Source organism: Lytechinus variegatus, chromosome 6 (assembly GCF_018143015.1).
Source record: "Lytechinus variegatus isolate NC3 chromosome 6, Lvar_3.0, whole genome shotgun sequence".
Taxonomy (NCBI): Eukaryota; Metazoa; Echinodermata; class Echinoidea; order Temnopleuroida; family Toxopneustidae; genus Lytechinus; species Lytechinus variegatus.
Window position 1 is genome coordinate 31,552,941 of NC_054745.1, and position 67,089 is coordinate 31,620,029.

Here is a 67,089-nt window from a genome sequence, read left to right on the forward strand (position 1 = left end):
TTTCAATGTATGGAACTTTCAAGAGCTAAAGTGGATAGTAGTATTTAAGACAATTTGAGACTGTTTTAAAACTTGAATGTGGGAAAATTCTATGTATACAGAAAATCAAATTTTATTTTCTGAAAAAAAAAATTATTTAATATGCTTGTCAGTGATCTACCTGTTAGCTCTCCTTCTATAGCAAAGCACCATATGATAATATCTTAATGATTCAGTTTTATTGCACATGTGGGTTTTCACAATAGGCAATTGCAGCACTTTACATCAGCATGATTTGTCCTATCTAAAATGAAAAAAGAAGCTTTTTCAGATGAGTTAATGAAATTTCGTCATAAGATAACTTGAATGCTCACCCTGGTCAACGGTTATAAAATGCCACTATATAACTCAAGGTATATGAAACAGGAATATGAGTGCCATCACTTGTGCTCTTGAATCTGATCATGGATGTTCTTAATATTGGCACACTGAACCTAGAAGTTCCATTGAAATGCAAAAGAATATCATACTTTCGGATCACTTTAATTAATTGCTATTGAATTTTTGTTTAAAGTTGGGATTTTTCCTCTTAGTTCCTATGTGGACCTTGAGTCATTCCTGGGAGCAAGAGAGAGGCAATAATATCTTATACTTTAGTTTGTTTTAGTATTGTAATCTTGATACTATAAACATTTAATTCTAGGGCGTGGAGTAATTGCCGTGGAGGACATCAAACCTGGACAGTTTTTGGCTCAATATGGTGGTGAGCAGGCGCGCCGGAACACTTTCAGTTTTGGGGGGGCAAAATCCCGAAGGGGGCACAATATTTTTGACAGCGTGAGATACCGAAGCGATCGAGCGGGAGAGGGCGTTGGACCCCCCCCCCCCCACGGTAAGGACTTTGTGTAAAAATGGAGTTTAAAAGTTACGTTTCTAAGAGAATTCAAAAATAAATTTCTTGAAAATTAAACATAGAATTCACTACGAAAGACTATACTCAGTGTTTATGAGAACCTATGAAATCTACGCGCAAAACGATCGCTTAATTCGGAATGTGGTTTTCGTGTCTGATCAATTAAATTACGTAATACGCTTATATTGACTCAAAATACCAGAAATTACATTTTTCATGCAATATCCTTTCAGAAATATTTATTTATGTACATTAACACATACGGACGACGCGAGAGAGCACAATTATCATAAGTTTCAAGGAGTGTATTAAGCAGAAGAAGCGTAACAACAGAAACAAAACACATTCTAATGAATGTCTTTTTAAATTCAAAATGTCATACTGTTCTGACGTGGCAGACGACGATAAGCGCTTAAATCCCCATTCTATTTCAAAAATTTCTGACCTCACCATTGGAGAGAGTCCCTGATTATCCATGCATAGGCAAAACGTTTCATATTTTGTAACTGGAGGAAAAAGAAATATGACCTGCTTAATTATTGTCTAACAATTTAAAACTTTTCTGAAAATTTAAAACATTACTCGATTTATGTGTTTCCTTTGGCATGTTTTGTATGGCTGGGAAGCACTTTTGGATGACCCCTTCAAAATCTTCTTTTTTCTTTACATATTTTCTGGGGAAAATGTGACCATAACTAGGAAATGATGAATATCGAATTCCAGGAAATATTCATTTGTAAATAATCATGAACTAACAAACTACGGCAGTTCATAATGTACATTATGTAACATTATTTAGAAGAAAACAATTACATTCCAACAGCGGATGTGGTTGACGGTACACCATATGGAGTTTTCGAGAAAAAAAAGTGGATAGAGGAAGAAGTGAAATTGATAGGAGGAAGTAGACAGTTGATAGTCGAGTAATTTTTTGTTCAAACGAGCGTAGTCCTGATAAAGACAGTAAACAGAAAAGGTTGAAGAAGAGGCTTGATTAGTTGATAGATGGGTACTCCTGCTCTGCACTCCATTCGCCGACTCAAGCTAGCATCTTCTCATTTATCCAATAAGCAACTACTCAATCCTCTATAAGTCTTTAAACTTTTCGGTTTTACAGCTATTTTCAGATTCCATATGTTGCTCGAGTAACTAGCGTTCACGCGCCTTGGTGATATCGGGTCCGGGGAACGTTTCATGAAAGGACTTGTAGGACGTTTTATCCGACAAGTCCTGTTTTATCCGACAGTTACTATGGTAACAATGCTTCTCAACCAATCAGAATACAGGAAAGTTGTCAGATCTTACAACTTGTCGGACGAAAATATTGATGAAACACCACCCCGTTCTGAGCGTTTCTGGGCGACCGCGCGTTTGTTAGCCGACACAGCCAGCATGCAAATTTTTTAGTCTGAAATGTATTCATTAATAGGCCCCCATTCCACAGAAAGGAGACAATTGAAAGACCACTGAAAGACTTAAAATTGGTGAGGTCTTACAGCGGTTTTCAAGATCAATGAAATTTGTCATCTCTGTGGAATGGCTCAGAAAGACCCCTCAAAGAACTCTGAAAGACTGATGGATATTTCTTGTCGTACTGGTCTTAGACTAGTCCTCTCGAGATCTTTCAATGGTCTTTCAGAGATCTCTTATGCAATAAGTGATCTTTCAGAATTCTTTCCATGGACTTTGCCTGGTCTTTCAATGATCTTTCAATAATCTCTCATGAGTCTATGATCTCCGCAAAATCTTGAGAGACTGCCGAAAGATCAATGAAAGACTATGAAGACCTTTGAAAGTTCATCGAAAGACCGCTGAAAGACTGCTGAAAGACCACTGAAAGACAATTTTCCTGTAAGACCGTTGTAAGACTGTTTTGAACCGTTTCAAAAAGTTTTGGAGCCCATGAAGACCACGAAGACCACTGAAAGATTGGTAAGGACTCGTGTAAGACCTCAAAGACCATTGTAGGTTCATTGAGAGACCTCTGAAAGATCAACCAAAATTCATGGTCTTTCAAAGGTCTTCCAGCGGGCTTGTTCTCTGTGGAAAGGGGGTTAAAAGTTAAACGTTATCACACTGTAATAAGATAGAAAAGGGGCTTATCAAAGGTATGTTTCACAGAGGGACATGTTCGTCAAAAGACGCAAGGCTTAAGATGTGTAATTGCCCCGTCAGGGGCGAAATTTTTTCATTTTTGACAAAAGAAATGACAATTCTTAGGCAGAAAAGTGCCTTCATCGTTTACCTTTGTCCTTAAAAAATATAATTTTTCTACTTTTAGGGGGCACATTGGGGGGGCAAAATCTCGTTTTGCCCCCCCAAAATTTTCTTTGGGGGGCAAGTGCCCCCCCTGCCCTCCCGCTTCCGGCGCCTTGGTGGTGAGTTTCTTACAGGAGACGAGGGAAGGAAAAGAGAGGACTCGGAGGAGTGTGAGGACAGTGTCTTCCAATTTTTTTTCGCATGGGGAGGAAAAAAAATTTGGTAAGTACATACAGATAGTTTTCAGGAGATGAGGGAAGGAATAGAGGGTGGTTCATATCACATTTGCTTCTATAAACCGGGTCTTAATCATGTTCCACCTGCCGGGATTAAAAAATAATAATAATAAATGTAAAATAAAACCTGATGTATGGTAGAGCATGTTACCTTTAAATGTCCTTTTAATTTGTCCACGTAACATCTAAATTGATATAATAGTTTCATTGATTCATAGGCTGTGATATTTTATAAGAACAATTATTTTAGTAGAATGAGTCACTGTGAATGATTATAACTTTATTTGTGAGTCTTACTCATTGAAGTACCTTTACCCTTCCCTTTTCACCAGAATTTAAATTTAATGAAAGTTCTTAAAGCCATAGTATTCCAAGTACCCCAAAATAGCTCCATGCCTTCATCTCAGTCCTGAACTTCCAATATTTTTCCAGTAAGCGCTACGTGGCCACCTGGATTCCTGAAGCGATCTCTGAATACAGCATTCTTATCTTGTAGTCTTAGAATAAATACCTTTTTGAGTGACTGCACATTATTCAGCATTCCTTACAACATGCTAACTATAAAATTATTTCAAGACAGCAAAGTAATAATTTTTCCCTCTCAAGTCTCATTAATTTTTTTTTCAATTCTGAAACCAATTATAATGTATATGCTGATCTTTCAAAATTAACTCTTGTGTACTTATCCATATTTGGGTCTTTAGTATGGAATACTATTCATTGAAAGTAAAATAATATGAATAATTTTTATATGATAAATCTTTGAATATTTAGATCCTGCGAAAATACTTAAATTCCAAGAAGACCTGATTGTATTATTTATAAGTTCATTTTGTCTTATATTGATGATTCAGTATTGATGCTACTGAAGAGCCCACCAGTGGGCCCAAACTCTGCCGACTGGTGAATCATGGTGAGAAATGTGAGAGAAATAGTAGAATGAAGGTGATTACTGTGGATAATAAGCCTCTTCTCTGTTTGTTTAGCACGAGGTGAGTGACTTCAATTCATATTTCATGTTGATTTTGGTTGTTAAAGAGTGTGGTGATTAGATTTAGGCGACAAATTACAGTTAAAACGAATGAATCATAGATACGTTCAATTTTGATTTTTTTTAATGTATGGTGATTAGATTTAGGTGATAAATTACAGTTAAAACGAATGTATTATATATGTGTTCAATTTTGATTTTTTTTTTAAATATATTTTTGCACATTACAATATTTTGTACAATCTGATCATGTAGATGAAGAAGGGAAGAGTCTATGTATGCACTGTAGCACTGGTAAATTTGAATTTGGCCATACATGTGTTTTGAACTTGCCACCAAAAAGAGAAAATTTGTTACAATTTTCCAAATTTTGTCCTGTCCTATAATTTCAAAGAGGAAATTCATGAGGAACTTAAATATTGTGAGAAACTGAAGGTCAGATAAAAGATTTGAGAGGTACAGAAGATCAAAATCAAGTATTTGAAGTCTTCATAAGCCAAATATTTTCACTCATAATATTTTACCATCTCACCTTTATTTCTTCAATCATTCTTTAAGCCCTTGGAATGTTTCTTTTCAGAAATTGTATACTTTTGTAGGGATAGAAATAATATTTTTGTATTCTGGGCAATTTTATGTACACAATGTCATTTTTTTAAAAGTTCCCTAGGTAAAACAGTATTCAAATAAAGGCAATATCCTATTTAAAAAATACTTAGTAAATAAATGAACAAAAGTTATGGCCTCTTAAATTCTGACAGATACCAAATTTTTAGATTTAAGTGGTGTAATGCAGTACCAATATGGCAAGTTCAAAACACATGTACATTTGAAAAATTATCTCAGTTAACCCTTTAGCCCTAAACCAGGCTCGGCTCTGTAGCCAAAGGAAGGGGTGGGTTGATTCAACCCCACTAAGATCTTTACCGAAAATTTGCACATACTTTACATGTGGCATAATCTACCTAACTGTAAAAAGAAAAAAAAAATAATAATTAAAGGAAAATGAAACCATTGGAACAAGAGAGCTTGTGTGAAAACAGAAAAATCAACAAAAGTTTGAGAAAAATCAGACAAATAATGAGAAAGTTGTGAGCATTTGAATATTGCGATCACTAATGCTATGGAGATAGCAAATTGGCAATGTGACAAAGATGTGTGATGTCACTTGTGAACAACTCTCCCCATTACTTTAGTATATATTTCACTTGAATCGCTTCTTTTATCACATCTATCCATAGATCATGTGTTCTTTCTACATGAGGGCATGTAATACATATTTTTTAAGAATACATCATAGATAGAGAGTTTGTATCATCATAAGAAAAGGCAAAAAGAGACATTTTGAGGGTATTTCATAGTCCACCAAAGGAAAAGTTGTTCATCAGTGACATCACACATCCTTGTCGCATTGCCAATGGGAGGATCTCCACAGCATTAGTGATTGCAATATTCAAATGCTCATAACTTGCTCATTATTTGTCAGATTTCTCTCAAACTTTCTTTTTTCTTATTCTTTGATTTTTCTGTTTCTACACAAGCCTATTTGTTCCAAAGGTTTAATTCCCCTTTAAACTTTTTTGTGTATTTTATATTTATGCTAATTTAAGTATAAAGTTATATTTTTGGTTATTATTCAGAGAATGAATCTTTTAGAATCCTAATTTTTCATGTGAAAACATTTTGTAGCATTTAAAAACAATGTACTTGAAAAAGGGAAATCTCCTATAAAACTTAATTTCTTATGTACAGGTATTTTATTTTTATTTTTTAAAAGAAATATCCATTTCTTTGTTTTGGTCAGTTTTTTATTGTTTAAGTATTTATAAGAGTGTATTACTTTTCATATGATTTAAACATTTTAAATTTGTATCAAAACAGACCTATTACAGTGGGAACTGAAGTGCTATATGATTATGGATTGAAAACGGATGAAATGCCTTGGAAGAGGGTATGTGTTTTCAAATAAATCTTAAAAAGATATTTGCATGTGTACATACATTCACTTTTAAATGGTTAAGGCTTGTGTATACTTAAAATGAGTTCCAGTGACTTCACTATTTACCAGAAGCTGACTGTTCATTCAGCTTATGTAATAAACTTTTCATACACTTTGGGGCTATACTGTCAGGAAGCCACCATCAATATATCAAATTAAACTGTATCAGGTAATTAGGCTTTTTTCTTCTCTTACAGCCTAGGGATACTGTTAGAGAAACATGCAGCTCCAGTGAAAAGGAAGAGGTACCCCATGTGACTACAGTCCCGGTAGCAATCAGTATTCATTCATTCCTTCGTAATGGGTAAAATTGCAAGAAGTTGGAAAATCTGTGATGGTTGTACAAATTGTGACTTCGTCAGGGTGCCACATGTAGTTAACCATTTCATCATGCGAGGACTAATGGGCTATAAAGTACCATGAAAACTGTGCAAGCAAAGTAACACAGGTACTACCAATAGAAAACTGTCCACAAGAGTAACACAGATACTACAAATCAAAACTGTCCCACAAAAGTAACACAGATACATGTACTACAAATCAAAACTGTCCCACAAAAGTAACGCAGATACTACAAATCAAAACTGTCCCACAAAAGTAACACAGGCACTTCAAATCAAAACTGTCCCACAAAAGTAACACAGGTTCTACAAATCAAAACTGTCCCACAAGAGTAACATATTACAAATGAAAACTGTCCCACAAATGTAACACATGTACTACAAATCAAAACTGTCCCACAAGAGTAACAAAGATACTACAAATCAAAACTGTCCCACAAGAGTAACACAAGTACTACAAACCAAAACTGTGCCGCAAGAGAAACAAAGATAAATGACTATTTATTTGGCAGGGTTCTGTTTAGAACACTTTTAATATGAGTGGGCTATACATGGGTCAAAAATACTTTTTTTTGTAATTTCAATATGGGAACAGTTTTTTTTTATTCCTTGTAATCTATCTCAACATGAAATGACAATATTTTTTGTCTTGGGTCCGAGAAAAAGTGTGCTGGGCCAAAATCCAAAATGGCCGCCAAACCACCCAAAACCACAGTTTTGGCCACAACTTCTTTATTTGGTGGTCTTTTTCTTTGGTTTTGGTGTCTAATCATATGCATTTGGGGGCAGGCAATTTGTTTTTCCTATAATTAGTACTTTAAGCCATTATTTGTAGAGAGAGTTAAAAGGTAATTATACCCAAATTTTTCAATTTTTATAGCCTTTTTTCAGCCAAAAAGTAGATTTTATCGTCCTGGGGTTCTTGATTATCAGATGGTACGAGGTCAACAATAGCAAGCAGCTTCATAGAGCTATATCGCTTTTATTCCTCTATGGGTTTTACGGATATTTGTGAAATATATTTTAAAAATATAAAAAAATGTTAATTATCCATAGGGGCAATACAGTATACTGATACAATGTACTGTACATACTGCACTGCATAAATGCATTGGCCACCATGACAAGGCATGTATAAACTATAGTGTTATACATGTAGAAATGAGCTCTTAGGTTTAGAATTAGATGCCTCAGAAATTGAAGATATGTTTTGTCTCAGAAACTGAGGACATGTTTTGTCAAATATGCTAATTCAGAGGGGAAGGACAAAAGGTAATTAATCCCACATCATGGCATTTACACTGTAGATTTTCTGGGTCCCGTTGCATAAAAATTTACCATTATGTTAACTTAATGGTAACTTACATGGAATCATTGGTTCTGATTGTCTGTTGATCAACGTTACCATGATTACATAGTTACCTGACCCCATAAACTTAGGCCAGTTAGACACCACAACCAGGTAAAAAAAGCCTCCAAATGAAGAAGATTGGTAGATATGTGATAGATATGTGATGTACGTATATACATGTGATATTTTAGGTGCAATTTATGTTGCTGGTTTCATCATGTACATCAGCTGGCAAGCAATCAAATTCACAATTCACAATCTAGTTTTAAACCTTAAGACTTGATTCTATGACACTATAGTTTATATACAGTCCTTGTCATATGTCATGGTGGCCAATGCATGGAAATATGCAGTGCATTATGTACAGTAACAGTACATTGTATACTGTATTGCCCCTATGGATAATTAACATTTTTTTTATTTAATAAGATATATTTCACAAATATCCGTAAAACCCATAGTAGAGGAATAAAGTAATATAGCTCTATGAAGCTGCTTGCTATTGTTGACCTCGTACCATCTAATATCCATGAACTCCAGGACGATAAAACTTACATTTGGCTGAAAAAAGGCTATAAAAATTGAAAAATTTAGGTATTATTACCTTTTAACTCTACAAATAATGGTTTAAAGTGCTAATTATAGGCAAAACAAATTGCCTGCCCCCTAAAACATATGAATAGACACCAAAACCAGAGAAACAGACCACCAAATAAAGAAGTTGTGGCCAAAACTGTTATTTTGGGGGGTTTGGGCGGCCATTTTGGATTTTGGCCCAGCACACTTTTTTCTCGGACCCGAGACAAAAAATATTGTCATTTCATGTTGAGATAAGGTAAAAGGAACACAAAAAAACTGTTCCCACAGTAAAACCAAAAATCACCCATTTATAGCCCACTCCTACTAGGAGTGGGCTATACATGGGTCAAAAATACTTTTTTTGTAATTTCAATATGGGAACAGTTTTTTTTTATTCCTTGTAATGTATCTCAACATGAAATGACATTATTTTTTGTCTTGGGTCCGAGAAAAAAGTGTGCCGGGCCAAAATCCAAAATGGCCGCCAAAACCACCCAAAATCACAGTTTTGGCCACAACTTCTTTATTTGGTGGTCTTTTTCTCTGGTTTTGGTGTCTTTTCATATATATTTGGGGGCAGGCAATATGTTTTTCCCATAATTTGTACTTTTAAACCATTATTTGTAGAGTTTAAAGGTAATTATACTTAAATTTTTCAATTTTTATAGCCTTTTTTCAGCCAAAAAGTAGATTTTATCGTCCTGGGGTTCTTGGATATTAGATGGTACGAGGTCAACAATAGCAAGCAGCTTCATAGAGCTATATTGCTTTTATTCCTGTACTGTGGGTTTTACGGATATTTGTTAAATATATCTTAAATAACGAAAAATGTTAATTATCCATAGGGGCTATACAGTATACATGCACAATGTACTGTACATACTGCACTGCATAAATGCATTGGCCATCATGACAAGGCATGTATAAACTAGTGTTATACATGTAGAAATGAGCTCCTAGGTTAAGAATTAGATGCCTCAGAAATTGAAGATATGTTTTGTCTCAGAAACTGAGGACATTTTTGTCAAATATGCTAATTCCGGGGGTGGAGAAAGGTAACTAACCCCACATCATGGCATTTACACTGTAGATATTCTGGGCCCCATTGCATAAAAATTTACCATTATGTTAACTTAATGGTAACTTACATGACAGTATCCTTGGTTCTGATTGGCTGTTGATCAACATTACCATGATTATATAGTTACCTGACCCCATAAACATAGGTCAGTTAGACACCACAACCAGGTAAAAAAAGCCTCCAAATGAAGAAGATATGGCTACATGTAGATATGTGATGTACGTATATGATATGTGATATTTTATGTGCAATTTACGTTGTTGGTTTCATCATGTATCAGCTGACAAGCAATTAATCTCACAATTTACAATCTAATTTTAAACCTTAGGAGCTTATTTCTATGACACTATAGTTTATATACAGTCCTTGTCATATGTCATGCTGGTCAATGCATGGAAATATGCAGTGTAGTATGTACAGTAACAGTACATTCTATACTGTATTGCCCCTATCGATAATTAACATTTTTTTATTTAATAAGATATACACGTATTTCACAAATATCCGTAAAACCCATACTAGAGGAATAAAAGCAATATAGGTCTATGAAGCTGCTTGCTATTGTTGACCTCGTACCATCTAATATCAAAGAACTCGAGGATGATAAAACCTACATTTGACTGAAAAAAGGCTATAAAAATTGGAAAATTTAGATATAATTACCTTTTAACTCTACAGATAATGGTTTAAAAGTGCTAATTATAGGAAAAACAAATTGCCTGCCCCCTAAAACATATGAATAGACACCAAAACCAGAGAAAAAGACCACCAAATAAAGAAGTTGTGGCCAAAACTGTGATTTTGGGGGGTTTTGGCGGCCATTTTGGATTTTGGCCCGGCACACTTTTTTCTCGGACCCGAGACAAAAAATATTGTCATTTCATGTTGAGATAAGGTAAAAGGAACACAAAAAAACTGTTCCCACAGTAAAACCAAAAATCACCCATTTATAGCCCACTCCTATTTGAAATGTCATAACTTTCTTATTTTACATCCAATTTTGATGAAATTTTCAGTGTTATGCTTGTTAAATTTTTCTCTTTTTATTCAAATCAAGTTTTTGTTGGGGTGGACTTGTCCTTTAAGTAATCTGTCCATTGTACAAATGAAAAGGACATTTATTATTTGGTTTATAGGACACCTAAAAATAGATTCTTTTTGATATGAAATTTGTGCATTTTGATGCAAGGTATACTCATGCAGTGCAAGCTCAGTTTGTCGATTATCGCGTACATAAAAAAATATGCGCTGCAAACACGAGTGCCGCCTGCATTCTGGGTGCGCGCATGCAATAGACAGAATCGTATGGATCTAAAATTGCAAGGTTGATGACGTCATTGGAAAATGGGCTGAATGATCGATATCGACCAACCCCTCAAATGACAAGAATCCATCTAGGTGTCACATAAATTACAATAATTTGGGGAAATCATTAATTTTTAGAACAATCACATTCACATAATGGCGTACAGAATTTAAATAGATAATTCTTGGCATCTGGGGCTTTAAAGGTCAAGTCCACCTCAGAAAAATGTTGATTTGAATCAATAGAGAAAAATCAGACAAGCACAATGCTGAAAATTTCATCAAAATCGGATGTAAAATAAGAAAGTTATGACATTTCAAACTTTCGCTTATTTTCAACAAAATAGTTATATGAACGAGCCAGTTACATCCAAATGAGAGAGTCGATGATGTCACTCACTCACTATTTCTTTAGTTTTTTATTGTTTGAATTATACAAAATTTCAATTTTTAAGAATTTGACGATTAGGACCTCCTTACCTAAAGCACAAAATGTTAAAATAATGGAATTCCATGTGTTCAGGGAGGAATGAAACGTCATTTCATATGACAATGACGAGAAAATAAAAATATTTCATATTATAAAATACAAAAGAAATAGTGAGTGATGTCATCAACTCTCTCATTTGGATGTAACTGGCTCGTTCATATTAACTATTTTATTGAAAATAAGCGAAAATTTAAAATTCCATAACTTTCTTATTTTACATCCGATTTTGATGAAATTTTCAGTGTTATGCTTGTTAAATTTTTCTCTTTTTATTCAAATCAAGTTTTTGTTGGGGTGGACTTGTCCTTTAAGTAATCTGTCCATTGTACGAATGAAAAGGACATTTATTATTTGGTTTATAGGACACCTAAAAATAGATTCTTTTTCATATGAAATTTGTGCATTTTGATGCAAGGTATACTCATGCAATGCAAGCTCAGTTTGTCGATTATCGCGTACATAAAAAATATGCGCTGCAAACACGAGTGCCGCCTGCATTCTGGGTGCACGCATGCAATAGACATAATTGTATGGATCTAAAATTGCACGGTTGATGACGTCATTGTAAAATGGGCTGAATGATCGATATCCACCAACCCCTCAAATGACAAGAATCCATCTAGGTGTCACATAAATAACAATAATTTGGGGAAATCATTAATTTTTAGAACAATCACATTTACATAATGGCGTACAGAATTTGAATAGATAATTCTTGGCATCTGGGGCTTTAAAGGTCAAGTCCACCTCAGAAAAATGTTGATTTGAATCAATAGAGAAAAATCAGACAAACTTTCGCTTATTTTCAACAAAATAGTTATATGAACGAGCCAGTTACATCCAAATGAGAGAGTCGATGATGTCACTCACTATTTCTTTAGTTTTTTATTGTTTGAATTATACAAAATTTCAATTTTTAAGAATTTGACGATTAGGACCTCCTTGCCTGAAGCACAAAATGTTAAAACAATGGAATTCCATGTGTTCAGGGAGGAATGAAACGTCATTTCACATGACAATGACGAGAAAATAAAAATATTTCATATTTCATATTATAAAATACAAAAGAAATAGTGAGTGATGTCATCAACTCTCTCATTTGGATGTAACTGGCTCGTTCATATAACTATTTTGTTGAAAATAAGCGAAACTTTAAAATTCCATAACTTTCTTATTTTACATCCGATTTTGATGAAATTTTCAGTGTTATGCTTGTTGAATTTTTCTCTTTTTATTCAAATCAAGTTTTTGTTGGGGTGGACTTGTCCTTTAAGAATTGCATACATGTAACTACTTTCCAAGGTATCTGGTTCAGAACTCGTCTAAAAGATCATCAACATTATCTGTCTCTCTCTGGCTCTTCTCTCGTGATGGAGTTTTCCTGAGAGAGGGCGCCCTTGACGTTGAAGGTGTCCTGAAAAGAAAGTTGAACAAGAATCTCAGGTTAAGGCTAAGATTCTGAATTTAAGTAAAATCAGCTCACTTCAATTTAAACACATTTAGTTCGATTTCATTTCAATTTATTTTTTAAACATTTCTTTTTATAGTGTAAATGAAGAAAATATCAGACCAACACAATTACAGTAAATCATAAGTTTACAATCCCATGTCATCCTAATTTTTTCATGATAAAAATGTGGCTAAAAATAATTTGATTTCTTGTTCAGACCTCCCTACCTTAAAGATTTTGCTATCAAGCACTAAATATCAATGACCAATCAAGATCCTTGTTGCATGCTCAATTTGTTACAAACGAAGAGAAGGAACCAATCAGAGTGGCTTTTTCATATTTGCCATACACCACAGAAGATTCAAGAGAGATATACCGAAGGTCCCTTTTGCTTCTTTTAACCCTAAATAGACTGGGCTATTTCGATGCCTAAGAAGACTGGGGGGCTGATTCAGCCCCCCTTATGATCTTGATCGCGACAACATTTGGCATGCACGTTACCCATGGCATAATCTACAAAGCTACACAATCAAATTCTGTGAAAAATATCATTGCTAATTAATTATGCTAATTTATGCATAAAATCAAAATTTTGCTTTAATTAACTAAATAATGCCCCTAACATGCTAATTTTTGGTACACAAACACTTTATATGAATCTGATCAAATGTATTTTTTAAAAATTCAAGATCACATTTATTTCTTATGTATTTTATTGTTTTGTAAAATTTCTTACGTATTTCTTAGTTTTTCGACTTTCTGTTTTTTTATTGTTTTTCCGATGGAAATTGTCAGGGACTTTATTTGGACCATGAATAAGATGGAATTAATTGATCTAAATCAGTAAAAGGAAAAATAATGATACATTTATGAATTTTGGCTAAAAACTCTATTTGCATTGGATTTGTACACAAATTCACATTTTTGTGCAATTTCGGGTCTGCATGCACTTACAAAATGTTGCGTAATTTCGGAACTGCGTACCCGGGAACTGCAAATTTGGTCTCAAGTCATTGAGCGACACGGTAAAAAAAATCGCGCAGTGGAATTATCCCAAAAAATTACGAGGGGGCTTGAATCAGCCCCCCCCCCCATCTTTTTAGGGTTATTTTTACAGTGCTTTATAGAATCATATACTGTTCTTTAATTCGTGATAAAGGACCAAACTTGTGGAATAATTCACCTGGTATTTCAAAATTGTCTGTTAAATTCTCATCATTGAAACAAAACCAACTATCTACAATAAGGTTAAGATATAATTCCAACTGCCTATCTAAGGGGGGGGGGGTGATAATACGTTCGTGTCTTTTATTTTTTTGGCCACTATTCTATTTTTAGTAAATTAAGAGGCTTTTATAGGAGGAAATTATAATTTGTTTAACAAATTTTCGGTATTACTCCTATTTGTTTAAGATCAGTGTGCTCGATCTGTAATGAAAATCATAAGATCAGTATGCTCGATCTGTATGAAAATCATAAATCATAAGTCAGAAAAAATTGGAACCAGTGGGATTTCTATTCTATTCTATTTTTGTTTTTAATCGTACCATAATGTAGTAATCAAGGCTTTGACAGGTAAATGGCCTTTCTGACTTCCTACATCCACTACATTCTATTTCCATTTCTTTTATATTTCTTCCATTTTTTATCGCTTATACTGTGATTTAAATTATTTTACTCCTTTGTTGTTGTATCATATTATACTTGTATATGTGTTAACCCTAAATCTCTCCGGGTATTTTGATTCTTGTCATTACCAGGGGAGGGGGCATTATGGCCCCCCTTAAGATCTTAGCCGCGGATTGCGCGATCACAACAAAAATTTGCATGATGGTAGAGAATGACGTACTCTACGCAGTTGCATTGATTAATTTCACTGAATTCATATATTTTTATTTTATATGGATTAATTATGCTAATTCATTCATGAAATCATACTTTTTGCTCTGATTCACTAAATAAAGCTCCTAGAATGCTATTTTTGGGTGAAAATATTCTTTACAGCATTCCTAACAATTGTGAATGAAAGAATTCTGGTACCAAAAACCGATTTCTATTGTATTTTATTGTTTCTTTAATTTCTTATGTATTATCTTTGTTTTTTTCCCCTTTTTTTTGTTTTTTATTGTTTTATCGATGAAAATCGTTCCATACTTAATTCTGATCATAAACAAGGCAAAATTGATTAAGTTTAATCAGTAAAAGTAGAAATAATAGAAGAAAGAATGTCTTACCCTCCTGAAGGCACTCTTGGAATGGAAGTTTTCTGGCTACTAGCAGTCTTCCTCGATGTGGGCTCCCGTTTTCTTCTCCTGCAAGATAATTTGAAGAATTAAGTTTTGAAGTACGAGCTTTATAAGTATATGCCATCAGTTTATTTTTTAAGGATATGTTTTTGATAGGCTCTTCTGACAAAAAATGTGTGATAACATCACTCTTTATCATTCATACTTGTATGGGTCTCTTACCTCCTTTCTCCATTGGTTTTTTGTTGTTGTATGAGTAACTATTAATTCCTTTTGATTGTACTGCAATACATGTTCATTTATATTCCTTCAATGATGTTTGTTAAATGTTCAATATTTTGAAAGTCACCCTGTGGAAGTATCTACAGTGTGAAAATATCTTCACACTGTTATATTTGACCATTTCAACAGTGTGCATAATATTCTCACATAGTATGTGAACACACTGTGGAGGTATTTACAGTGTGAAAATATCTTCAAACTTTTGAATTTGAGCATTTCAACAGTGTGAATAATATTTGTACACAATCAATTATGTGAACGCACTGTGAACAGTCATACTGTGGAGGTGTCCACAGTATGAAAATATCTTCACATTGTTATATTTGACCATTTTAACAGTGTGCATAATATTCTCACATAGTATGTGAACACACTGTGAACAGTCACCCTGTGGAGGTGTCCACAGTGTGAAAATATTTTCACACTGTTATTTTTTAGCATTTCAACCGTGTCAATAGTATTTGTACACAGTCAAATATGTGAACAAACTGTGAATAGTCATACTGTGGAAGTGTCCACAGTATGAAAATATCTTCACACTGTTATTTTTTAGCATTTCAACCGTGTCAATAGTATTTGTACACAGTCAAATATGTGAACAAACTGTGAATAGTCATACTGTGGAGGTGACTACAGTGTGAAAATATCTTCACACTGTTGAATTTGAGCATTTCAACAGTGTGAATAACATTTGTATAGTCACATATGAGCGAACTGTGAATAGTCATACTGTGGAGGTGTCCACAGTATGAAAATATCTTCACACTGTTAATTTGACCATTTCAACAGTGTGCATACTATTCACACATAGTATGTGAACACACTGTGAACGGTCACCCTGTGGAGGTATCTACAGTGTGAAAACATTTTCACACTGTTGAATTTGAACATTTCAACAGTGTGCATAATATTTGTACACAGTCACATATATGAGCGAACTGTGAATAGTCATACTGTGGAGGTGTCTACAGTGTGAAAACATCTTCACACTGTTGAATTTGAGCATTTCAACAGTGTGCATAATATTCTCACATACATGTAGTCTGTGAACACACTGAACAGTCACCTTGTGGAGGTGTCCACAGTGTGAAAATATCTTCACTGTTGAATTTGAGCATTTCAACAGTGTGCATAATATTTCACACAGTCCATATTTGAACATACTGTGATCAAAGTGTGTGACACTGTTCTTTCCAGCAGCCCCCCCTCCCCCATTGTCTAATTAAAATAAAGACAATTCACCTTGTTGTGGTAGCTTCTTCCGGTTGCTCATCATCAAACATACTCGAATCGTCCCTTTGTTTGGTTTTGCTTTGCGTCAGAGCTGCCGTCCTCTTCTTCCTCTTACGAAATGATTCCTCTCTCTAAAACAGCAACACAAAAAATTTCATATTTTATTGTTCGAAATTAAAATCTGAAATATGAATACTCTGAAAATCCATTAAGCCCAATTGATTGCGGGTCAGGCTGCCACTGAGCCACCCCTGATTGACGTTGCTCTGTCCCTTGAATCGATGAACGCCAAACAGGGTAGCAGCAACTCCCATTCCAATTGAGCCAAACAGCACTACCAGTTTGAATTTATCAAAGGGTCTTATTTTATTACACATTTTTTTTTTTTTTTTTTTTTTTGGGGGGGGGGAATTATTACTATTAAAAAAGCCCAACACCTCCTCCCCTCCCTCCTTATGATTTCCTGAGTAGTGAAAAAAAGAGGGGGGGGGGGGTGGGCGGTGGTGGGAGAAAATTAAAGAAAAAAGAGAAGAGGGGAAAGTGCCTAAAATGAGAGATAGTGACCCTGTAACTCTATGGAGGTCCATCAGTGTCATAATTTTTTTCTACAGGAATTTGCAAAATGTCCTTTGTAAACAAAGGAGAACACATTAAATTGTCAAGAAATCGATTGATTTATGGATATACATTTATATCTCAAATTTATTTTGAACAAACATCCATTTTACATGTTGACGTTGCTGGCCGTCCATAGTTGCGATTGACCAGATCAATCGTAACTCTTTGTAAGATGGGCCCCTGGTATCCATTTAACATGCACCTGGGTGGAGAGTGTCAAAGTGTGGATTGGTGCTACCCTTGCATGCCTTTAGAAATAAGAAAAATCCTTTATTTCTTTTTTTTCAATTCAATTTCAGTTTCACTTTATTTGCTCATAAAAATCCATACAAAAACACTACATATACAAAGTATCATATTAAAAAAATACAACAACAACAACAAACAGAGACTGAAGTAAACTTTGGATGGAATATGAGAGGAACAGCAAGAAAGGAACAAGCGTTGTGATTAGCTGACCCTATAACATAATAATTATACAAAGACTGTGCCTATAATGCCTGCATGAAATTTATTCAAACTAACTTTATAACAATTCAAAATAAATTGCCTTGATTTTGACTTAAAAACATTTAACAAAACTGATTGCTTGATATCTACAGAAATTCCAGAGTTGTGGACCTTGAAATAAAATTGAGTTTCCAGAGATGCCAAGTTCAAAGACTAGCTATGCGTGAGATTTTCTGTGAATCTGAGTGAGATCACAGTCATTGTGTACAATGTATATGGGGATAGGCTGTGATAGTTGCGTGAGACAGAGATTTGAGAGGATGAACACGAGTCCAAAATGCTTGAGTCTCATGCATAATGCGTCAGACTTGGTAGCTCTGAGTTTCTGAAACAGGTAAATATATATTTACCTGTCTTTCTTCATCAGTATCATCATCCTCCATATCCATAGCTTCATCCCCTTCTTCCTTCAATCCTTCCTTCCTCTCTTCATCTCGGGGGTTTGATCCCTCATCACCGTTATCAATCTGAACACTCTCAACTATGGATTGAAATAATAATGACAGATATATATACATTTGTTTATCTATTTATTTATTCCTTTACTTATTCATTCATTCACTTATTCAATTATCTATGTATTATTTATCCATTTTGTTATTTATGTCTATTTGTGTACTTTTTTTCACTTATTGCTTTATTCATTTATTTACTTAAAGGACAAGTCCACCCCAACAAAAACTTGATTTGAAAAAAAAGAGAAAAATTCAGCAAGCATAACAATGAAAATTTCAGCAAAATCAGATGTACAATAAGAAATTTATGGCATTTTAAAGTTTTGCTTATTTTCAACAAAATAGTTATATGAACGAGCCAGTTACATCCAAATGAGAGAGTTGATGACATCACTCACTCACTATTTCTTTTGTATTTTATTATATGAAAAATGAAATATTTTTATTTTCTCATCATTGTCATGTGAAATGAAGTTTCATTCCTCCCTGAACACGTGGAATTCCATTATTTTTAACATTTTGTGCTTCAGGCAAGGAGGCTCTAATCGTCAAATTCGTAAAAATATGAAAAATTGTATAATTCAAACAATAAAAAACAAAAGAAATAGTGAGTGACATCATCATCTCTCTCATTTAGATTTAACTGGCTCGTTCATATAACTATTTTATTGAAAATAAGCGAAACTTTGAAATGTCATAACTTTTTATTTTACATCAGATTTCAATGAAATTTTCAGCATTGTGCTTGTCTGATTTTTCTCTATTGATTCAAATCAACATTTTTCTGAGGTGGACTTGACCTTTAATTACCGGTATTCATTTATTTTTCCCTCTATCTATCTATATATCTATCTGTCTATCTATCTATCTGTCTATCTATTTATATACCTATCCATCTTTCTGTTCATGCACTTAATATTCATTGATGTATCTATTTATTTATTTACTAATTTTTATTCATTCATTTCTTTATTCATGTATTTATTCATTTATTAATTTGTGCATGTTCACAATATCACAAAATGTAGACAATACAAGAGATTAGGCAAAAAATATGTGAAAGTTCATAACATTTTGTTTATTTTGCATAATTCATATGCTTCATCTGTTTTACTCATTGATTCTCTGACTTTGGTACATATTCTTTTTTTGTTCTGTGATTCTTGTAATTGATGTTAATGTTGTATTGAACACATTGAAAAAACACCTTTGTTTTATATATATAAAAAAGGAAAAACTTACCAGAGGGTCTATCCTTTAGCTCCCGTATCTTGGCTTTCTTTTCATTCAAAATGACAGCAAACTGACGATGAAGAAAAGGATGGAAGTAAAAGTTAGTAGGCCTATTGCTCATTGGAAAATTACCAATGATGGAATCGCATGGGATTCTAATCATTTTTCAACAGGCAACATAGTTTGACTCAAAATATTCCAGAGAAAGGCACATGTCTGAGCTGCCAAACTAAGTTGTGACAAATTCCTATTCATTTTTTTCATTCTATCCCTTTTAAAGCCTAAAATCCCAGTTTTCTTTAAAATTTTGAAAACACACCATGCTCATCATTCATAGAAGTCTCACAGATCTTATTTCCAGGGGAAAAATTCTATCAGTGTCACTTTCCCCTTAAAAATCCTACTTACATGTATTAACAACTGTAACATGTACATGCATATACGCTTTTATTCCTAGGTTTGTCTATTCCGATTTTTTTTTTTTTACTCCAAAATATGTGAAATAAATATAAGCATCAAAGCGCATCAAAAATATGATCTAACCAATCACATTTTGGGGGTTTCACCCCCTGAAACTAAGAGTTTTTTTTGAAAAGGGGGTCCTAATTACCTTTCCATAAAGGTCACTTTCAATCTGTTCCTTCTGTACTACACATTTGTCAAGTCTCTGTAAGTTAAGAAAATATAAATAATTAATATCATTCTTAATCACAAATGATTCCTAGTATACTGACATGATAAAGGTTTTGGATGTACTATGTCTCTGAAGGTTTATCAGGGGTGCGAGACTTCTATTTTTTCTCTCTTTTAAAAAAAATTGAGGATATCTTCAGCTTTTCGTTCAACTTGTACAAACAGCAGACTGTAACCTTTTTAATTTCGGTTTTTTTTTCCATTAGAAGTCACCCCAACCCATGTTCATTCATTTTGTCATCTTCTCATTATCACACATGCACTATCAAATGTGGATGTGCCCGGATATTAGGCCTACCGGATATTATTATATTCCAAAGACTGAATTTACCCAAATTCTCTTAAAGTTGTAGATGAATCAAGCAATGAAAATATATCAGACAATGTGAAACTTTAGCAGTCCTGCCAACCTCTGAGAATGAAAAACTGTATTCTGTGATAAAAAAAACCTGTATCTCGTAATAAAATGCCTGGCGCACTAGCTCATCGCGGCGCTCAACCTAAAATGCGCACTGCTCTTCCAGATGAAAAAAAATGATTGAAAAAAAGTAACCTGAAATAACATTGATCTAATAACCATATTGGTGTAAGTTTTATGAAATAGAGACAGAAAGATGATTTTTCTCAATAAATTACGATTTTGTAAAAAAAAAACGTATAAAAAATAACGTACTGCTGTATTTTGGTTGCAAAAACGTACTTAATACCAACCAAAATACAGCAGTACGATATTTTTTATATGTTTTTTTTTATAGTTAAACAACCCGCATCTCTCTTATGATATTCTTTCTTCTCTCTTCCTTTTCTTCCTCTTTCCTTCTTTTTTTCACTTCTTGAATAATAAGGTGGTGGCCCCCCCCCCCCCACCCCTCTAACCTGAGCAAACAACTTCAGGGGTCCATACCACAAAGTCTAGCGATTAATCGTATGCATGATTTTCATGATCAACTGTACATTGTCAATGCAAACAATCGTTAAAAGAAACATGTTCTGCGATCATTGGTAAGCTTTGTGTTACGGGCCCTTGCGTCCTGTAAAACAAAGCTTAGCACAGGGGCCCGTAACACAAAGCTTATCAATGAATAGCAAATATGAAAGAACACTTCCGATTGGTTACTGCTCAGTATTTTAAACCAAATGCGTGTGTAACATTGACATTGATTGGTCAGTCCATCTAGCAATGGATCGCTTATCTTTGCGTCGAGGAGCCCAGATTGAAAATTCAAACAGATAGGCATTTTCAATGCACGAATCTGACAAATTGAAATAAATCAAAATCAGTAGAATCAAACCTTTTTTTTACAAGTACACATTTATTTCCGATGCTGAATAACATATGTCAAGGTTAGTTATCCTCTTATGACATTCCTTTGCATTGTTTATTCCTGCATTTTATTTTCTTAAAAAATAGATACATTAGAATACTAGTATTGAAAGAGGTGCGCTACAGAGTCGCTTTTATTATTTTTTTTTCAAATCTTCGCTCATTTATTTCAATAAATTTCTGTGAAAAGACGCAGGGTCTTATGATTCATAATGTAACTACATGTATGTAATGCTACATAACATGTACATGCATATTGCATAGGTAAACATATTAAAATCAAGAAAGTATTTTAGATGTGTAATTAACAGCTTAGAGGTGAGATTACTCCTACTTCAACCAGATATGAGTTCCCAATAGATCTCACATCAGAAATGTCATCTGTGCAATAAAATCTTAAGAAATATGTTCATAAAGAGTTCATTTTCCACATTTTTTAATAAAAGACAACAATGACATCACATTTTATAAGGAAATCAAAAAAACATCTCAATACAAAGCAGAGTAAAAAAATATTAATATACAAATACTTTGACCCGAAAAGAACCTCATAAATTATTATAAAAGATAATACAAAAATATATAATATGAAATACATATGTACATGTAGAATGTGGGTGGGAACAATAATGGAATTCAAATAAATATCATAAATGCACATATTCTAGCTTTCATTTGATTTTTTTCAAACAATGCAGATGAAAACACTCAATCACATTCTATTTTCTAAAACATTAGTATTCCCATTCCTTCTATATACTGTATGGGTACATGTACAGTATACTTTTTCATTTAACCCTAAAATGGCCGGGGGGGGTCGACTAAATCCCTCAACATTTTCTGCGATCATTCCGCTTTATTTAGTGAATTAGAGCAAAAAGTATGATATGAAATAAAATCTCATTTTGGAAAATTTTACCATACAGCCTTGTAGCGTGCAAATTTTTGCGGTGCTCGCGCGATCAGCGGCCGAGATCTTAGGAGGGGGGGTTGAATAACCCCCCCCCCCCGGCCACAGAACAGCCAACAAAGCCCGGCCTAGTTTTTCGGCTTAAATAGAAGTGGTGAATTTCTGTCTAAAAATGAGACCCTTCCAAGTTTACACCCCTAACCCTAGTGGTCACAAACTCTTCAATTATATATACATGTAATAAGCTTGTATTACTTGTTTATTAGTAAAATGTATTACCTGACAACATATCGTTGCATGCACCACGAACCGTCCTCTCTGCGCATTTCGATGCGAAAGTTACTTTGGCAGAAAATGCATTTAAAGAAAAGTCTTTTTTAAACCAGCAATAAGTGCATCTACAAGGAGAGAAAAATATTTACCAGTGTCTTCGTTAAAAAGTTCAGGTTCCAAAGTTTCATTCCGTATCTTTATATTTTCTTGAAGTTAATTACTCACGCCACAGTGGGCAACGTAACAGAGAGGACGGTTCGTGGTGCGTGCGACGATATGCATGTAAAGAAAATGTCTGTATCAAATGCATCTTAATGTTATCATACAGTGTATAGAGCACCAAAGTGATGACGTCAACAAACTTTTTTTTTGCATTTCAGTTTTTTTTATACCATAATTTGGTAGAGCATGATGAAAAATCCCCACTTTCAAAATTGGGTGGGAATCTATCCACAGAGGCCTCAGATATGACCTCGTGAATACAAGCATTTCGGACTCTTGTTCATCCCCTCAAATCTCTGTCTCACGCAACTATCAGTCACAGCCTATTCCTGTATACATTGTACACAATGTCGGTGATCTCACTTGGATTCAGAGTAAATCTCATGCACAACTGGTCTTTGAACTTGGCATCTCTGTGAATACATACATGTAGCCCCATTGTAGTCAATGAGTGGTTCTTAACATTAAGAACCATGCCAATAATACATGGGCTTCAATGAGGGTAATTATGTATTCGTGAGGTCATATCTTGGGGCGCCATGGACCGATTCCCACCAGATTTGGGTTGTGGGGGTTTTTCATCATGCTCTACCAAAATATGGTCTCAAAAACGCTCACAAGCAAAAAAGGAAAACTGATGACGTCACACTTTCAGTACTCTACAAGATGCCGGGGGGGGGGGGGGGGGGGGCTGTGTAACTACATGAATGCATTAAAAGTTCAGTCTCTATTTGTTGTTTATATTACACTGACTTACCACATACATATAAATGTACATGTATAATCATGCAAGTGAAAGTTGTTTTATTCTAACAATTCTATGGCTTGTTTCACTGTTCAGCTTTCTGCATGTGGTGACATTGAATTAAACCCTGGCCCGACATCGTCACAAGTTCATCGATATACATTTTCTCAACTTTATAAAATAAAACGAGCCAACCCCCAGACTAAATTATCAAACGAAACTTGGGGTATCCTGAAAAAACTTGGTATTATTTCACATCGACTAAGCCATCGTGGAAAACGAGGCGGAACAAAGGAAACAACACATAATACCAGTCATTATCAGTAGGAGAAACAGTAAACAAATACCAACCAAAGTATCAAAAAGGGATGTTTCGAGATCTCGATATGTTGTGAACCCCCATCTTCACTGTTCCAATCATCATCAGTACCTTCCTTGTATATGCTGAACGCAAGGTCTTTGAAAAATAAGTTTGACGAATTCACCTTTCTTGTTAAAAGTTATGACGTCGATATTGTCTGTGTGAATGAGACCTGGTTTCACGACAATGTTCCAGTGACAGCGGTCAGCATCCCCAACTACAACATATTCTACAAAAACCGAGATTCTCAACAGGATGCAGGAGTTGCTATATATGTGAAATCTTCTTTGAACCCTACTCAAGCCTACGTAGACGTTCCAGAAGATTGTTTGGACCAACAATATCCGACCAACAAGATTACCTCGGAATGTATCTTCAGTATCTGTGGCATCAATATACTCACCACCAACCAGTACTGATGTGGAAAGCCTTATCAGCTATCTCACAAAGACTGTTGACGATATTCTTCTGAGGCACCCTTTGGCAGGTATCATTTTCTCTGGTGATTTTAATCGAGCTGATGTGTCTCGGCTTTTAATTGGACACAACCTGACTCAGGTAGTAAATCGTCCAACGCGAGATATTTACATTATAGACTTGATTATTACAAACATGAAGAGTTTGTATACTTCCATACAAATTGTTGCCCCCATTGGAATGAGCGACCACATGGAGTCATGTGGAAGCCAAAACAGCGATCATGCGAAAGAAATGAAGTTAGACAGAAAACGGTTCGACCAATGCGTCAATCAGATGTGCGTGAATTTGGTAGTTGGATCACACACCACGACTGGACGAATGTTTATCAAGAAACAGATGTTGAACACAAATGTGAGGTGTTCTACAATGAGTCAAATGAGGCCATCAACTCCAGCATCGTGGTATAAATATATCAAACTGATGATCTCAAATAGACAACAAGATACGTCTTGGTTGGGTGTTCAAACCCCGGCCGCATCAGACCAAAAGATTGGAGTTGCTGCTTCCCGGTTTGCCAACGATTAAAGTAATAGAGCCTTGTTGATCTGGCGCTGCACAGTGGCTGCCGGCCCCACGATCAATTGGGCAAAGCAAATGTTTGGAGTACTTCATTCCATTTCTATTCTGAACGATAGATTATGAAGTTTCATCACATGACGAAAAAATTCCATTTGAGATCACTATACCCCGATTTCCCTTCTCATCAATTCTCTTCTCCAAGTACGACAAACCCTAACATGCCCCAAGCAAGCTAGTTAAGTATCAAAACACCTGTTTCTTGACGTCGGTCCAAAGATAACACAAGAGCCCGGCATATACAGTCACAGTAGGGGGCCACACACGATGGGATGCATGCGCAGCGATGAGCTCGGTTTCTGCAAAACATGCCGTCATTTTTATTCGCTTACTTTCCTTATTTCGAGGTCGATTTTCTTCGTTCGAAATTGAAAATGGACTAACATTGGATTACTGAATACAATATGCCTTTGAAAACGTGATTAAATATCGAATACAATAATTTCATTCCGAAGGTCCTACTACAGGCAGAGAAGTCTTACGTAATAGCACAGCTGTTGTTTATCTTTTGGTCCTTTGCTCAACGCTCATATAATGGCCTGTGGAGGTGAAATTGAGACAGCAGGGATTACCCCTGGATTACCTGGCCAAGCGCGGGTGATAAGGGCTTGGAAATGATATTTGGGAGATCCAAACGAAAAATGGGGTATAACACCGCAGTTTGCAATCTGAACTGCAGTCTTTATCCAAACGGGGGTTTCACGTAATGATATATGGCAAAGTCATTCTTTTATGCAGCAGAGCCCCAAAAGGTAAATTCACAGGTGCCAGTGTGCTCATAACTGTAATCTTACTCTATCTTTTCCCTGAGTCAGTAAACAAACAAGTGGAATGCCTCTGGCCGTCTCACCTGCATCACGCGGTTCAATATAGCAGCAGTGCTGACTTTGAATACTACTCTAACTCGCACAAGATGTTCAGTGATACATGGTTACTCTTATGTCCACTTTTTATGAACTAGACCAATAAACTTACAGAGATATGATGGTTATTCAACAAAAAACCCCAACATGGCCAAAGTTCATTGACCTTACATGACCTTTGACCTTGATCATGTGACCTGAAACTCGAACAGGATGTTCAGTGATACTTGATTACTCTTATGTACAAGTTTCATGAATCAGATCCATAAACTTTCAAAGTTGATGGTAATTCAACAGATACACCCAATTCGGCCAAAGTTCATTGACCTTTGACCTTGGTCATGTGACCTGAAACGCGCACAGGATGTTCAGTGATACTTGATTACTCTAATGTCCAAGTTTAATGAACTAGACCAATCAACTTTCAAAGTTATGATGGTAATTCAACAGATACCCCCGATTCGCCCAAAGTTCATTGACCCTAAATGACCTTTGACCTTAATCATGAGACCTGAAACTTGCAAAAAATTTTCAGTGATGCTTGATTACTATTATGTCCAAGTTTCATGAATCAGATCCATAAACTTTCAAAGTTATGATGGGAATTCAACAGAAATCCCCAATTCGGCCAAAGTTCATTGACCCTAAATGACCTTTGACCTTGGTCATGTGACGTGAAACTCATGCAGGATGTTCAGTGATACTTGATTAACCTTATGTCCAAGTTTCATGAACTAGGTCCATATATTTTCTAAGTTATGACGTCATTTCAAAAACTTAACCTCAGGTTAAGATTTGATGTTGACGCCGCCGCCGCCGCCGTCGGAAAAGCGGCGCCTATAGTCTCACTTTGCTTCGCAGGTGAGACAAAAACCTAGGAAATCGAAATTCTTTATTATTGGAAAGAATAAAATGAGAGGAGCAGTTTATAACAGTTTTCATCAAAATAGGTTAAAAAATAAGAGAGTTATGGAAGTTTGAATAGTCTGCTGTACTTATAATAGGGATCCTCAAATTGGCAAAAATGCTCGAAAATTGCAGTTTGTACACAATCCTCAATAATTTTTAGTTCGTAGATCAATTTTTCACGTTTTCCCATTTATCTATACTTATGATCTTCTGATTATCTCCTACAGGCCTTGCCATATATGGGATATGAATTACACTTCCCCGTGACACACGTTGCGCCAAGGAGGGAGCAAGACAATGAGGAAAATATAACAATTGGTGTATAAAGCAAATGGAGAGTTGTCCACAAAACAGTCATTTTGAGGGATGTTTGCCAATTTGAGGATTTCCCCATAGAAATAACAAGACATTTCATTTCAAAATCATATACATGTAACTCTTGTATGACTGATTTGATGAAACTTGTAGTAAGGTGCTCCTCTCATATTACTGTTTCCAATAAGATCGATTCTCACAATGGCTTTTGGTTTTCTTTAAGTGCACACCCTCAACAATGTCCTTCTAGCCACATGGCTCCAGGCCGAAACACTGGCCTTTATAGTATCTACAGCTTCACTGCGCGGTCGGCTTTCTTCGGCCTCTCTGGTTCGAAGGGTTAAGTACCGCCATCATCAACGTCTGATTTTGGTTGACTTGTTGCTGCATGATCTGTTGCTGCTGGAGCAGCTGCTGCTGCATCAGTTGCTGCTGCTCTTGATACTGCTGTTGTTGCATCTGAAACTGTTGCTGCAACCGTTGCTGCTGCTTCTGAAACTGCTGCTGCTGGTGCATCTGCTGTTCCTGCAGGATCTCGAACCTCCGGTCCTTCCTACGTTCTTCCTGTCTCCTGGTTATTTCTTCTTCCCTTTGCCAGTTTTCTTCTTTCCTCCATGGTTTCTTTTTTAACCTCTTTGGCATGACGTTGTACTTTCCACGTTTGTTGGTCGTCCTTTGCGTCGATGTCGTGCTTACTTCCGTCGCTTCATCATGGGTTCTGCTAAGGAAAATAATTTTTTTTTCTTTGAGTTCATATAAATGTAGATAAAAATTAAAAAAAATATTGGATTGGTATAGCACATGTATCCACCTTGCTAGGTGCTCAAGGCACCCTTATATAACCCCGGTTAAGCTAGTCTACCGATTCTGGTGTGCACAGCTTTTTGAGGAATTACTTCCTGCCGGTACCCATTTACCTCACCTGGGTTGAGTGCAGCACAATGTGAGAAAATGTCTTGCTGAAGGAAAACACGCCATGGTAATGTCAATAAAAAAAAAAGTAAATACATTGAAAAGACAAAGGATGTGTTAATTCAGTATAGGCAACACATGTACATAAGAATGACAGATGACTTTACCATCAATTTGTATAAATTCCAGAAATGGTATAATGGTGCAATCCTGTTTCTATAGATCTGCTTCAAGCGATAATCACGAAAACTTGGTAGATCTATATTCTCTATATCGCAGATAAATGCTATCTGAATTTAATCTATACAGTAATTACCTGTCTCCGTCCCCACCAGTAGCTTCTCAAACAAACAAATTTATCCCCAAAACTTTTGCAACTGCCCTCTTGTGAAGAATAGAACCCATACAAAAATCTATTTTCCTTCCCCCCCCCATAATTTTTTGTAATAAATGTAACCATATAACACCAAAAGATTGTGCCACAGCGTTTCATGACTCTTTTGTTCTTTGATGTGCAAATTTACAATGCCTAAGTACGCGGTTCCTGAGTATGATTTTACATTAATTAGCACAATTAGTTGATCAAAAATAAATGGTAATGATATTGGTACAAGACTGCTGAAAGACCATCAAAAGACTGTTTTCCTATAAGACCGCTGAAAGACTGTTTTCAAGAGTTTCAAAAAGTTTTTGAGATCACAGAGACCACGAGGACCACTGAAAAATCCATCAGGAATCAGAGATCTTTGAAAGTTCATTAAAAAACCAATGAAAGATCAAGCAAATTTCATGATCTTACAGCAGTCTTTTTATAGAGGTCTTGCTTTCTGTGGAATGGAGGGGGGTGTTTCAAGTATTTCTCATGTTTCTCATGAAATAATTGTCTACTGCAACTACTTTCTTTTCCCTTTATGGTTACATGTAAATTTCTTCATAAACAATAATCCCTACCTCCTTTCATCGTGTGGGTTGCTGGACACCATCTCCCACAACTCTGAAGTATCCATCGTCTGAGCCGGCACCTGCTCCTCCTCCATGTCCTTCGATAGACGCTCTCTTTCCTCTTCTAGTTGGATGAACGTCTCCACGCTCTGACGGATCGTCCGCTCCTCCTCCGTCTCCTCCACCTCAATCCAACCCTCCATCTTCTCCTTCATAGATTTTTCCCTCTGTCTCTCCATCATCCATTTGGTCCTGTCTCTGACGGCCCTCTTGTCCACCTTGTGACCTCTGATCCGCATGGCTCTCGCGACTTCCTCCCAGGCGTTGCCGCGATCCTTCGTTTTAGCCCTGTGCTGGAAGGGCTGGGTCAGGACGACCTCCCGGACGAGGTGCAAGTCGGCTTCAGTTTTCCACGCCATACTAGAAGGTTAGCAAAAAATAAGAAATAAAAAAAATGATGCATGAACTTGTCAATGAATTTCAGAACCAAAAATACATCAATAAATGCATGGCTTTCGCAATTCCCTCCCAGGCGTTGCCACATTCCTCCGTTTTAGCCCTATGCTGGAAGGGCTGGTTTAGGGCGACCTCCCGGACGAGATGAAAGGCTGCTTCTTCAATTTTCCACGCCATACTAGAGGGTGAGCAAAAAATAAGAAATAAAGCAAATTATGCATGTACTTGTTAATGAATTTCAGAACCAAAAATACATCAATAAATGCATGGCTTTCGCGATTTCCTCCCAGGCGTTGACGCATTCCTTTCATTTGAGCCCTATACTGGGAGGGGCTGGGTCAAGACGATCTCGCGGACGAGATAAAGGTCTGATTCAATTTTCCATGCCATACTAAAGGGTGAGCAAAAATGTTCCATGTTCTTGTTAACCCTAAATAGGGAGGGGGGGGCGCTGATTCAGCCGCCCCCCTTAAGATCTCGGCTGTCGATCACTCAATTGCGACGAAAATTGGCATGCACATTATCTACAAAACTATAATATCAAATTCTGTGAAAAATCTCATTGCTTATTAATCATGCTAATTTATGCGCAAAATCATAAGTTTGCTCTATTTAATAAAACAATGCTCCTAAAATGCTAATTTTTGTTCCACATACTCTAGGTATGCATCTGATCCAAATTATTTTTAAAAGAATTTCAACATCACATTTATTTTCTTATGTATTCTAATGTTTTTTTAATTTCTTATGTATTTCTCTGTTTTCGACTTTTTGTTTTTTATTGTTTTTTCAATAGAAATTGTCGAGGACTTTATTTTGACCCCAAAAAATTAATTGATTTCAAGCAGTAAAAGGAAAAATAGTGATGCACTTATGAACTTTGGCTAAAATCACTATTTGCATTGGATTTGTACACAAATTCACGTTTTTTAAGTAATTTTGGGTCTGCATACGAAATATTGCATAATTTCGAAACCGCTTACCCGGAGTCACAATTTTGGTCTCAAAAGTTGCGCGAGACTTAAAAGTAAAAAGTCAGCGAGCGACGCGGTCAAAAAATTTCAAGCGGCGGATTTATCACAAAAAATGTTGAGGGGGGGGGCTGAATCAGCCCCCTCCCCCAGTCTTTTCAGGGTTAAAGAATGGAAAATGCAACAAGGAATGCATGGTTTTCAAGAACCATTGTTCTAGCCCTAATACTGGTTGGGCCTTGACAAGACAGCCCCTATGACAAAATCGAACGTCTGTTTTCATGTTCCACATCATACTGTAGGTCATACTACATCATGACGAAAATCTTGTGTTTAAGAGCAGTATACCCCAAGTTTCCCTTATCATCAAATCTCTTCTCAAAACCCTATTGCCCTCAAGCATGAAATTTAAGTATAGAAACACCTGTTTCTTGACCTCGGTCCGAAGATAATACACCCCAGCATCAACGGTCACAGCAGGCCTGGGGGCCACACACGATGGATTGCAATGTATGTTCTGGTGATTGCATGGAGTTCCATGTATACACGCGTTGATAGAAACTTTTTTCTTCCTTTCTTTCTTTCTTTCTTTCTTTTTCTTTCTTTCTTTCTCTCTCTCTTCCTTCCTTCCTTCCTTTCTTTCGTTAAGACTGTATCGTTGCGCGAGTGAATGGCATGCATCCCATATTTTCTTGCTGTACGGACAGAAACTAGATGGGATGCATCGCGGTCCTTGCATGCTAAGCATACCGTAATTTTTATTCCGCATACTTTCCTTATTTCGAGGTCGATTTTCTTTGTTCGAAATTGAAAATGGACTAGTATTGGATGTCTGAATGTAATATGCCTTTGAAAACGTGATTAATATCGAATACAATAATTTCATTCCGAAGATCCTTCTACAGGCAGACAAGTCTTACATAATAGCACAGCTGTTGTTTATCATTTCGTCCTTGGCTCAACGCTCGTTTAGCTGGCCCGTGGTGGTGAAATCGAGACAAGGGGATTACCTGGCCAAGATGGGTTTATCGGGGTTGGAAATGAGATAAATATGCAAACGCAAAATGGGGTATGCGACCGCAGTTTGCAGTCCGAAGTGAGGTCGAGAATCAAACGGGAAATTTTCGTAATGTCTGGCGTTCACGCAATTTCTTTTTTCAGGCATATACTGGTAGGGCTTGGATAGGACGACCTCACGGATGGGATCTAATCTCAAGAGTAATTTGGGGGTGGCAGGTCACTTAACCCTAAAAAGACTGGAGGGGGGGGGGCTGATTCAGCCCCCCCCTCGACATTTTTCACGAGAAGTCCGCCGCGCGAAATTTTTTGACCGCGTCACTCACTGACTTTTTACTTTCAAGTCTCACGCAACTTTTGAGACAAAAATTGTGACCCCGGGTACGCGGTTCCAAAATTACGCAACATTTCGTAACATTTCAGACCCAAAATTACTCAAAAACGTGAATTTGTGTACAAATCCAATGCAAATAGTGTTCTTAGCCAAAATTCATATATGTATCATTATTTCTCCTTTTACTGCTTAAAATCAATTAATTTTATCTTGTTTATGGTCAAAATAAAGTCCCCGACAATTTCCATCGAAAAAACAATAAAAAACAAAAAGTCAATAAACAAAGAAATACATAAGAAATTTAGAAAACAATGGAATACATAAGAAAATGAATGTGATTTTGATTTTTATTTTAAATCAATTTCAGGGGCATTATTTTAATAATTAGATCAAAATTATGATTTTACGCATAAATTAGCATAATTAATGAGACATGAGATTTTTTGCAGTATTTGATGTTATAGTTTTGTAGATAATGCCAATGTGCCAATTTTCGTAGCGATCACGCTATCGACGGCCGAGATCATAAGGGGGGGGGGGCTGAATCAGCCCCCCCCCCCCAGTCTTCTTAGGTGTCGAAATAGCCCAGTCTATTTAGGGTTAAAGGACTTTTTGACGAAAAGAAATTTTATCATAGATACAGTGCTGTGAACTATTAAGTTATTGAGCTCTTTACACCAATGCATATAAATGATGCATGCAAATGAGTTCATTATGCGATCTATCCTCATGCAAGTTGAGGATCTGTTCAATCCCATGCACGAATCCGTTAGGCCGATTGCAATGGGCTGAGCACAGCCTCAAAGTGAGTGGATAGGTAGCATAATGGATGAATGAAGACATGCATCATTTGGTTCATACAAGGACCCTTCTAGATTGTGTTATTTGACAATATAGAAAAAGAAAAATAAAAGCAGATGGAATTAAAATATATTCTGCCTTTGTCCAACAATTCAAATTCTCTAAAAACATACATGTAATTATTTTCCCCGTGTATGAAAGCAGTTAATTTTTTTCGTTCTTCTGCGACGAGCTTTGATTCATGAATCTGAGTGCACAGACAGCCTGGTTGATGCGTCACTTTGATGAGCGCAAACACACACATACAAAATGTACATACAGTGTACACACAAAGGCTAAGTGGTACACACTGACGAAAAGAGATCAACCATGCAATGGAAAAATAAAAAATGCAAGGTCGCCATGCAATGGAAAATATAATTTGCATGCAGCACAAAATGGATCAACTTATGAATGGCTTTCAACCAATCAAAGTGCAAGAATCTAGTTTGTATGAGTTGTATAAATCCCAATGGTCCACCTACCGATTAGAATGCCTTTGAATTAGTTTCTTAGGAGCTGTACTTGGGCTGGGAGCTGTGCTTAGGCGTGGAGCTGTTCTTAGGCCTGGAACTGAACTTGGGCCTGGAACTGTGCTAGGGCCTGGAAATGAGCTTAGGTCTGGAACTGTGCTTAGCACTGGAACTGTACTTGGGCCTGGAACTGTGCTTTGGCCTGGAACTGCACTTAGGCCTGGAGCTGTACTTAGATTTCGAACTATGGTTAGCCCTGGAACTGTGCTTGGGCCTGGAACTGTACGTGGGCCTGGAACTGTACGTGGGCCTTGTACTGTGCTCAGGTCTGGCATTGTGCTAAGGACAGGAACTGAGGTTAGGACTGGAACTGGACTTGGGCTTGGACTTGGAGCTGGCTCTGGCTTTATTTCTAGAGGCTGCATATGAAAAAGTGAAATTAATCATGAAGTTTTTGACGCAAAATAGCATATATAATACGGTTGAACCAACTCTACTAGATTGTATAGGATAACATGTGACAAGGGAATTATAACAAGTGACAAGGGAATTATGGGATCCAGGACAGAGGGGAATTAAGGGGATGGAAATGGCAAGGCAAAGGGGGAAGGGCAAAGGGAGGAGGGGAAAAGGGGAATGAGAAAGGGTAACGTAGAAGAGGCAATTGGGACCTCAGTGGAATTGGGAAGGAGTAGAGGAAGAAGAAAGGGGCAAGCAAAGGGGGGATGAAAGGGGAAATAGTATTAGGGAATGGGAAAGGAAACAAAGAAAGTAAAATGTGAAATAGAGAAGGGAAAGAAGGGGAAGATGGGGAAGATTAAAGGAAGAAACGCTAAGGGAAACTTCAGGTTAAATGGAGAAGAGTAGACTTAAAGGGGCAATGGAGATTGGGAAGTGGGAAATGCAAACAAAAAAGGGGGAAATAGGAAATTTAGAAGGTAAAGAGAAAGAGGAGTGGAAAGGAAAAACAGAAGGGGCAGTAGGGAGGGAGAAATGGGAAGGGGGGATGGGAAGGGAAAAGGATTAGGAGAAGGGGCAGCCCAGGGGAATGGAAAAGTAGCAAGGAGGAGAATGTGAAAAGGGGAGGGGGGAATAATGAGGGATATTAAAGAGGGGAAGGGGTGAAGAGAATGGAGGGGAATGAAGAAAGGAACAGGTGAAAGGAGCTGTAGGAGCAATAAGGAAGGGGGAAGGGCAAATATATAGAATAAAGTGGAAAGAGGCAGGAGAAAGGGGGTAGGAGGAAGGGGGAGGGAGAAAGGGTTAGGGGGATTCAGGAAGGGGGAGAAAAGAGGGATGGGAAACGGAGAACAGGCGGAAAACGAGGGAAGGAGAGTAAGTGTAGGGATTCGTGCTTGATTGCAATGCATTATGGGATGAAAATCTAGTTCAAGAAGAGTGGCACAATCAAAGCAAGAACAGTCCCATTGAAAATGGTCTTATTTTGCTGAATATTACTCTCATATAATGGCCATAAAAATACAGATATTCAGTAGGCCTATACAATAAATTCGAAAAGAAAATGGGCAGATGCAAGACCTACAAGGTGGTCTAAGTACTTGTCTAATTACCCTCTTGTCTTATAATTGATCCTTTGGTCCAATTACCATTAAAGATAATTATACCAGTTGTTTTAACAATCTCATATTAAGTTTGAACAGGATCCGATAAAATGACCACCCAAGTGTTTGTATATGTATAAATACAAAATATGTGCCAAATTGATCTGGAAACAAATGTGTAATTGCTGAGAAATGAGAAAAAATAAGCAGACTTCCATCAAATGTAGGGTATTTTTCCAAGCAATATTAATACACTGTCCCACATATGCCTTTTTGTGTTAGTTATCATTAGAATAATCGGTTTTCAGCTAAGATTGTTATGATTTTACAAAGATAAGTTGATTTCAATGTACCTGATCTAGGTCTATGATAATTTGGTAGTAAAACCTGGATTAAAATGCTTTCTCATGAAATAATTGTTTGCTGCAATTACTTTCTTTTAAAGTCCACATATCATGCTCAATTGGTGTAAATGTCGCATAAATTCCCCCTGGTTGGCTAAAAAGGACGGGGACATAAAAAATGTGAATAAATTCAAGCAAATCACAAACATTACTTAGTATAAAAGTTGCGAATTAAAACTGAGAAGTACTCACCTACATGTAAGTGCTTGAGATTTGCCATTAAGTCCAGTGCCATCTGGTCCAATGTCTACATCGTCTATTAAACATCATTTGGTCTATTAGCGGTTTGTCTATCTGTGATTCAGCTGACGACCAATGGTCAAACTATGAACTTTTTTCCACTGATTATATCATCCAATAACCACTTTATAGTCCACAACCAATTATAATAAAGGTATATTTACCCAAGGTAGCCACTTCATTTCTGAAAACTGTTCTCCCAGCGGGCCCTGCTATTATTACCCCGGCTAAGCTGGGCTACCTATTCGGTGCACACAGCTTTTTGAGGAATTACTTCCTGCCGGTACCCATTTACTTCACCTGGGTCGAATGGAGCACAATCTGGATAAATTTATTGCCGAAGGAAATTACGCCATGGCTGGGATTTGAACCCACGACCCGCTGTTCCACAGTCCAGAGACCGATCAACTGGGCCATGATGCTCTACAACCAATGCATGACTCACTCCCTGAACACTATTTTCCCCCAATTTACACATGAACTTTAAACATTAGGTCTACTTAGCACTTGGTCTTGATTGCTTGGTCCATAAACCATTTTGGCTTCATTAAATTCCGTCCAATACCACATGGACTAATTACCACTTGGTCCAATTACCAGAATGTCCTGAAGATCACTGTTTTGGTCATTTGGCCTACATGTACATTTATCAAGTATAAATTTCATATTCAATTGGTTACATTGGCAAATCTATTTCCCTAGTCCAAGCTAGACAGACAAGTCTCACGTTGTGGATTAAGCTAAAATTTCAGTGAAAAAATGCTCATTAAGACATTTTCATGCCTACTGTTACTGTACTAGCCAGTATCACTGGTGTGTACAAAGTTGCTGCGTCCAGAAAAACGGCAATTCCATAAAATGAAACTTTTTTGTACGTCCAGCCCCAAGTTTTCTCATATCTTCCTTCACTTCATAAACTAACCAGGTCATGGTCATTTGAGAGCATTATAGAGTGTCAAAAGAACAAGTAATCAAAGACAGTCCAGATTTCATGAAGGTCCCACATATAGGGGGCCAAACATACATATTATATGGAATAGCCCTGAATGAAAATTGGAAGTAATGTAATGTATGTATATATCAGAACCTGCCAAGAAATCCCCCCCCCCCCCCAGTCTGGATGACTCTCCCCTTTCCATGTAGTTATCCAAATTTTATAGACCAAACAGCAATTGAATATCCACTTTGTTTGGCATATGTAGCTCCCTCTCGTTTTTTGTCTGAAATTCCTTTTGTCTTTCTATTTTCCTATCGAAGAGTTTAGATACCTTCTTTGTGGTAACACTATGTATAGATATCGTAGACTATTATTAACATCATCATCTACTGGGGCTGGTTTCATTAAACTTGCAGTAATAACAAATTTGCAATAACAGTTAAAAGCTACTGAAATCATTCAATCTGATTGGCTGATACTGAACTAGGGAATGAGCATATGCTTATGAAACAGGACCCAGATGATTGGACTGAGTGTTAAATAGACCACGTAGCAATTGGACTATTTGATCATCGGACCAAAATATTGCAGTCCATATGAAATATGAATGGACAGAAATAAAGACCAATATGTGTGGCCACTGGACAAATTGGTTTAGGGCTGAATGATGAATAAACCTAATGGCAGATTGGCAAGTTCACCAAATGGTATTTGACTATGGCTTAGGGAATAAATATTAATAGACCACATACCAATCAGACATGATGGGGTCAAACAAAATGCTCATAGACCAACATGTAAATGGTTATTCGACTAAAACAGTGGATGGGTGATATTGGACAAACTGGTAATAGACCAAATTATATTGGATGGCTTGGGCATTAGACCAAATGGCACTGGACCAAACAACTCAATAAACCATTTATTTTTAGACTCTACTTCGGTGCAAGTAGCAAAAATTTTCAATATGAATACAATGTATTGATTATCTTTAACCTAAATGTCATGTACTGTATATCTGTCCGAATGTTACCAGCTGATTTCCAACAATGGGAAATGCTGAAGATAAATGATTCGATGACATTTGCTCTGGCGACAACTGCCCCGCTCTAAATTCCACAGAGTAGGCCAATGGCCAACTTCAATACTGGGTTTGATACTATACCCTACCTCAACCTAAACATATATGTAATACATGTATAAAACCCTTCTGCAACTTTTTGCCCTTAACCCTACATTCTTAGATAAAATGAAGACAGGAGCAATTGTCGCAGAAGCAAATGTCCTTTCACAGGATGAACGTGTATCATCTGTCCAATTGTTCTTAACACTATTAAAACCAAACATGCATGGGCGGAAATCTGTCCCCAATGGTAGGGGGACCAGGGCCTAGAAAATTTGACGAGCAAAAAAAAAATTAAAATAATAAAAAAAGGGCTTTCACCCAAAATATACGGTCATTTAGTCCAAAATAAATACATTATTTGGATTGTGAAGTGATGTATTTTTCTTTATCAAAAACGACCAAAAATAGTAGGGGGGCATTTGATATTGTGTCCCCCCTACTATCTTTGGTAGGGGGACACATCCCCCTGGAATTTCCGTCCATGCATACATGTACACGTATCATCTCTCACATTGTACTTAACACTAAAACCAAGAGATCGCCCTGTCATATTATACAAGTCACGTAGACAATGTGCAGTGCAGAAATTTTTATTTTTTTCAGAATTGTTAAAGGAGAATGAAACTTTTAGAACAAGAAAGCTTGTGTGAAAACAGAAAATCAAAGAAACAGATCAGCAAAAGTTTGAGAAGAATCGGACAAATAATGAGAAAGTTATGAGCATTTGAATATTGCGATCACTATGGAGATCCTCACATTGGCAATGCGACAAAGATGTTTGATGTCACCTGTGAAGAACTCCACCCTTAACTTCTATGAGTATATATTTCACTTTAATTGCCACTTTTATTCATGTATTCTTTCTATAGGAGGGCATGTAATAGAGAGTTTTAAAGAATACCCCATGGATATTAAGAATTTGTTTCACCATATTAAAGCAAAAAGAGACATTTTTGGGGTATCTGGTAGTCAATCAAAGGGAAAGTTGTTCACAATTGACAGAACACATGTACATGTACCTTGTTGTATTGCCAAAAGGAGGATCTCCATAGCATTAGTGATTGAAATTTTCAAATGCTCATAACTTTCTCATTATTTGTCTGATTTTTCTCAAACTTTCGTTGAGCTGGGTTTTTTTATTTTTCTGTTTAGACAAAAGCCTATTTATTCCAGAGGTTTCATTCCCCTTTAAATATCAGCACATTCAAAAAAAGAATACACGCACAGCGGTTCATACTCTTTCAAAGAATGCATCACATTAAAACCAAAAGCTACGATGCCTCTATGCATTTTAGTGATAAACGTAGATCTCCACTTTTATGAAATTATCAGTCTCCTACACAGGAGTTTTTTGTCCATTTATACGTTTCCACACTATGCCCGTATTCTGAAGTCGGGTTTAATTCAAACTCAGGTTTTAAGTTGTGGTTTAACTATGGAAAGCCGGTTGTTACATAAATCTCTTAAGCAAGGTTTCCACTTTGACGAGTTAACATCGCGAGTTATGGCGAGTTATAGCGAGGTGCCAAAATGAGGCACTCGCGATAACTCGCATAAAGCTCACCATGAAACTCGGGATAACTCGCGACAACTCGGCATGACTCGGCGGAGCTCGTTCAAGCTCGGGACAACTCTCCTTGAAGTCGTGAGCAGTTTCAAAATTTTTGAACATGTTCAAAAATTTTGCTAACTCGTTGTAACTCGTGCTGAACTGACCTCAACTCGTTGTATACTCGCAGTACTCGTAATAACTCGTAAGAAGCTCGAGATAAACTCACAAAAACTCGTTATAACTCGCCACATCTGAGTATACGCGAGTGCGTTACGAGTTTTCAAGAGCGAGATACGAGCATTGCGATCGTTTTACGAGTCAAGTGGAGGTGCCCACGAGATTAGCGCGACTTTAGATCGAGCACCCCGAGTTACAGCGAGTTTCGTATGAGTTTATTCCGAGTGCGTGGCAAGGGCTCAGAGGCATGCCAGCTGAATGATAAATGTCCAGTGATCTATATTTTCCCCACATATAAACCCCTCAAAAAAAGTTTGGAAATCTGAGTTTGGCCATTAATTTCTCCCAACTCCAAAATTTACACATTGCATATTTGACATCATTTAAAAGGTCATTCGATTTTCTTTACAATGATACCATGCTTGTTATGATCATGTCATCACGAAAAGAGCAGGATTCAAAGTGTTGGATGAAGTTTGAATTGAAAAGCTGCAAAACGAGCAAAAAAGTTTGGAAATCTGAGTTTGGCCATTAATTTCTCCCGACTCCAAATTTTACACAATGCATATTTGATATCTTTCAAAAGATCATTTGATTCCCTTTAAAATGATCCCATGCTTGTTATGATCATGTCATAAAAAAGAGCAAAATTGAAAAGTGTTGGATGAGGTCTGAAGTAAAAAGCTGCAAAACGAGCAGAAATAATCATGGAGGGTCAATACAGAACATGATTCTTTTGTCTGTGTCAATACAGATGAAAGTCCATTGGCCCTGCTTTTTCATTTCATAATGTTTTCTTGTGGTTTATGTTTGTTTGTTGTGTGTTTGCTTGTGCAGAGGTATGTTTGATTCCATTTGAATGTTGATGATAAGGTGCATGAAAACAATTGCTGAGAATCTCACTCATCATCATGGATGAAAAGAACAGTGACTTTCAATATTATGTCATTTTGCAAATTTTGAATTTTGACCTTGCCCCACATTTCAAGGCACTGCACCTCCATGTGAGCCAAAATCACATCATGGAAAGTATTATTTTAAAGAAAATTAAATGAACTATTCATTGATATTTACTAAGACCGAGGCGAGATTACCGATCAAACTCAAAAGAAACCGCTTAAAAAACTCACTCATCACCACGGAAAAAGGAACAGTGACTTTCATTATTGTGTCACTTTGCAACTTAATTTTTGAATTTTGACCTTGCCACACATTTCAAGGCACTGCACCTCCACGTGAACCATAATCATATAATGTAGGGTATCATTTTAAAGAAAATTAGATGATCTAATCATTGATATTAATAACAATTGATATTTATTGAAACCAAGGAGGGAGTTTATTTTAAAGTGAACATTTTAACTGACCCACGCAATGTACAATTACTTTTAAAAAGGCTGTTGCCACTGCATTATTACAACTTTAAACAAATAAGGAGAGAAATATGCCTCGATCCAAAAGATCCAAGAGTTGTGGCCATTCAGGTAGGGCAAACAGCGAAAGAAGATGACATTCAAACAAGGGTAGAAGAAGTGCAGGAAGAGACAATTGAAACGGAAGAAAAGTTCAATGACGAGCAGAGCCAAGGTAAAAGAACAAGACATCAAACTAGACAAGGTCCAAGTGGAGCGCCTCTGGCAGTCTAACCTGCATCACGCTATCCAATATAGTAGCAGTGCTGACTTTGAAAACTACTATAAAATAATTATTCACAAAAACACCATTCATACAATGATACAATACTACGTTCATTGACAATAAATGACATTTGACCTTGATCATGTGACCTAAGACTTCAGTTGTCAGTGATACTTGATTACCCTATATCCACATTTTATAAACTGTATCTAAACTTTGAAAGTTATGACAGCAATATAGTATTAATCTCCAAAATGGCCAAAGTTCAATAACCTTAAATGACCTTTGACTTTGGTCATGTGACCTGAAACTGGCATGAGATGTTCGGTGATACTTGACTACTTTAATATCCAAGTTGATGAATCATATCCATAAGCTTTCAAAGTTATGATGGTAATTCCACAAATACCCCCAACATGGCCAAAGTTCGTTGACCTTAAATGACCTTTGACCGTCGTGTGACCTGAAACTCTCACAGGATGTTCAGTAATACTTGATTACTCTTATATCCAAGTTTTATGAATCGGATCTATAAACTTTCTAAGTTATGATGGTAATTCAACAGATCACCCGAACATCACTAAAGTTCATTGACCTTTAACCTTGGACATGTGACCTGAAATTTGCACAGGATGTTTAGTGATACCTGGGGAGCGTTTCATGAAAGGACTTGTCAGGCGTTTTATCCGACAAGTCCCATTTTATCCGACAGTTACCATAGGAACAGTGCCTCCCAGCCAATCAACATCAGGGAAAGATGTCAGACCTGACAACTTGTCGGACAAAAATGTTGATGAAACGCTCCCCAGATTACTCTTATGTTCAAGTTTCATGAATCAGATTCATAAACTTTCAAAGTTATAATGTTAATTTAACAAATACCCCAATTAGCCAAAGTCCATTGACCCTAATTGAACTTTGACCTTAGTCATGTGACTTGAAACTCAAGCAGGATGTTATGTCCACGTTTCATGAACTAGGTTCATATATATTCTAAGTTATGATGACATTTCAAAAACTGAACCGTAGGTTAAGATTTTGATGTTGATTCCCTAAACATGGTCTAAGTTCATTGACCACAAATGACCTCTGACCTTGGTCTTGTGACCTGAAACTCAAGGAGGATGTTCAGTAATGCTTGATAAACCTTATGGTCAAGTTTTATGAACTAGGTCCATATACTTTCTAAGTTATGATGCCATTTAATTTCAAAAACTTAACCTTCGGTTAAGATTTGGTGTTGACGCCACCGCCGCCGGCATCCATCTTTGAGTGCCAAAAAATGTGCATATCTCGTCCCTTGGTCGTATGAAACTCTTATCACTCGTAACAAAATCTTGATAACTCGTTCATAGCTCGCTTTAAGTCGTATAAAGGTCACTGCAACTCGTACTAAGCTCGGCCTGACTCATTTCGCGCTCGGTTCACTCGTACAGCGAGCGTAGTGAACTCGATGTTGAGTCTTTTGTCACTGAAGCAAATTCCAGGAAAAAATGTAAATTTCACGCGAGCTTGTGCGAGCTAAGGCGAGTTAGAGCTCGCGCAGCTCGCGTATGACTCGCAACTCCAACTCGCCAAAGTGGAAACCTTGCTTTACAGTAGAGGGTCAATGTATCAGCTCATTTGACTCCCAAAACCTCATTAACTGCCTAGGAAGGATAAGTATGAAAGTTGTCTTCACCATTAGAGAATTAGTAAAGAGCACAGTAAACATGAGAAGCAATCACTGTAAACAAACGTTTGGCTTCCCATAATTTTAGCACAGAGCTGGACCATGGTCTAAGTTAAACCCGACTTCAGAATATGGGCCTTTGCCTCTTCAAGAAGACTATCTGGCATTGACAAAGACATCTTCCTTTCTCTTCCTGTCAGCACCTCAAACTGATAAAATTAACACTGCCAGGACGTGGAGAATTAAGCATTGCTCAGCTTACATACGGGACAATTATAATCCACGCTAAACTACCACCACCACCACAGCCTTTGCCCTGTCAATATCAGACACAGAAGTAGACATACCTTCAGAGCTTGTGTCCTTTCATTGGAAATACGATCCTTCTCCGATTCCAGTCGATAGATGGAGTCCTTCAACTCCGTGATCGTTTGGATGGAATGCAGAAGAATGTCTTTGATGGCCTCAGGCGGTGAGCTGACAGCCTGCAGCATGACCTTGCCAATTTGAAACTGTTCAATGAAATTGATTTCATATTATCAATAAGGTAGGCATTTAACACCTAACTCCAGCAGGAACCAGCCAAATGCTGCATCAATGCCAAATTGGTATATACATGTATAAAACCTATTACAAAGGAAACATTTCGCATTTAGGTTTTACCTGTCTGTCATGGTGGCTGAGTTCAGACGGACCTGCCAACCTCTGGGAATGAAAAACGTGTTTTCTGTGATAAAAAAAGTGTATTTTTCCCCCCAAAAAATGTATTTCATAATAAAATGTGTGGTGTGCACGCTGAAGCTGCATGCAAGCTAAATTGCCCACTGCTCTTGCAGATCAAAAAAAAAAAACATTGAAACGTTGAGTATATATCCCACCCTGGTTTTAACAAAATGATTGAAAAAAAAAGTTACCTGAAATTACATTGATCCATTAACCAAATTTGTGTACGTTTTATGAAATAGAGACATATAGAGATGATTTTTCTCAAATTACGATTTTGTATTGAAAAAAAAGCTTAAAGGTACACAGTGAGGGAGAGAGCTCAACCCTGCAATGGATATATAAAAAAGAATCTCCTCTTTCATCTGGCACTACTTAGATTATTCCGCATTCACACATGAGTGAGCAAAAACAATTCAAAGAAAGGATGCCAAAATCTCATTTGGCGGGGTGTATCTAAATTTCAAACAGAAAGTCACATGACTAAAAAGTTCAATAGATCTGCTCTTTTATTTGATACCTTAATCACAAAAAATGGTCAAGAAGTAAAAAAGTTATGATCCCTCGAAACAATCCTTGTATTTACATAATTTCATTAAAATAAACGCGTTTTCTCCAGTTTCCCACAGAAGCAATCGCACAGTAACAACAGAGTTCATGCATGGGTGATCGTCAACAAAACGGAGCGTCGAGTGAGTTTGAACGCCAGCCTGTAAAACCTCTTCATTTTATGAAATTATTGAAATTCAAGCCTTATTTCAAATAACCAGAACTTTGTTATTCCATAACCATTTTCTGTAATTGAGGTATCAAAATAAAGAGCAGATATTGAACTTTTTAAAAATGTGGTTTTCTTTTAAAAACCCAGATACGGCCCGCCAAGTAACTTTTTGGAATCCCCTTTTCGAATTGTCTTTGCTCACTCATGCCTGAATGAGAAATAATATAAGTAATTCCAGATGAAAGAGGAGATTCCAAGCTTAAAATGGTAGGTCATTTGTCTATTGTATTTGTGATTAAGTTATGATAAATCATCGATAAATCTCGGTTTCGTTTTTTGTGGGACGCACTGTACGTTTTCAGATATCTACTAATACTACGGAGAATACATTGAACTATGGTTGTATTTGTATAGAGAAACTAAACTGTTTTGAGAGGAAAAAATAACTGTTTTGCTAGTACTTTGTAACATAATTATTGCGGTTTACATACATTGAGTAATCAATTAGCATGTTATCATTAAAGTGAGCCTAAATTACTAGACTACACTAGGATTATGGGTAGGAAACTGGCCAGGTATGAGTAGTTGAGGACTCGAGATGGCGCTGTTGGTTCGTATCTCCTTTAATGAGTGATCATACATGAACATGATAAAACTCAAATCAATTTTTATAAATTAGCTGGACAATCAATCGATAGCTTCATGTTACGAGCCCCAGTGGCATTCCATATTACCTTCACAGATGAAACGACTTTCTTCCACGACAGCTCAACATTGTTTTTCAATGATATGATCTGATTTTAAAAGAAAAACAAACAATGAAATGAAATGTATGAAATTGAAAGAAAAACAAAATACTAAAAAAAATAAATTGCAATTTACACTTATTGGAAAACTATCATCATTGGTACGTATTCATGGTAAAACTATATGATTACAAAGCCTTGTATTTATAAACAAAAATTCTTTCAAATAAAGTCAATTGTTTATTGAACTTGTGAGAAAGATGACATTATTTTGTATGCTTTTGGATTTCATTTTTTTTTGTATTTAGGGAGAATGCCCATAAACCACTATATTTTAATCTTGTCTGAAAAAAATGCTCAATATGCCGTAATAAATCTCTTATAATCTCCCACCCCCACCCCTCCCCCCTTGTTTCTGTTTTCATAAACATTTGCTATAGCTCAAAGGGTTAATTTCAACAAGTGTTTACACCGTATGGTTCTTTCGATCAGGTTAGGGCCATATACATGTACATGTAAATCATAAAAAGAGATGATTAATTTAGATGTGGCTAAGTTTTGATATGCCAATATAAACAAGGTCTCATACAAAAATCCGGGTTTGAGTGTGATTATTTTTTTCTTTAATGGAATCATTGCAATTCATATTTGTTGTTGTTGTTTTTTATTAACAACGCTACATGGACATATTTCCCTTGCAGACATACAGTATGTGAGACACATTTGTTGTTTTTATCAAGTTCTGGTATACATGTTTATCAGCAAAAAAATTACCCTATACCAGGTAGAATGACCCATATGAAATCAACGAGAACAAATAAATGGGTACCTGGCAGGTATTTATTCCTTGCAATGCTTCCATGCGGTAAAAGGCATCAGAACTAGAGCCAAGTAATTTAATCAAAGTTCTTTGGAAGTGCACAGGGATGTTCATGTTATATTATAATTTTATATGCTCTCTACAAGAATTTTATTATTTTAAAGGGGAATCCAACCCAAATAAAAACTTGTTTTTATAAGAAAAAGAAAAATCAGACAAGTTGATAGGTGAAGGTTTGAATATTGGACAAACAACAAGAAAGTTATGAACTTTTAAGTTGTAAATATTGGTGATCACTTTACCCATGGAGACTTCAAATTGGCAGCATATGTGATGTCATAGCACTGTAAGGCAAGGACTACTCTTCCTTGGACTCCAATACATATTATGGCTAATTTGTCAATTTTCCCAAAAGTTTTATTTCAAATTATATTTTTCTTTCATGAGGACATAAAACAATATACTACCTGGGTTATATTTAGATTACTGCCCCGGGGGAATGGGTACTTAGGAGAAAACCACAAATCCCTGATAATAAAGTACATGGCCTATGGGAAAGTTGTCCTTGCCCCTTGTCAATAATGATGATTTAATTACCCAGTTGCCAATTTGGAATCTACATAGTATTAGTGATTTCAATTTTAAAGTAGCTATAACTTTCTTACTGCTTGGCCGATTTCTTTCAAACTTTCACCATTCTGTTTAATTTATTTTTCTCCTTCCCAACACAACTGTTTAAGGCCAAGGCTGGATTCCCCTTTAATTATTATTACTATCATCATTATTATCATTCTTTTATCATTATTATTATTATTAGTATTATTATTTAAATGATCTTAATCATCATTATCATCATCATTATCATGATTATCACCTCCATCATCATCATCATTATTATTCTATTATTATTATTATCATTATTATTATTACTTATAGTATCATGACTATTATCAAGGTGTACATAACTTACCACTCAACTGGTATTCAAAATTTATTACACCCATGTTTTGTCGGGTCATCATCATCATAATTATTATCATCATCCCAAACATCATTCCCATCATCATCATCATGATTATTACTAATTAGAAATGTTCATATTATTATTAATATCAATAATATTATTATTAATATTATTAGTAGTAGCAGTAATGGTAATATTAGTAGAAGTAGTAGTAGTAGTAGTAGTAGTAGTAGTAGTAGAAGTGTTAGTAGTAGTAGTAGTAGTAGTAGTAGTAGAAGTAGTAGTAGTAGTAGTAGTAGTAGTAGTAGTAGTAGTAGTAGTAGTAGTAGAAGTAGTAGTAGTAGTAGTAGTAGTAGTAGTAGTAGTAGTAGTAGTAGTAGAAGTAGAAGAAGTAGAAGAAGTAGAAGAAGTAGAAGTAGCAGTAGTAGTAGTAGTAGTAGTAGTAGTAGTAGTAGAAGTAGTAGTAGTAGTAGTAGTATTAGTAGTAGTAGTAGGAGTAGTAGTAGTAGTAGTAGTAGTAGTAGTAGAAGTAGTAGTAGTAGAAGTAGTAGTAGTAGTAGGAGTAGTAGTAGTAGTAGTAGTAGTAGTAGTAGTAGTAGTAGTAGTAGTAGTAGTAGTAGTAGTAGTAGTAGTAGCAGCAGTAGTTGTAAGAGTATTTATTCATTATTATTATCTATTATTGTTACAAATATGATAACAATGAATGGTAATGCCCAATCACTCACCTGATATTCAAAATTGATTGCACCCATGTTTTGTCGGGTCAGCCCTTTACGGGTTAGATCAATCAGCTCCTGTTCGTCTAGGTCAATGCGCTTTGCATTTTCTTTTGTGTCTCCAACTACACAGTGTACAAAAAAAAATTTAAGTGTAATTTATTTATCTCAAAGGCAGGGTGCTACATGTACATTCATGTATGCACTTGCCCGAGGCAAGTAAAAGTTAGAGTCAGGCAAGTGTTTTGAAGAAAATACCAAAACTACTTGCCCAAATTGGGCAAGCAAAATTCTCACAGTAGAAAAACCAAAATTAGGGCCGATATATGATATGATATTGACCCTAATTTTGGTCATGGCAGGCAAGATAAAATCACTTTTGAAAAAAAAAAATGCAATAACAAGGTAGATCAGTTCATGTCAAAAGAGAGATAAGAGTCAATGGTTTATAAAACCACAAAATTTTCTTTTGAAGAGGTAAAACTTTTTATTGGAGTAGATGGGAGAGTAGACCTTGCTTTATATCACTGTGACATCACAAATGTGGCTAATTTGAAGTGTCGATGCATACAGTGTTAACCCATTTTTTACAACTTTTGAAAATTCATCACTTTTTCATAGTTTGTCTAATTTTGTCAAAACTTTCACCAAGTACTTGTCCGATTTTTTCTTCTTCCGATATAAACAAAATTTTATTTGGGTTGGATTCCTGTTCAAGGCCTTCAAGATGTCAGGTGGGTGTTTCATAAAGCTGTTCGTAAGTTAAGAACGACTGGTGATCCTTTCTTGTGGTAAATGATATGTTCACTGATGATGGTTAAGCACGTAAGAAAGGATCACCAGTCATTCTTAAAGTTGCTCTTAACTTACGAACAGCTTTATGAAACGGCCCCCAGGTCTATATGGCTCCACTTACACGTTCCTGTCCATGCTTTTAGTGAACTTCCTTCAATAAGCGTCACACCAATGCTAAAGTCTTGATTCCTTGAGGCTGGAGGGATGCTCGTGCTCAAGAAGTATACCTCGTTCCCGACGTTAATGTTGCACAATGATTTCTCCATATCTGCTCCTACATTTAATGTAAAAGAAAAGAAATAGAAAAGTGAAGAATTTTCATCCAATAACTAACAGATGACGAAGCTATGACATCAATAATATTGATATAAACTGTAAACTTTTCAGAGTTGCTACATAACTTTTTAGAAGCACTTGCCCAGTCAGGCAAGTACTTTTTCAAATACTTGCCCAAAAATCTATTTTACTTGCCCGAAAAAAATCCTTGAAAAAAGTACAATCTCTTCAAAAGAAAATTTTGCGGTTTTATAAACCATTGTTCTTTTCTCTCTTTTGACATGAACTGATCTACCTGCCATGACCACAATACACATCATATCGACCCTAATTTTCGTGATTATACTGTGAGAATTTTGTTTGCCAAATTCGGGCAAGTAGTTTTGGTCTCTACTTCAAGACACTTGCCCGACACTAACTCTAACTTGCCCCGGGCAATCGGGCAAGTGCTTACATTTGTAAGTAGCACCCTGCTTTTGCAAATTCTGCGGTGATTTTCTTGTTAACCCAATACATTGCAAACAAACTAGCCTACTGCCTATATGTGGCAGGCTACTAGCTAGGCATGGAGGACAGCAGATTCTCTATGGTGCAAACAACCTCACATGATAAACAGTTTTTCCACCAAAATATTCACGAAATCGGCAGGAAATTTTTTATAAATATCTTATGGATTCTCAGATTACTGATTTGGTGATGTAATCGAAGGAACAAGTTGTTGAGTTTTCATAACTAGATCTAGTTGTTTGAGCTTTGGATTTGAGACAGTTTGTTGCGATCGATGCGAACATGTAATGGGATGAGAGATGCATGTGTGATGTCACGATGTTTCACCTAATTTTTAAGTTTGACAATGTTTCACGTTGATATTTTATTCATTTCTAAAACATTCTAGTTTTCTAAAGTTTTAAAAATACATTCAAAAAATCAAAATATCATTAAGATTTTTGTTAGATTAGATTTTTTGTTTGCTTGAAGTTTGAACTTTTTTTCTCTTTTTTCTACCCTTCTTTCTCCATCCTTCTGTCTTTCCTGCTGGTCTTTTTACTTGTTCTGTTTATCATTTTCATATCCTTCTTTCCTGATCCTTTCTTTCTCTGTTCATCGTTGTTTCTTTTATTTCTCTTTCCTTCTTTTTTAAATTTCCTTTTTCATTTCCTTAATTTTTCTTTCCTTATACTTTTCTTTGCTTGGCCTTCTCCCTTCCTTTCCTTTTTCTTGTTGTTCTTTCTCTCTTTCCATTTTATGTTCTTATTCTCTCCTCCCTCTCTTTCATCCTTTTTTCATTCTTTTTTTTTCCTTTAAATTTGCCCCTATTCTTTCTTTCCCTTACTTTCTTCCTTCCCGTTTTCCGACACTTAATTTCAGTGTGGCTGCGAGTGCAGTGACTGAGTGAGCAAAGTTACGTTTAGATCTACACCTTACGCAAAAATAAGTACGTGGGACACAGTAACACTCAGACACCGAGTTTATCGACTCTAAAACTAAAAGTTCACTGATTTATGTAACCATTCCACTAGCACTGCATACGGAAAATAATGGCGACCATCATTCCAATATCTTATAATATCCAAATTCAAAGGCAAAGATATAATTGGAAACTGTGCTTACCAGCACTGCAACAGCAACGAACCGTTCGTCCCCATCAAAAGTTGCGTCGTCGTTGTGTACTGTGGTCTTAGACGGTACGGTCGACTCGAACACACATGCTATCGCTAGCCTACACACATAATATGAGGCGGACGGCCGGCCGGCAGAAGCTAGGTAGCTCAGCGCTATAGCTGCGTACTGTACCGTACAGAACACAAAAGTATTTTGCCAGTATTTATTGTCAAATGCCAGTCGTGCATGACAAAAAAACAGCAAAAGGTCTTTGTCGAAAATTGGTGAATCGAAACAACAGTACTTACCGTAAGTCTTTGCTCTGAGCAAACGATTTGCATTCATTTTATCATGCAGCTCTGAAACTGAGGACAAAACTGCTATTCCAGTTCACAATCCCAGAAGGAAAAACCAGTTAGACTCCAGTATTTTTTTTTTACTGGTTTCCAGTATATTTTTACTGGGCCAGTTGATTTTTGACTGGACCAGTAAAAATCAACTGGAGACCAGTTCCAACAATTGCATTCCAGTTGAAGCAATTAGTAATACCAGTTAAATTGTTTTTCATTAAACTGATGTTACTGGTCCAATAAATGGTTTCCAGTAGATTTTTACTGGTTTCCAGTAAATGTTTACTTGACCAGTTGATTTTTAACTGTACCAGTAAAAATGAATTGGAGACCAATTCATACAATTGCTTCTGGTTACTGGTCCAATAAATAATGACTTTCAAGTCAGATCATTTAATAAATTATGAAAAATGAATCTTACAATAAAGTTATTATCGTTATCATCATTGCTCTTATTAGTCCAGTAGACGGTCTCATAGGGCATGTACAAGCCCGGGGCCGGGGGGGGGGGGGGGCACTCGACCAAAAAAGTGGTGGGGGTGTGCCGCGGGCGAGACAAAAAACGGGGGCCTTGGAGCGGGCTTATTGTAAAAAGGAGGGTCCTCGGAACGGGCTTCGGAACGACAAATGTTTGTGAAAACGGGGGTCCTTGGAACGGATCGCCAGCGTTTGAGTGCGTATACATCCCTACGGAACGGTCATGTGTGCATGATGCAGCTAGCGCGGCCTCCGCCGGGGGAGCTCTGCGGCCGCTTTTCACCAAAATTGCGGCTCATTCAATGCGATCGGGCGGCGTAACGAAAAATATGCGAAGCTTTGGAGCGGATTTCTCTCTTCTTTTTTCTCGATAAGAAGAAAATGCTATGCCTTGGAGCGGCTTTCTTTGTTCTTTTTCTCAACAAGGCAAAAATGCTATGCCTTGGAACGGAAATTTGAGTGTGAAAATGGGGGTCCCCTCCGCGGCACATACCCACTATGCATTATATACTGAGTGCCCCCCCGGGTGTACAAGACCTGCAAAAGTTGTTAAGTACAAGGTTTTTTGTTGATTCGTGTTCTAGATGGGTATTGAAGTAAATTCAGCTTGGTTGCCACCTTGGCAACCTTGAGCAATTTTTATTAATTAGCCTAATTAGCTTAATTAGCATAATTAGCATAATCTCCAACCAGCTGTCATAGTAGATCGCCGCCTGCTCAGGGGGCATATACCATGATGACCATCAGTCGTAATGTACATGCATGTATGGTGCTGGTTTCGCGGGAAAGAATTTTGCATGCACACGAAAAACAGATCTACAGTGCGTATCAAAAAAAAGTTTACACTTTGAAAAAGGCCTGGGAATTAAAAAATATACATGTGGGTAATTTTTTCACATATAATCTTGGGTTTGGGTATCATCTATTCAATGAAAGTAAAAGTTTTGACAGAATGTTACGCTTTAGTGAGCACTGTCCATTTTTGTGAAGCTCGCAGAATTCTGTTTGCGCAGAAATGCTCGTTTTCACGCTGTGTCAAGGGGAAAGGGCGAAATCAAACTTACCCTACGAAATTTTTTCCTACATTTCCCTTGCAATTTAAGTCAATTGAATAAAACGGATACATTCAAACGTTTTGTAACAGTTTTGCCACCCAAATTGAAATTTTAACACTTAGTAAGCACAACCTTTACCATTTTTTGCCACCTGGATCTGAGGACATAACTGAACCTGAACAAAAGTTTATATCAGACATCTCCAGCATTTTTTCACTAAGTTTTTATCATTTAAAGTGGGTTTACATTTCATTTGTCATTCAAACTTGTTTCTCCACACAAGCCTAAGCCATTTCATGTAAATCACAGCTCAGTGTAAAGCAAATATCCTCACAATGGCCTTGGTGTGTGGGGGAGTGGGATGGGGCGAATGCACTGTTCGAAATGTTTTGGGCAAGGAAACAAGTTAAAAAAGGGTAAAAGATATCTTCAAATCAATTTTACTAGCTAAATTTCATGTGTTCTTCACAATTAAGGTCTACTTTTATTTGCATAACTAATTCAAAGCTCTGCGCAAATCATTTTTACCAACTTTTTAAAAGTTTGTGGTGCTCACTCGAGTGCAAATATGTTTTGACAGTTATATCGTCATTTGCTTAAATGGATCTGTACCAAAATTAAAATGTGGAAAAATCTTCAGGATATTACAACTGTATAATTTTACAGTACTTTTTCTAAGTGTAAACTGTTTTTTGATACGCACTGTATAGGGCCTGTAACCCCCCCCCCCCCTGTAACACAAAGGTTAGCAATGATTGTAGAGCAGTTTTTACGTTTGATTCTATTGACTATAATGTACAGTCAATCTTAAAAATCAAGTGTATGATTTAAAAGCGTTAACTTTTGTGTCAGGGGACCCTAATATTACCGTCCGTGAGGTTTGCGAAAGGTGGCTATTATGCGTTGGTTCGACATTATCTGTTGTAACAGGGCCTAGCCTGTGGAATTCCCTCCAACGCAGTTTGAAAACCAAGACTTCAGTGACCACCTTCAAGGGCAACCTGATCGAAAACATACCTCTATAGGCTTAAGAGTGTCTTTTTTTTCTTTTTATAGATATCGACTTATTCACACATGTATTGTGTAAATAGTTAGTGTTGCTCCGCTCTGAAGCGCCTTGGGCATCTAAGATGGAAAGTGCGCTATATAAATCTCGTGTATTATTACTGTTACCCAGAAATGAAAGGTCATTCGACTAAAATAGTACATGAGGCAACTCCGAACATTGTGGCCCAGTGGATAAGTCTTCTGACTTTGAAACAGAGGGTCATGGGTTCGAATCCCAGCCATGGCGTAATTTCCTTCAGCAAGAAATTTATCCACATTGTGCTGCACTCGACCCGGGTGAGATGAATGGGTACCCGGCAGGATTAGTTCCTTGAATGCATGAGCGTTCAAAAGCAGCTCTAGCTAAAGCCGGGGTAATAATGATAATAATAATAATAATAACGCACCTCGGAATAGAATATTTCTAGATAGATGGCGCTATATAAATGCCTATTATTATTGTTATTGTTATTATTATAATTCGGTACGCCTTTTATGGAAGTCTCTTCAACTGTTGAGCGCGAGTCGCTGATCAAAAAGTCGAAAAATGGGCCCCTAAATAGGCAATAGGTGACAACCGGTGAAATCAGAACGACTCCAATCGTCGCAGGCCACAGCGTACGTATTTCTTTGTGCTCTTGAGTTTGCTATTTTCCGGGTGTCAACAGAAACCAGATCCAACGATGCATCGAGCATTTCTCCTGTGCATTTTCATGATATTACTCGTCTTCGGCCCTGCCAACATGGTCAATGGCCAGATTGGGCGCCGAAGGTGCCCGCCAAATTGCGGTCTCAGTGAGGTAAGGTATCACATTTCTTCCATGACAAAACTGCTTCGGCTACAATTCCTCCGCTGTAAATTCAACGCACTTATTGATTGAGCCCGGGGGGGCCACTTACATTGACGAGTGGATACCATGCGCGACCAAAAAAACACGTAAAAAGGATGTCCTTTTCACGATAGGGCACGTTACGTACGTAACGTGATAAGGGTGTCAAAAACACAAAAATAATGAAAAAAGGGTATCTATTTCGCTCGGAAAATTACGTGTTTAGGGTCGAATTTGCGGGGATGATAAAACAAAATTAGAATGTTTTTATAAAGGATGTCCTTTTTGCCCCAACACTACGTGTTTAGAGTCCTATTTGCGCGAGGTGTAGAAGGTGGGGTCGCACTAAACCAAATAAGGTAAAGCCGACGACCGAAGGACACGTAACAATAAAACATTCCTGTACTTGTTTAGGGGTTCATTTCAGGGAATATTTGCCAATTAAGAGTATCGTTTTGTTTCCAATACTTGTTAAGGGTAGGGTTTCACACGCCAATACTTGTTAAGGGGTGCATTTTCAGAATATGGAAATTACGTGTTTAGGGTGCTTTTCGAGACCCCATGGTCGCGCATGGTATCCACTCGTGAATGGAAGTGCCCCCCCCGGGTGATTGAGTAACTCTGGATTAGTCACTGTATATACCCTTCCCTAAACCTGGCATAAAACTAACCTAAATCTCCGCTGGCAATCCTCCCCCTACCTCTAAGACGGCATAAGTAAAAGCCAGGAGCAATTGTAGCTGCAGGATCAAATATCATGTCACCGCCGAGTCAGCTCCGTCATTCATTTTTCCGCATAATTGGACTAGGGTTGGGGTCAAGCCCCCCCCCCCACACACACATACACACACAAAGGAGGGGGTATTTTGTTCAGCAAACTGACAAAAAAAACACACAAAATGAATGGTCTTCACTTATTACTGCCGTATGAAGGGGTTAGGTCCATTTCTCATTGTATTGGATTTTTATGTCTAAAAGTATAGATCTTTAGTAGCTCTATTAGATGATACCAAAGAAAAGTTGAAATTCCTATTAAAAAGTGAATGGCAAAGAAAAATCACGTTTTCTTTTCAAAAAGGGCTACGTCCATTTCAGTTTGTTTGCAAAAGGGATTAGTTCCACACATAATTTTGTTGGAAAAGAATACCTTTGAAAAATTTGAAGACAGGTAGATTTATTATTTTCTCATGGTTGATGGTAAGGTATCATAAAAAAAAAATCATTTCCCCATAAAAAATATTGCAATATGGGAGAATTAAAAAAATGATCGAATTGAAATGTAATTTTGAATATTAGGCATTACCAGAATTTGAATATTTAAAAAAAAAAGTTCATTGTTTTTTAGGCGCTATTGATACAATTGTAATAGGAATGGTCACTTGAAAATATTTGCAATCTGTTAGACAACGAAAGCAATCATGTTGAAAGCTGCGAAAAAAACGAATTTTCTTTTAACAAACATTGTATGAAATACTTGTGGGAGTAATGATAATAGGGATCTGTGGGGGGGGGGGGGGACGCGCATGAATACAAAACCTATAAAGTAGGCTGCATGTGTTTTATCTACGTTCAGCAGCACCCATCCATCCTATCAGGGCATTCTCCCCTTTTTCTTTTTTTTTCTTCGAGGGGGGGGGGTGGATATATCTTAGAACGGGTTGTTTCATCCTATACAAACTATATTTTTTTGATAACTTTGTATTTATTTTGTGAGTATTATTTATCATTTATTTTTTTTTCTCATTTGATTACATATATCTGTATTTGTACTTTGTTATTGGTTGTGTTATCTTTTTTGAGGGGCCCACATTGTACAAGCATTGCTTTTTAGTGGGTCCCTCCATTTCCATCTTAATTTAATTTCTATTGAAAAATAGTATACTTACTTAAAACCTCCAATGTGTTGCCCAAATTGTGTGTTTTTTCACAACATGTGTATTATTATTTTTTTTTCTTTGCAACGGATACAAATACTTATGTTTATATATGGCATACAACTTGTTTTTGTTTGATGGAAGTGAAATAAATAAAATTGAATTGAAATTGAATTGAAGTATAGCGTTTTTCATCCAACTTTGCATGAAAATAATTTGTATGGATTTTGATAAATTGAAAGACCGATTGTAATTTATTTTATAATAAAATAATGTATATGTGATGGACAACAATGATGAAGACAACATTTATGCAACATGAATTTATAAAGGTTTAAAGTTTTATTATGTGGTGTTGCAGACTATAGATCTTCCATAATTATGTCGTGTCAGTGTTATAAAATCCCCCAAATCAAATTTTCCCAAAGGGTCAAAATGCAATGAAATTTATTTGTGCGGTGGATTTATCATCAGACAGGTTATTACATACCCCCTTATATATAGGAACACTTTTCTATTCATTGTGATTCGATAAACCATAACATTGGAATGTTCGTATATGACGTCACAGTTTAAAAGCCAACTGAACTCTATAACTTTCTTATTCTTTAATAGATTTTTTATCGATTCTTCACCATTTGATCCCTGTTTTTATTTTGTTCTTCTTTCATTATAAGAAAGTCATTTTCAGACTTAACATCACCTCTAAGGACTGAGTATAAGCAGACATTCTTTTACTGCGAATAGGCCTATTCTGAAAATCTGCATTATTATGGCCGTGCATGATTTGTTTTATTCCATAACAGGCAGCCGAAAATGGCATGAAGCTAACTCCATTCATCCGGAGGCTGAAGAGGGCTGTTGACGGTACGTTGAACAACAGTTGAAAGTACTTGACTGTCATGGAGAAGAACACGAGTATCTTCATCGATCTTCTACCCAAGCCTATACATCATTCTGACAGCTTACGATCTCCATATCAACCATATTTTTTTTTTAGAAATCTATAGTGTCTTCAATGAGGTTCATCTGATTTTGCTGTTAAATGTAAATTTGATTTGAATGAACGTAACGCACAACGAAGGATCACTCTGACGGAAAACGATTATCAGATCAACTATACTTATTTTATTAAAGGGGAAGTTCACCCTGAAGAAAACTTTCTTGTAAAAATAGCAGAAAAAATAGTAAAAAATATTGGTGAAGGTTTGAGGAAAATCCGTTAAAGAGTAAGAAAGTTATTAGAGTTCAAAGTTTTGGATTTGTGACGTCATAAACGAGCAGCTGTCCCATGTGTTATGTAATATAAAATGCATAAATTTCAAATTTTGTATGGTTCCTGATGAATTAATTTTGTTTTCTTTTCATGATCGGGTGTGAAACGATTTGTCTATTGATATACAAAAGTTAGAGTGAAAACCATTTTCAATTTTCTGAGAAAATGACATTTCATTGATTTTTTACCATTCGCTATGTAGGAATGCTGCTCGCATATGACGTCACAAATCAAATAATTGAAATTCTAATAACTTTTTAATTATTTGATGAATTTTTCTCAAACCTTCGGCAATATTTTTCATTAATTTTTCTGCTATTTTTACAATAAACTTTTTGTCAGGGTGAACTTCCCCTTTAAACAGAGATCAAACTCGTGTTGCTGAAGCTTCATCTGGTTTAATAAATTTCGAAACGATAGAAAATGCAGGAAAATACATAGTGTTTTGCAGCCGAATGTAAATATTCAACCAGAAAAAAAATATTCCTATCAGTAAGTCCATCGTGACTAAAATCAACAAATCGTTTGCAAACAGGTGATTTCTTATAAAGTTTCTTCTACAAATTGACATAATTTTCTGGTATATAATGTAGAACATGATATCATAAATACTTTGTTTCTTCTATTGTCTACGAATTATTTCCTTTGTGGGTAGAACTAAATAAAAAACAAACAAACATAAATGCGTAATAATTTCTCGTGTGTAAGGAAAATAAAATATTTAGTTAAGAAAGTGGTGTGTCCTATTGAGCTGAGTTGATTGCTAACGTTGTCCTGGATGAGTCTGGTCTAGGGAAGCTTTAAAATGCCACCACCTTGACGAGGTAGTAAAAAATATTACCTTGCCATATCGACATAATGTCGGTCTCTAATTGGGTAATGGCCCTAGGCTATGCAATGTTACAAAAATAAGGGAGATATGTTTCGTCCTGAAAAAAACTGGCGGATTTGCAATTTTTCGTCGGCCCCAAAACTTAGGACGACACCGTTGTTCTGGTTGACCAATTTTCAACAAGGACCTCCTAGCTATACATTGTCATTTGTACGCGCATTTCAATACATTTACCGTTTCTTGGATCCGTCGGGCGTCGCTAAGTAATCAATGCTTGAACAGTCAGATCGGCGACATCAACTCCAGGGGACCGTTTCATCAACACTTTGTCTGACAAGTTGTCAGATCTGACAACTTTCCTTAAATCTGATTGGCTGAGAGGCACTGTTACTATTGTAACTGTCGGATAAAATGGGACTTGTCGAATAAAACTTCCGACAAGTGCTTTCATGAAACGCTCCCCTGGTCCTGTTTCGTAAAGGACTTGCAACTGTTGTAACTTTGCCCTTATGGAAATTACCATGGAAACCTTGATTCTGATTGGCTGCTGAGCCCTGCTACCATGGTAGTTGCCATTATAACAAAGTTATAACAGATGCAAGTCCTTTATGTAACGGGACCCAGATCAGCAAAAGCTATTGTGTGAAATATACAATTCGCCGTTTTGGTTGTGGATTTAGCAACATAGCAAGGGATTCCGGTCAAGAGTTGGTGTGAGTTTTGTATATAAACATGGCCTAACGTAAGCATTTTTTCACTGGGAGGGGCAGCACGCGTAAACTTTTCCCCCCAAAACCAACAAAAGCTAGGGAGCGAAGCGACCGAGCTTGCCATTCGTTCGTTTTTGCATTTTGTCAAATTAATTGAAGGATTTGGCGCATAATTTTTGGTGACTTTTGTGAAAATTTTGAGTAAAACAATGTAAATTTTCAAAATTTATGGGGAACAGAGCCCAGCCGCCCCTTCTTCGTTGTGTACGGCCATGGACATGAACAAGAGAAAGTGGGAAAGATGTAGCCAGGGTTGATGTGCCGAAAGGAGAATATGTAAATTTACAACGCTGGACGAACGGATATCGAGCTTTCATTATTTGATTGAATTCATAAATTCATGAAACAGGGCTCTGTAAAAAGTCCGTTTTTGTCTCACCTGCGAAGCAAAGTGAGACTATAGGCGCCGCTTTTCCGACGGCGACGGCGGCGTCAACATCAAATCTTAACCTGAGGTTAAGTTTTCGAAATGATGTCATAACTTAGAAAGTATATGGACCTAGTTAATAAGACTTGGCCATAAGGTTAATCAAGTATTACTGAACATCCTATTAGAGTTTCATGTCACATGACTAAGGTCAAAGGTCATTTAGGGTCAATGAACTTAGACCATGTTGGAGGATTCAACATCAAAATCTTAACCTGAGGTTAAGTTTTTGAAATGTTATCATAACTTAGAAAATATATGGACCTAGTTCATGAAACTTGGACATAAGGTAAATCAAGTATCACTGAACATCCTGCATGAGTTTCACGTCACATGACCAAGGTCAAAGGTCATTTAGGGTCAATGAACTTTGGCCGAATTGGGGATATCTGTTGAATTCCCATCTAAACTTTGAAAGTTTATGGATCTGATTCATGAAACTTGGACATAATAGTAATCAAGCATCACTGAAAATTTTGTGCAAGTTTCAGGTCTCATGATTAAGGTCAAAGGTCATTTAGGGTCAATGAACTTTGGCTGAATCGGGGGTATCTGTTGAATTACCATCATAACTTTGAAAGTTTATTGGTCTAGTTCATTAAACTTGGACATTAGAGTAATCGAGTATCACTGAACATCCTGTGCGCGTTTCAGGTCACATGACCATTGTCAAAGGTCAATGAACTTTGGCCGAATTGGGTGTATCTGTTGAATTACCATCATAACTTTAAAAGTTTATGGATCTGATTCATGAAACTTGTACATAAGAGTAATCAAGTATCACTGAACATCCTCTTAGAGTTTCAGGTCACATGATCAAGGGCAAAGGTCATGTAAGGTCAATGAACTTTGGCCATGTTGGTTTTTTTGAATAACCATCATATCTCTGTAAGTTTATTGGTCTAGTTCATAAAAAGTGGACATAAGAGTAACCATGTATCACTGAACATCTTGTGCGAGTTAGAGTAGTATTCAAAGTCAGCACTGCTGCTATATTGAACCGCGTGATGCAGGTGAGACGGCCAGAGGCATTCCACTTGTATGGTCTTAATATCAAAATTTTTCCCTCGCACTGTGCGATTGCATAATTCGATTGCCAAGTACCCTTTTGTGTCGTGTATTATAATTATTTTTAAATACCCCTTTTCAGGTGTGATTGTCAACACGTATTCAGCTAGCGCTGCGCTCTCGCATTTTTACTGGTAAGTTATGTATACCTTTGTATCAATTTCATTGCAAACTACTTAAAATACTTTTTTCATGACGGTTTATCAGAAAATTCGGCTCGCCTTTTGCGCTTGCTTTGATTTTTAAAATATATGAACCAAAGCTTTATGTTGATACTTATAAAAGCGTTTGAAGTTTTAAGTTTTCAGGCCTTAATATCAACGAATTTCCCGCACTCATTAGGCTTATTAGATTAATAAAAAAAATACGAATCATTAATTGCCCCATTTTTCAGAATGGAATAGTGACAAGTTTCATCTCGCTCTTAGGTATGGGAATCTAGGAAAGTAGTCATAAATATTCATATGACACAATGCCCTTAGAATGTCTCGGTCCTGGGTAAAAATGATAATAAAAATATCAGCTCGCTCTTCACGCCAACATCATTTATTAAGTGCGATCCACATCCACTTAACAATTTTCCTACACAGAGCTTGAAATACGGCTTAAATCTACCCTTTTCAGATAGGATTATCCCATATTTTCGGCTCGCGCTTCGCACTATCAATTTTCATGATAAATAAAAATGAATTCAGAATACCCAGATTTTAGGTCTATGTCCAGTGGCGTAGCTACGATTTTTTTTCAGGGGGTCCTTGTTTTTTCAGGGTGGGGGAACAACTTATTATTTCTTTGTGTGTATATGTCACAAGCATTTTGTAATTAGGAATACGTATTACAGTGGTTAATACATTTTTAATAATAAGTACGAGCGCAAATCGCGAGCTGAATACTTTCAAATAAAATGTAATGAAAAGGCCTGGGTTTTTTGCTTACATAGAATTAATAGAGTACTCACTAATCAAATGCGAGCGCGCAACGCTAACTTATAGGTTTTGACAGTCACATCAGAAAATGGATATTTCATGGAAATTACACGAAGACAACAGGAACTTAGCAAGTCAAATAATTGCGACCACGCAGCTTCATATGTTGAGATAAATACCATGTGAACGGACATTTTACACAGTGCATTAAATTTGAAAATTGGGAAAAATAATAAAAGCTTGATGTCCGAGATGAAATATGTTTGTATATCGACTTCAAAGCTTAACACTTTAAGCTCCCTATTAGCCCATTGAGCAAGCTATAAATCTCATAGAACAGGCAATTCGAGCGCCAGGCGCGAGCGAAAATTCTTTTTAGTAACATGAGAGATTTTGTTTTTAAGTCTTCCCACAAGTCTTCACACAACACCATTTCATTCACTCGTCTTTCTCCTTTTATTTTCTTTTTCTTTTTTCCTTCTGTCTCTCCCCATCTCATTACTTTTTTCTTCGTTCTTTTTTGTTTTGCTCCACAATTTTTTTCAGGGGTCACATGGGGGATGTGTCCCCAGCCCCTTCCCCACCCCCCGTAGCTCAGCCACTGTCTATATCTAAAATATATGTTTTGTTCGATTACGTTTTGTTTGCTTTGTTTAATGAAATCTAAATCTAATAAGCGCACGCATGTTTCTCGAGATACGCAGCTGTTTAATTAAAACGTGCTTAAATTATCCAGTTTCAGATGAGGAAATCATTGTTTTCAAATTCATTTTATTATTGTTAGAAGATGCCAATTACCCATCCTTTTCATGATTCACATAGAGCATGTAGAATGTTCCGTTCATAGGTCTGAAATCTCATTTTTCCCCTCGCGCTACGCGCTCGCATCAATTCTAACCTACCCGTTCATGATTACAAAAGATGCTTAGAATGTCCATTGTTTGATTCATGAAATATGTATTGTCTTAATGGCTAACTGCAAACAATCCTTAAGATCAGGCCAGAAAGTATGATAAAAAAATTCTGCTCGCGCTTCCCGCTCGCAGTAATTGTCTAGTTATTTGTGTATCTTGTTCAGGATCACAAACATTGCCCAGAATGTTCAATTTTCAGGACAAAATACATGACATTTCCAAAAAGAGTTTGCTCGTGGTTAGCGCTTGCACTATTTAAATAGGGCTTAAAAGATTATTACTATTAATGTTGGTTTTATAAGAATAAAGCTTTAAAAAATGACTATAGGACTACCCCCTTCAAAGGAACTGACAAAAATGATCTTGGAGCGGCCGATAGGGAAAAATATGGGTGAAAAAATCGCCCCCTATTGGCGAAGGCTGGATCCGCCCCTCAGAGTGGCAACCTATATGTCATTTCTTAAACTCATGTTTACAAAGTTGGCCCAATGTGATCCGGAAACAATGGTCTAACATTCTCTGGCATCGCTGGCCAATTGTTAATTGGCTGAACCATGATTTAATTTCGCACACGAAACACAGATTGAATGTTTACGTCGCGGATGCGAAACGTAAAAATAATTCATGTCACACAAGTTGCATTGCAGGACAATGTTTTGCGACGGGCAAGTCTCTGACATGCTTGGAATTAATATACCGTCGGGAAGTCCGTCCGCGTTGCATAGCGAAAAGTGGGGAGGGGGTGGATCTCGTTCAATCCAAAGAAACGGTAGCATTGAATGGCCACTTCCAATAGGTCCATGGTTTTATATTTAATGAGATAAGCGCCGACCGTGATGTCTTGATTATTCATTATTCTTTTGAAATGTTTTTGTTATTGGATAAAAAACAACAATGCATCCGCTAGCGACTGGTATTTCACATTTGGCAAAGTACATTGTTAAAGTAACATATTAATGCATTTAAAGTATAAATGTAGAAAATGCATTTTCACAATATCTTGCTTTGAAATCTGTCATTGGAAATAGTAAGAAATGAAAGGTCATTAGACCAAAATTGCCCATGAGGTCACTCCGACATGGTCTTTTAATTCGGTACGCCTTTTATGGAAAGCTCTTCAACTGTTGAGAGCGAGAAGCTGACCAAAATATTTATATATATAACTATCAGTGGCGTACCGTGGGTCACGGCATGGGGGGGGGGGCACCAGCAAAAATTTCAAGTCACTTTGGAAGCGCGCGAAGCGCACTCAGTTGCCAGGTAAACTCAGGTATACTGACCTAATACAGACATTTTAAGGACACGCAATGCCATTAAACGGAAATGTATCTCACTGGTTAAATAATGCGAGCGCGAACTGAAAATTTTTGATATTCCAAACTAAAAAAGGGACATTATAAACAATTGTTTTTGTAACCACGATATGTACCTGTTTCGCTAAACTAACAATGCGAGTGCGAAGTGCGAGCTGAAATTTTTGTATATATTGACACCAAACAGGGACATTTTAAAGACTGTATTTTAGGAATCCATTAAGAGTTTACATATCTCATCATAGTCATCTAGTGCTAGCGCCATCCTTTGCTGATTTTGTTAGAATTACATTTAAATACATTAAGCACTTTTTGTAGTCATTGTAATCATGATAACCATACACATCTCACTTATCAAATACTGCGAGCGCGGAGCGCGAGCTTAAAATTTAGACCTAAAGAGGGCCATTCTAAGGCTTATTTGTAAGAATTCACTAAGTCCGTACGTATTTTACTAACCAATCGATGAGAGCGCGAAGCGCCAGCTGAAATTTTTGTATATATTGACCCCAAAATGTATTTTAAGGACATTTTTTAAAAGAATCATTCAAGAGCATCTCCCCATTGCATCTAATGTGAATGTCAAGCGCTTTCTGATTTTGTTAAAATTACATCTAAACACATGAAGTACATTTTGTTGTCATAGTCATATGCATCTCACTAATCAAATATTGCCAGCGCGAAGCGCGAGCTGAAAACTTAGTAAATTCAGGCCTAAAGAGGGGCATTTACAGGAATTCACTAAGACCGTACGTATTTCACTAACCAAATGATGCAAGAGCGAAGCGCGAGCTGAAAATTTTGGATATTGAGATCAGGAAAACTGACATTTTAAGTACTGATTTTAGGAATTCATGAAGAGCAGACATCTCACCACTCAATTACTGAGAACGTTACCACGGACAGGAAATGTTTCATATTAGACCTTAAAATAGGGCAATCACTTTAAGAGGTCATGAAAAAGAAGCAAATGTCACTCATAGATAAATCAATAATAACTCGAATTGCGAGCAAACATATTTGGCGTACAGTATATTGATTTGAAAACTGGACGTCTTAGTATAACATGATTATGTATCTCGTTACAGACTATGCGAGCACCGGGAACAATGAAGACATAGGCCCTGAGAAAAATGCTTCTTATGTAATGTAACATAATATAACATTATAATGAACAATAATTTTTTCTTTCCCCGCTACGTTTCTCTTCCTTTCTCCCTTTCTCCCTTTTTTTTTGGCCAGCCGATGGGAGGGGGGGGGGGGGCACGTGCCCCCATGCCCCCCCCGTAGTTACGCCACTGATAACTATGCGATAGGTGACAACCAGTGAAATCAGAACGACTCCAATCGTCGCAGGCCACAGTACGTATTTCTTTGTGCTCTTGAGTTTGCTATTTCCCGAGTGTCTATACAGAAACCAGATCCAACGATGCATCGAACCATTTTCCTGTGCATTTTCATGACATTACTCGTCTTTGGCCCTGTCAACATGGTCAATGGCCAAGGTGATGGACGCAATGGGTGCACGGATCGCCTGACACTGACTGAAGACAGTGAGGTAAGGTAACACATTGCTTCCATGACAATAACTGCTTCGGAAGAAATTGCTCCACTTTAAATTAAACATACTTATTGATTAACTGTAGATTTACCAGTATATACCCTACGCTAAACCTGGCATAAAACTAACCTAAAACTCCGCTTGCCACCCTCACCCTACATCTAAGACGGCCCGGGGGGAGGGGCACATACATTGACGAGTGGATACCATGCCCGACCAAAAAAAACCACGTAAAAATGATTTTGTTTCCAATACTTGTTAAGGGTAGGGTTTCACACGCCAATACTTGTTAAGGGGTGCATTTTCAGAATATGGAAATTACGTGTTTAGGGTGCTTTTCGAGACCCCATGGTCGCCCATGGTATCCACTCGTGAATGGAAGTGCCCCCCCCCCCGGGTAGACGACATAAGTTAAACCCCGGAGCAATTGTTGCATGAGCAAATGTCATGTCACCGCCGAGTCAGCCCCGTCATTCATTTTTCCGCATAATTGGACTAGGGATGGGTCCTACCCCCCCCCGCACACACACATAGGAAGTGGGCATTTTGTTCAACAAACTCTGACAAGCAAAAACAATTCACAAAGTGTCTTCACTTAGTCTCCACTTACGTATCCCTGACATACATATTTCACTGAAATGTCTTTTTTCTATTATTATTTATTTATTTGTTTTGATTTTGATTATTATTACTTTTTTTTTGGGGGGGGGCTCTCAAAGTATTTGCGTTTGGGAGAGGGATGCACCGTGCATTAACCATAATGTGGGTTTCGGCCGGGGATTCTCCTATTTGGCCCCATCTTTTTTGTCAATGAACGATATGTATGGAATTTAATCAAATTTGGAATATTTTAATTTTGACTATAATCATTAAAAAACAGAGACAAAACGATGTTGTTTCTGATTAAATTGAATTGAATATTTTCATTATTTTTGTTGCAAAAAATATAAATATTATAGAGTCATGCAATCATTATTTTTTAATGTTGGTTAGACATTACCGGAATTTGACTATTTAAAGTTCATTGGTATCTTGGCGCTATTAATATAATTGTAACAAGAAATTGTAACTTAAAAATATTAGATAACACAATCGATCATGGCGGGCTTGTCGTGGTGTAGTGGTTCTGACTCTCGCCTTTCAAACAGAGGGTCGTGGGTTCGAATCCTAACCATGGCGTGTTTTCCTTCAGCAAGAAATTTATCGGCAATGTGCTGCACTCGACCCAGGTGAGGTGAATGGGTACCCGACAGGATTAATTCCTTGCATGCACTGAGCGCCGGTGATGGCAGCTCGAGCTAAAGCCGGGGTAATAATAGCAGCGCTTTGTATCCTCAGGCAAAAGGCGCTTTATAAATACCGCTATTATTATTATTTTGAAAGCTGGGAGAATGCGTATTTTCTTTTAACAAAACACTGTATGAAATACAAGTGGGAGTAATGATAATAGGGATCTGTTTGGGGGGAAAACGCGCATGAATAGAAAACTATAAAATAAGTATGTATACTATTCTTCATTCAGCTTTGCACGTAAATACTTTTGTATGGATTTTGATAAATAGAAAGACCGATTGGAATTCATTTCATAATACAGGAATGTATGTGACGGACAACAATGATGAAGACAACAGTTCTACAACATGAATTTATAAAGTTTTATTGTGTGGCGTCGCAGACTAGTAGCTCTTCCATAATTATGTCGTTATGAAATCCCCAAAATATAATTTTCCCAAAGGGTCAAAATGCAATGAAATTTATTTGAGCGGTGGATATCATCAGACATGCTATTACATACTCCCTTATATAAGAACACTATTTTATTCATTGTGATTCGTTAAACTATAATATTGAAATGTTCGTACATGACGTCACAGATCAAAAACCAACTGAACTTAATTTTCTTATTCTTTGATAGTTTTTTTAATCAATTCTTCACCATTTGTTCTCTGTTTTTATTTTGTTCTTCTTTCATTATACCAAACTCATTTTCAGACTAAACTTTACCTCTAAGGTCTCAATATACACATTGCTTACTTCCTTTACTGCGAATAGGCCTACTCTGAAAATACGCATTATTATGGCCGTGCATGATTTGTTTTATTCCATAACAGGCAGCCGAAAATGGCATGAAGCTAACTCCGTTCATCCGGAGGCTGAAGAGAGCTGTTTCCGGTACGTTGAACAACTGCTGAAAGTACTTGACTGCCATGCAGAAGAACACGAGTATCTTCACCGATCTTCTACCCAAGCCAATACATCTTTCTGACAGCTGACGATCTCCATATCAACCATATTTTTTTAAAAATCTATATTGTCTTAAATGAGGTTCATCTGATTTCGCTGTTAAATGTAAATTTGATTTAAATGAACGTAACGCACTTTTGTCCTTCCCAAACGGAGGATCACTCTGACGGCAAACAATTATCAGATCAACTATAGAGATCAAACTCGTGTTGCTGAAGCTTCATCTGGTTTTAATAAATTTCGAGAACGATAGAAAATGCAGGAAAATACACAGTGTTTTGCAGCCT

General features: G+C 36.7%; 2 protein-coding genes and 2 long non-coding RNA genes across 5 annotated transcripts in view; 2 read left to right on the plus strand and 2 right to left on the minus strand.

Annotated features, from left to right (window-relative positions):
* Positions 1–12,835: 12,835 nt before the first annotated feature.
* LOC121417711 (DNA repair protein XRCC4-like) lies at positions 12,836–23,412 on the minus strand. The gene is made up of 7 exons (XM_041611445.1): positions 23,401–23,412; positions 20,162–20,218; positions 19,561–19,621; positions 18,214–18,344; positions 16,745–16,866; positions 15,209–15,286; positions 12,836–12,938 (listed from the first exon to the last, which is right to left on the minus strand). The coding sequence occupies exons 1-7, from the start codon at positions 23,410–23,412 to the stop codon at positions 12,836–12,838; spliced, it is 564 nt and encodes a 187-aa protein (XP_041467379.1).
* Positions 23,413–27,072: 3,660 nt separating this feature from the next.
* On the minus strand, positions 27,073–49,910 carry LOC121417368 (anti-sigma-I factor RsgI2-like). 2 transcript variants are annotated; one of them, XM_041611055.1, is made up of 9 exons: positions 49,848–49,910; positions 48,082–48,234; positions 47,175–47,290; positions 44,654–44,713; positions 42,823–42,987; positions 33,460–33,586; positions 33,180–33,423; positions 29,086–29,496; positions 27,073–27,940 (listed from the first exon to the last, which is right to left on the minus strand). In XM_041611055.1, exons 2-9 carry the CDS (start codon positions 48,224–48,226, stop codon positions 27,520–27,522), a joined length of 1,689 nt encoding a protein of 562 aa, XP_041466989.1. In that variant the 5' UTR covers positions 48,227–48,234; positions 49,848–49,910; the 3' UTR covers positions 27,073–27,519. The 2 variants fall into 2 exon arrangements, with proteins under 2 accessions (XP_041466989.1, XP_041466988.1); XM_041611054.1 differs by having other exon boundaries at positions 33,180–33,586.
* A 3,341-nt stretch (positions 49,911–53,251) lies between these two features.
* Positions 53,252–56,455, plus strand: LOC121416601. The gene is made up of 2 exons (XR_005970211.1): positions 53,252–53,567; positions 56,278–56,455. It is a non-coding gene; the product is annotated as an uncharacterized LOC121416601 (long non-coding RNA).
* Positions 56,456–64,294: 7,839 nt separating this feature from the next.
* LOC121416602 overlaps positions 64,295–67,089 on the plus strand; it is a 3,262-nt gene continuing 467 nt past the window's right edge. The window contains exons 1-2 of the long non-coding RNA XR_005970212.1: positions 64,295–64,555; positions 66,670–67,089. The exon at positions 66,670–67,089 is cut by the window's right edge and continues 467 nt beyond it. This is a non-coding gene — a long non-coding RNA (uncharacterized LOC121416602). The remainder of the gene's footprint in view (positions 64,556–66,669) is intronic.

Excerpts from the sequence above, each read along its gene's own strand:
- LOC121417711 (XM_041611445.1), bottom strand. Across the intron at positions 18,345-19,560 it reads GCTAAAGGATAGACCCTCTG|TTGAGAGTGTTCAGATTGAT; the intron begins GTAAGTTTTTCC and ends TTCAATCCATAG. Across the intron at positions 15,287-16,744 it reads GAAGAAGCTACCACAACAAG|GAGAAGAAAACGGGAGCCCA; the intron begins GTGAATTGTCTT and ends ATTATCTTGCAG.
- LOC121417368 (XM_041611054.1), bottom strand. The coding sequence starts at position 48,226 with ATGGAGAAATCATTGTGCAACATTAACGTCGGGAACGAGGTATACTTC. Across the intron at positions 47,291-48,081 it reads AAAAGCATGGACAGGAACGT|TTGGAGACACAAAAGAAAAT; the intron begins GTAAGTGGAGCC and ends TACACTGTGTAG. Across the intron at positions 33,587-42,822 it reads AAAGGACACAAGCTCTGAAG|CCTCTAGAAATAAAGCCAGA; the intron begins GTATGTCTACTT and ends TTTCATATGCAG.